The sequence below is a fragment of the Sinohyriopsis cumingii genome, chromosome 10 (genome assembly GCF_028554795.1).
Source record: "Sinohyriopsis cumingii isolate HCF-2022 chromosome 10, ASM2855479v2, whole genome shotgun sequence".
NCBI classification, from domain to species: Eukaryota; Metazoa; Mollusca; class Bivalvia; order Unionida; family Unionidae; genus Sinohyriopsis; species Sinohyriopsis cumingii.
Window position 1 is genome coordinate 53856760 of NC_142970.1, and position 72089 is coordinate 53928848.

General features: G+C 35.3%; 1 protein-coding gene across 2 annotated transcripts; it reads right to left on the reverse strand.

Annotated features, from left to right (window-relative positions):
* Positions 1–991: 991 nt before the first annotated feature.
* Positions 992–29985, reverse strand: LOC149790172 (beta-alanyl-dopamine/carcinine hydrolase-like). Of its 2 annotated transcripts, none has more exons than XM_089973412.1 (2): positions 29846–29985; positions 992–3133 (listed from the first exon to the last, which is right to left on the reverse strand). In XM_089973412.1, the coding sequence occupies exon 2, from the start codon at positions 3059–3061 to the stop codon at positions 1910–1912; it is 1152 nt and encodes a 383-aa protein (XP_089829538.1). In that variant the 5' UTR covers positions 3062–3133; positions 29846–29985; the 3' UTR covers positions 992–1909. The 2 variants fall into 2 exon arrangements, with proteins under 2 accessions (XP_089829538.1, XP_089829537.1); XM_089973411.1 differs by lacking the exon at positions 29846–29985 and adding an exon at positions 24188–24321.
* Positions 29986–72089: the final 42104 nt, after the last annotated feature.

Sequence of the window (72089 nt, forward strand, 5' to 3'; positions counted from 1 at the left end):
GATCTCCAACGTACACGCGATCGTCGCCACAATATTCAGCTCATGAAGGAATTTTCTGTCTTTTATTTTACATTTTTTAACGAAGTTGACATTGATTAATAATAAAGCTTGTGCGAATTATTATTACCTTTCAGCATCCTTAATCCACATTTGTAATGTTAATCAGGTTCTTGTATCGGGCATTAGTTTATATACAAAAATAATAATCACTGACATTCAATTTGGAGAACTTCTGTGTCTCACCCTAAGTCCAGTTCAATTTCCATTACCAAGGCTGGTTTTCTCGTTTTGACCCATTGCCACATGCGGAGGGTATATATATACTTATTTGACCCATTGTCACAGATTAATATTTTATCTGCGTAAGGAAGATGGAACTATTTTTGTGTGACACATTGCCATAGATGAACATTATTTGCGGATGGCAGATATGTGCTTTTGTTTGCAGCGAATTAGTGAAATTGCTTTGTTTAGCGCTAGGGTGTCAATATTTGTAGTAATCAAGGTCCCTAGATTCAACCATCAACCATAGAGATGTTAATATACATCCTCGTGTAATAATAATAGTATATATTGTCTGGCTTATATATATATATATATATATATATATATATATATATATATATATATATATATATATATATATATATATATATATATATAAGTATATGGTCTTAAGAGTAATTATCTTTAGGCCAGTGCTTGGAGCAATGTTACATTACTCCCTTATATAAATAAAACCACTAATATTCGAAGTGGATGTCAAAAGAACGAGTGCTGAATGCCAGCTTAAAAATGCAAAGTACAATTTGTGAATTTTACGTTGTATTCTGCTCTAGTTTAAACTAAACTTATGATTGTGAAATTTAGAAGATAGCTTTACGAACGCAATCAGTGAACAATGCTGTTCTGGGGAAACCAGTCCGAGTTAATTATATATAAAAATACAGGCAAGAGAAACGAGTGTAGAAATGAAACCAGAAGAAAGACAGACGTACAAAATATTTAATTTCTTCATTAGAACATACCAACAAGATAAAATATGAGAAGATCATATATTAAAAAGCTTTGAATAGGATAAACGAGACATTACAAATATAAAATATTAAAACCGTTCTTATGCATCTTTAATTTGTATGGTTTTTATAGTTTTTCTCCAGGAATATGTTATATATATATATATATATATATATATATATATATATATATATATATATATATATATATATATATATATATATATATATATAAAGAATACAAATCATATGGTGAATAACAGTCCTTTCAAGTGCACTGGATCCAGCAAGGGATCACGTTTGTCAGGGATTGATTAAGATAAATGTAATAAACTGACTACGAACAGTGCAAAATTAATATCTAACTAGTCTAAGCGCTTTCGACACTTATCGAGTCTTTTTCAAAGGCAAATACAAAACAAAGACAAGACAAACAAATAAAACAGACAAACCGTTGTCTTTGTAAAACTTTACATGACTATGACTTGTTGCGGATGCTGAAAGATATTTTATATTGACCTAGAAATCGATGATATTTAGTGTGAGATAAACATTTCATAAAAAACCGATATAATATTTAAGACTATTTGGGATTTAATTCACAATACCGTAAGTTCTTTTTAAATTTTCGTTTGTTTTCAAAACTTGTTAGTTTTTCCTCTTTTTCCGTTACTTAGTTTAAGAACATATAATGGTACCAATTCAATTGGACACAAAATTCTTGACACTGGGCATGTACAAGGAAAAATATTACCTGAATTAGTATATAGATGTAAAAGCAAATCTAACCGTCAATCAAAGCAGGAATCTGGAATCAACACATGCATTCTAACCCCGACATGGCATAACGGCGTAGTCATGTAATGTAACTCCTCACTCCAAATTTATTTTCATTAAAATGTTAGGGGAAATTTAACAAGTGGCGCATTGCCTTCGTGTGGATTTTCAAAGTAAACTTCAGCGGTTTTCTGTAAAATGTCATACATAACTGTACACAACGTTATGGCTGTATCTGGGGGTTGTCGAGACCTATAAATTGGATAGATGCTGTTTTGCTTATCTCCGAGGATGGCTTTGATATCCTTGAGTGTCCTAGGTGGAGGCATCTCATGTGCACGTTTAGTACGTGCATTTGAAGATGGTAAATTAAAGTTTTGCTCCACGTCCTTGAGATGATAATATGAGTTGAAATGGTAATAATGACATGGTTTGTCTGGATCTACTTGTTCGTGGATGGTGGTCAGTTTCAAAGGACTCTCAAATTTGCCAGGTCCTACTTCTAATGACCACATCTCCTTGTGATTCACTGAAGCTATGTTTGCATTAAATCCATCACCTGCCCCGTAACCTTCGTTGCGAGATATTCGGACCATTTCATCGACACTTGATGCAGACAAGAGTGCTCGCATTATTAGACCTGCGGGCGTGGAGCCAACGCACGCTTTTATTGGTGCAGTCGCATTTATTGTGTAAGCAAGTCCGTACTTATTGAACCCAAATCCAAAGCCTGGCAACGAAGCGGGCGAAGAAAGTGATGTGAAATGTTCCTCCTCACAAGTGACAGTTCCTTTTCTGGCCCCTGGGTCAATAATATGGGCGCTAATGATGTAAAAGTAAGGGGTAGAAAAGGTGTCAAAATCTTCATTTTGAGCCAAAATTTTCAGGTCAGGAGTGTTGACATACACCGATGAACAACCATGGATGTGCTGCTCAGGATTGTCGTCTGCTATACTTACATTGCGAAAGTAATTTTCCTTCTCAAGATTCAACAAAAAAAGGTGTTCAAATGGCATTCCGCTTCCGTCTGACATTCCTCGAAGTTCTGTAACATACTGGGGGAAGCTGCTTTCCGATGCCTTTAGATATTCATTGAAGATTTCTCTCCCTTTGTGGGTATTATAAAAGGGGAGGATACGTGTTTGTTTTTGGGAGGAGTTAAAATATTGGTGTATCCACTTCTGGAAAAATGTCCCAACATTGTAACCCACCTCATAATACGTCCCTCTGGTATACAGCACGGGGAATCTGTTATTCGTGTGTGCCATAATTTACTCTTAAGGATCTTCTTGACGTTACAGATCTTGATATCTTTGGGTATTGCCTTCTTCACCCATTCTCTGAAATAACCAGAATGTAAACAATGATTGCACACCTTGTTCTATGAAGCATTTAGTAGTCTATAGTAGCCAGACATCAATTAAAACAAATAACATTTTTGGTAGGAGTGCGGTCGTTCTTAAATTTTGTTATGATTGGTTTACAGTGAGTTTCAGTTTCTAGATGACTTTGAAACTATCATTATTACAGTCATGTATGTATGTATGTATGTATGTATGTATGTATGTATGTATGTATGTATGTGATTTCTCCTTTCTGATATTCTGCCGTTTTCTAAAATCAGTGATAGATTTTCAAAGTCCCGTGGTTCAAGTCTCACGCTCGGTCAATGTGGGTATCTGAGAAAGCTGACCAGTTCGGTGGTTCTTCCCAGGTTGTTTCTTTACGGAGGATCGTCCACCAGTAACTATACTGGCCGCCACTGATAGATTATCATGTGTTAAAAAGGAGTTAAACCCACAAAACCAAACCAAAAATAACTCCTAGCTAAATACTTATACACTATTATCTGTAATAGGAATGATAAAATGCCGGAACGGTATCAGACGTCACAGATACAAGGGTAGTTTGGTCTATGACCCCGAATTTTACCAATCAAAAGAGACCCCTAAAACGTAATAGAAAGACTCGGAAAAGGAAAGATAAAGGAATCCAATCCACAACTGATGAGGTCATAAGTGATGACATCAATAAGGAGTTTCAATCATCGCCACTGTGACCTAATACACGATCATTTATTGATTTAACAATACCTTTCACTTTACCGCACATAAAGGGGAGTATAATAAGTAATTACCAAGTGTGGAGATATCTCTTTAACGCAAGACTGTGACATTAATTTGGAAAACAGGAGAATACGTAAGAAATACCTTAAAATCCACCAAGGATTCACTCTACCCACCCACCCCCTATTACGTACAGGTATCCTCTATGTATGCACATATACATGTTATAAACGTCACAGTGATATTTGTGATCCTGACGATTTAATCTTCGTTGCTCATGTAACTCATGTGAATGTACATTGGCCAAAAGACCAATGCTATTTCTCTCTCTCTCTCTCTGTTTGTCTTATGTGTAGAGGTACAATTTGGGGCACGAAACCTAGTTACCTATCTACAGAAAATGGCCGTAAAAGGACACTTTCCCAAACGTGGGAAAATATTTATGTCAGAAACTAGTAGAAGACAGCGTTATAGACACACAGGCTATACGTATCTCTGTCTACAAAATCCTAACTCTTACCAACTACAACTGACGTACTGACAACGAGAAATGTATAATTCCAAATTTGCGGCCAGCTAACTTTTCTAAACCTTATCTGCCCCAGATAGAGTTTTTTATTCATCCGCCAACTACAATTCCAATTTAAGATTTCATTACACTAGTAATAGCAAATATTGTCATATATCCAGGACAGAAAATATAAATTTCCAACTAAATCATGAATTAGAGAGCTCCTCGTTTTTCTTTCAGCAGAGTATTGTGTCTGAGGGGTCTTTCATACACCAGAGTAATTTTACAGGCTATATCAATTACAACTAAAGTGCTTCACGGTCAGGTCGACCTTCCAACGAAAGGAGAGTTGTATACATCAGTGACACGATTAGTTATTAATAGTCCAACGGAACAGTCAAATTTATTCATTACACTCTTCGTTAGACCTTATCGTTATACCACTGTTTTTTTCTTACGGTGCAGACCACGGAACTTTTTCACTGTCCGATACTGCCTTAGTAAGGAATGTACGCAAATTCCAGAGCAATCGTGTTACGAATTTAATGAAATAAAAAAACATGTTTAATTTTTCATCAGATAATAATTCCCCTCCCCCCAAAATGTTTGTTTATTTTTTTTTTATAAAATAAGTTGTATTTACTTTATATTTTGTTTTTCAATATTTCAAATTTAATTATATTATGAACCTTTCATAACATGTTGGACACGTGTCATATATGCGAACATGAACGCCGAATGGGATGTTCTGAAGAATATTTGAGCCAAATCCATCACCTTGAAACATTCGGAGAAATTGTTTATATATTTTATTTACTAGCGTTTTAAATACACGTATTCCTGGTATAATCATCTTAAGATTTTCAGGAGAGCAATTGTTTTTAGTTTGAGATTTAGTTAATTTCTCTAGTCCACTAAATATTTTCTTAAATCAGATTGTTTTGTTTACTGACCTTCTCTGATAAATATTTTTTTTTTGCGCCCAGCCTGTTATATGAATAGTGTAGCTAATAACTGCAGTCATCGGTTCACTTACATTTTTTATTTCAATATGCTCTATGTCCTCACAATATCTTTAGCAGGGTTTCAGCTTTAGTATACCTTTAATCATCCTTCTTTAGTTAAAGTGTTTAGATGTCAACTTGTACAACAAATGATATACATACTGGAAAATCATCTACCGTGAGGTACTGATAATTTCACTTTCCCGGTTCGGGTAGGGGTAGAGAGCTCCGACTTTACTTCGAGACTAGATATTTTATTTTATTTTATCTCAAGATAATAAATACTGGTTTCTTTAAATCAATAATGGATTTAATATGGTGTTATTTTGCCATAAATCAGATGAAGAGGTATCATATTAAATGTTTCAGACCACATGTACCCATCACGTATCCCACCACGTGAACACCCTTATAGTTCACAATAGCTTTTCTCCACTGTAAATTTGTTTAATTTGCTTGGATCCACATAGAATCTTTACTTGTCTGGCCCGCGTCAAGGTTCAGGGGAGGATGAGCCGTAATATGTTAGAGCGGCGTTAGGGTTCTAAGTCATAAACAGTTACAGAAAGAAGCGAAACCAACAAGATGTGTCAAACTTAACAAATTAGCAATGTTATTAAATGATAATTTAAGTGGAACTTACAGCATTTTGAATTGAATGCAAAATAATCCTGTAATAGTTCTATTAAAGTCCAATAAGAATGAAATATTCTGTATAAATTTCAGATTGACAAATATTCTAGTCCACTGTGAGCCTCTAATGTCTGTGTCTAGTATGTTATTGTCCGATTTCTTAGATACCTTTGTGGAAATCCCAAATTCGTCTCTGGCATACATCCAATGGTCTTCGCGACTTCTCACGTGACTTCTTAACTATGAAGGACGTTTTTCACAGTTTCGCGGATGGTGTTGAGCAGGTTTGCATACGCTTGTTTAAAGCCCACTCTCAGGACCTTCGCTGCATATTGCTGTAACTGATACTTATTGTTGGCTCGTTCACCGCCAACTGTGACACATTGGATCAGTTCCGGGTGTTTTGTGACAGCTGTACGGCGTCGTTCAGCCGAATCTGCTATGACATCGCCGTTAGTTTTCAGAATTGAATAATATTTATCACGGTTGTCAAATTGTTTTGGAACACGTAATTGCAGACAGACCTGAGCGATGGTATTTTCCCCCAAGGGAACTGAAAGTTCTGGTCAAGTCAGTTGTAGGGAAACTACGTTGGTTCCGCATAACTTCGGAAATTAGCCCATGAGTGGTCGGCCACACGTAATGTTTATTGAATATGTAAAAGATTAATTCAACGAAATTTCAACATGTTACGGTTGTTACCTGTCACATTAGGCACACATGCGTGTCGTTGAGTCAGTTTGATTCGCATTTGCGTTCCTGTGAAGGCTTCAAAAAATATTCTTACGCGATTGTCTTACCGGTAAAGTATCACATCGTCCTATAGAGCAAGATTCTTACGCTTTGTGTCAACGTCCTCAGTTACAGGGGCTTCATCGAATTTGGAAAAGCACCCACTTGTAGTCGACGAAGACGTATTTGAAGATAGATGCAAGCGTTTGCATTAAATAACCGAGATAAGTATCACACGGCTGCTCGTTGTCGTCGTATGGTGCAATTACATGAACCAATGGATGATCAGATTCATCAACTGCTACGTGTACCTTTACCTCTATCAGGGACAATAATGAAGCGATAACTAAATTTGGAAACATATCACTGTGTTTGGATTGTTGAGGCGTCACCGGCGTAGAGAATGCAATAACGAACAATCTTTTTTCTTTCGTAATGTCGTGTTCAATGTTACTTGTAGTATAACCTTTTAATCATGACTTCACATTGTGCAGCAAGAACAATTATACTGCCAATTCAAATCGCATACAGACGAGTAATAAATGGTCCGCAGCGGTAGAATTTGGGTCCGATAAAGATAAAATAAATTTGACGTTTTAAAAATATATACGGTGTTATCACTGCTACGTTAACGAAGCTACAAATGGCATTATAGAACAAATGTCCTGGAAAAGAAAATCGTATTTGGCCGTTCCGTGACTAGATAAATTATTGCAGGCGTGGGTCACTTATACATTTACGACTGTATCATAATAACCAAACATTGCCCAGAGACGAACATGTAAACTGGGTCCATGGTGCATGTTACCGACACGATCTTAATTATCAAAAGTCCAGTGATATTCATACAAAGCTCAAATTTGGATCTCATTCATGATTTAAATGCAAATGCTTGAGTATGGATCAGCCGTTGGAAAGAATCGCCAGATGGATTTTTAAAAGAGGTATCACGACCACGGTTGCATCTGGAGGAGAACAGATCCCTTCATGGAAAGAAATTCTAGGCAAAGCCTCCTCAGGTCTTAAGATCTACCCATGGACAAAGACAACACACTGGAGCTAAAACCTCTATATAACAGACATAGAGGCTATACTGTCCGCGATATACTACATCTCGTGCGGTTATTGGTGGAGTGAAGCAACATTTGAAAAGTTGGCGACCGGGGTAAAAGTTACCTGGAATATTGCTAGAACGTGACAGACCAAAGGAGCTTATAGCAGAGTTACCTAACCGCACCAAGGTGAAATCTCTGTCGGTGGTTTGACGTGAAGAAGAGGACTCCAAATGATGTTTATCATGCTGATTTTTTGTTTCTCCTATATGATTGGGAACATGAGCGTATATATTATTGTTCGTCTTTTAAGTTGTGGTCAATTTGTGCTCTGCGCTATCAATGGCACACTCTGAGAAGGAGATGCTTCTTGGGTTCGATAAATCAAAACACGACATGCTCTAGCTTCTGTACTACCTCCACAGGTTTCATATGTTCAAAATATTTAACTCAATTATGGAAGATCTTCAGCCAGATGGAGCGATCATGTGCCAATTTCCCAATACGCAGAGTCAATGTCTAAGTACTTTAAGTATGATTTGGGGGAACCTTTGGAATGTTTCTTCTGACCAACCTTATATTGCTTTCCATCGTTCAGTTCGCTGTAGAAGAGAGTCTTGTGTAGACGCTCTCCTGACAGCCTTATGAAGTTGGCGTTCCCATTTCAAATGTAATGTGTTCATGCTTGGAATGCCCACTGCCCCACCCTCTTTGCTAGAACCTCTGTGTCTGGGACCCTGTCCTACCAACTAATCCATGATCATTTTCTCCGGCAAAAATGGTTACACGTCCTGGAGTTGCATCTGTATACATTCCAGGTTTCGCAAGTGTACATCAGGGTGGGCAACACAGTGGTTTGTAGATATCAAGTATTGTTTGTAGACCGACCCCTTTGCGCTTTCACACATTTTCAAGTAGTCTGCCAAAGACCGTACTTGTTTCAGCAAATGTAGTTCACGGTTCCTCTGTGTACAAGGTGTATGTTTTAAAAACAAAACATAAAACAAAACAGAACAATGATATCACAATACAGTAGTTGAATACTGAATGTTATTTGCACTATAGTTCTATTAAAGATTTAAATTCATTTTAGTATGGTGATTTGCTATTTCGTTTCCAGTCAGATTTATTCCAATGAAAACATTGTCTCACTTCATCAAGATTAGACAGGTCATTTTCATTAACATCAGTTCTTTCAAACGCATACTTCTTGCCATGCCAATTTAATCTGAAATTGTCATCATTGTATTATTTTTGCTTCCTGTTCTTTTGCATTATGATTTATGTAACTCTTATAGTGCTCCATTTTTGTCACATATTCTATGATTAGGTTCGCATTAAATGTGTTGCAACAGTCAGCCGTATCGTTAATTTTTGTCACTCTATTGACATGTCTTGGAATCCATTTTGAATGGACAACTACTAAATTTCAAATCAGTTTAGCGACACACTGTAACATTGTAGGGAAAAAAGCAATATGCATTTAAAGTGTTTATAACACACATGGGTATTATACGGAACATGGACTTTGGAGGCATTGCGAATGTCTTCATTCAATTGACACTAATACAGTTCACAATTGACTGTATGATTTAAAATGGACTGTTATCTGGCAAAATTGATTACACAATACTATTGAGTGCACATCATGAAAGCATAGTTAATGCAGCCTACAGAAGAAGTTGTTGATGTTTACAGTTGGTTCACTTGTGTATTTTAGACTGACTTTGCTGACATGACATAATGCAGGAGTTTGGTTTCATACTCTTATTTCTTGCCCTCTGAGAAGGAAGATAATGATGCTTGTGTGATAATTCCGTAAATGTATATTTCGCATGTGTATTGCCTAGGATTGTTGATCTTAACAGCTGTTTTAATCACAACATGACTTTGTGGAATGGGCAAACAGCGTTAGGCTGAGGGAGAGTCCCTTAGATAAGTTGTGCACGAACAGCTTAGACTGCAAAGGAACAGAGATTAAATATTAAACACTGATTCACAACCGATAAATATGCAACTCTAGCTTGACACTGTTAACAAGCGACTTAAACCTTAACATAATGGGTAAAGAAAAACTGATAATTCCGGTAAATAAACTGAATGTGGCAAATAGTATATTTGTAAACAAAAAAGTCATATACATGAAATCTGTGGAGGATAACAAATTTAATAAGTTTTCAATTAATGTTCAGTATTAAATTTATAGATTTATAAATGAAGAAAGTACACATGGTTTATAATTTTTTAAAATAAATCCTGTAATAATAAAATACTAAAGAAGTATATCGCAACGTATGACACGCAACATTGACTTTGGAAATGGTGTAACGCTGATTAGCATTGCTTGTTTTAGGCAAGGTCACATGAGGAGAAATGTTCTGAATGGATTAAAAAAATATCGACAAATATTCATATCAGATCCGAAAATACATTGCCAACCATGCCTTAAATTAATATACTACATTCGTTAATCGCAAATAATTTCTATATTTCATTCAACATGGTCAATAGATGAAAACATTATTTCCCGACATTTTGGCCAATATTGCTGTTATGATCATCGTCTTCGTTCTTCATCGTTAGTAAGTATATTGCCGGCATCCCATTACATTTTTCAGAAACTTTTTACTATTTCCCAGTGAAAGGATTATTTTACGTAAAGTTTTCCTTTGACTTACGAAATTATTATCAACGTACTTACGAAATAGCATGCCATTTCTGGAGCTAAAAAGTACAAAAGCTATGTGCTTTAATGTACGTTGCTTTGTGAAACGGGACCCTGAGATCTGAATTTAAAAGCGGGGCAGAGAATACACTTTTTACTCTAAAGCTTTTGCATATTCATAGAATCGTATGACTGAATTTCGAATGAGGATTAGCTTTCCAAAGCAATAATAATTCCCAGTTTCCTCTGATCTCTCCAGCACTGGGTTAGACGTTTACAGTTCGTACATCACATCTTGGCGAAAGATATCAGGGTCGGTTTCTCACTGAATTGTTACGACAATGTTTCTAAACGAAGCTACAGTTAACCTCGTTCGTTTCATTCACGAATAATTTAACGATAATTCGTACTGACATACAACGGAAAAATATTTATATCCTGGAAAAGATTGGCCTGTGTACATGTAATCCGCCACTTTCGTTTTGCAGTTGTGGAAGAGTCCATTTTAGATAAAACACTGAACCTTATGGGAATCATCGCGTGCTACATGAAAACGAGCATCATGATATCTCTGTAGGTTTTCTTTATTAGCATTCTACCTTCACATAAAATGTCAATATCAACACAAAGAAACAACCAATGAAAAACTTGCCTAAATTGAATGTAAATTACCTTTGAATATTAAGAATTGCACAGTAAGCAGCCTGAGAGTTGTCAGTATCATTGGCTTCATAAAATCCCCATAACTCAGGCCCGTAGTTAAGGACAGAGCTAACTTTATGTCAAACGACGAAGCAGTCGAGTTACGGTAAAGTTACCAAAGTTTAAATGACTTTGCTACCAAATATGCATAGCCTTCAGCGCTTGCAAGGATAGAGTTTTCAGGCACATATACCAGGAATTGTTGTTAGAAAATAGGTATTATAATACGGTTCAATCTTTACTCAGTAGGACCAAATTACCACTTTTCGTAACTCCTGAGATAGCCATCTCTGGGATATACAGTGTACAACTATAATTTGCACTATTTACATGTGCCCAGTTCATATTTTTTCCATTAGAAAATAATTTTTATACAATAATGTTACAAGTTTAGATTTATTGAAGCAAGTACAAAAAAAGGTCACATGTAAAATCTCAGCTAAATTCCACAAATACCTTTTAAGCTATCCAAGTTAACTAAAATATTTTTTGTGCATTTTGTGGGCCTTGTTTGATTATCCTATACATACGAATCTCCCTAGTAAGACTAGAACAACCAGTCTCTCTGAAATCCGCTATAAGCCCTGTCTACATTCATTTACATGGGAAATGTTTTCTAATATAAAAAATAAAATGTCATTTTTTGTTAAAGAACCTATGCTGTTAGATGTACTACGAAACTATAAATATGCCATTGTCCGTCTCCTAGCAATGTCGAAAAGGATATGTAACAACATTTCTCAGCTGTCATACAACTGAATACACTGCATTAATATATTAATTACATCATTATTGCCATATTTTTTTCATCAACACGAAATACCTTTGTTCCCAGCTATGTGGCATCAACACAATTCATGATACAAGTAAGTGGGTGATATTACAGAATAGGGGAAAGAATAATATAAAGTAATGTTGAGTTTTGCGCACATTAACAAATACAGACCAGATTATTTTAAGCTGAATATTAAATCCTAAAATGGAATTTGTGTTCAGAATTTAGACTTCCTGCAAGTGAATCTGAAGAAGACCAGTGGAAACTGCACTAGAGAGATGCAACACTGCCAAACTGTAGGTTTGGCATTTTGGATAGAATCGGGCTAGGACAGAAAAATCCGGAGTTCAACATAAAAAAAATAAAGTACAAAAGAAATCCAGTTTTCATTCACTGGCAAAAGAGTTAATCAAAAACATCGTTGAATCTGGCAAGATGAAAATTTCTCTGAAACAGATGTGTTTGAATGCAATCGGAAGGACCCAACAATGTTTCCCGACATTATTTCACACAAAATGAAAGTGATCGTCAGGAGAGAATTAGTTATTAACTTCTGTTCATCCAGGTGCTCTAAGTTCCCCTCAGCCACTGACAGCATTAGATGCTGACGAAAGAAATTTCACTTCTCATGCATAACACTAAATGGTTGTTCTTTAGTACCATTATATCAACTTGTCTTTGATATTTTAATCCATTAAATCACCAAATAAACATTCTGGCATAGTAAAAATCCAAGGTGACTAGATCTAATTTGCAGATCATTTGTTGGACAATCAATACAGATGATGTCAACTAAGCTTAATTCGAAGGTGACTATGTCTACTTTACACTTTATTTCTCCATCAATCAATAAAGATGATACCAACTAAGCTTAATTCAAAGGCGACTAGGTCTAGGTTACACATTATTTCTCTATCAGACAATCAACTGAGGTAGTGCCAGCTAATCTTGTTTGGTCATTGTCTACATCAACTAATAAACTCTCTACAGTCAAACACAAGCCAACAGAAAAGGCATAAAAGTTTTTGTTATGGATTGTATCTAAAACTCAACAACCAAACAGTTGCTCCAGGGTCTGTACTATAGACATTAAATTAGTCTCTAGCGATACCGCTTTGTGTCCTGATGAGTCAGTACATGATATGTACCTTAACATCAAAATATGTCAAGCCTAGGCACAAATTTGGAAGGAAATATGCTACGAACAACAGTGAACTTTAATTACTGTTTCTTAAGACTTATATGGGAACCTGGTCAAATAAAACTTGACCTGCCAACTTTACTGGAAATATCCATTAATTAGGTGTGACATATTTTTACAGTAACAATTCAGCTGAATGTCAATCAAAATCAATTTCAAAAAGCTATTAATGGAGTAGAATACAATAAATTGCTGTGTGAAATTTCATCGTACAGTTTCGTGAAAGAACAAGCGTTTTTCTATTTTTTTATAAAGAATTAGTTTAAGGTGAATCCAGTTAATTACGAAGTAAAGTAATAACACTAAAGCAACAGAAAATTCAGACAGGAAAATGATATTTTTTTCGGTACATTTCATTATCACATATATCCATGCTTGCTTATTTGTCAGAACCTGTTACATCTTCTTTAAACGTTGCTAAAATGTCAGGTAAATGGCATTACAATGTGTTCAAAATTGAAACTGATACAACTAATTTGTCATTTTAGACTATTGCACCAGCGAAAGGCAATTTTGAATATTTACAAATATTAATTGGAGGTGGGGGGTAAGATGTACAAACAGCAGACACTACATTCACCCTTTGCAAATCATTCACCATAATTATTCTCACATAATCTATCACCATATTTGTTTAATTTAGGAAAATCCTTTAAAACTCATACAGTGAGAAGGTATAAACCATTTTCCAAATATAATGTTATCTCCTAGGTATGTACACATGCAATTCTAAACAGTTTGCACCCAGCTTTACCTATATATTTTCAACCATTTATGTGGGGACAATCCAACAAATGGCGGTGGTTGACCATGATCGCCACACATTATTACAGAATTATTTTTTGTTAGTAACCTATCAAGCAATATTTTTAATGTTTCGAATAAAACGGTGCATATTTCATCCAAAACAATAATGCTTTTAATAATTTTCTCGCACATTCGTTCAGGAGTCTACTTAACTCCTTTCCTTCGAAAGAATTTGTGATAAGTCATGATTTAATATTTCTTTCTTTCATTTCTCTTGCAAGGCCGTGTCTAGGTGATAATACACCTATATCAAAATTCCGAAATAATTCGATAACACATGTTGTTTTACCAGAATATCCTGGCCCATTGAGATAAACAGTCTTATGTCTAGCTACAGGATCATATACTGATGGCAGAGATGACAATGTTAATATTTGATTTTTTGGCTAATAAATATCGTTAATTTCAACGTCGGCGGATTCAGAATAATTAAGTATATTTTCTTGTTTTATTCTCCATTCACCATATGATGCATAAGTGCCGATATGTAGTTGTTCTAGCAATCCTGTATTTTTGTTGTTGATATAAAATGAATCCGTAGCGACTCTGACAGCAAACTTGGAAACTCTACTTATCATCGATAATATATTTTTCGAAATGTACGCGAGAATCGAAGATCTTGAATGAGTAAACTGCGTTGAATCACCATCAAATTAACTCACAATTGTACCTAATTTAGTCCCGTCTGATAAATTAAGATTACGTGACTTATAAATGTGTTTATCTTCGTTGTATCAGGAATTATAAAATCCATTTCATTATCATCTATAATTGGTCTTGTACAATGTCGTTATGATCATGTGATCGTCCTTGGATAAATTTACCAATCATTTTTCTGCCAATATCTTTTGCGATTTTATTTTCAAAAATAGTCATATCAGGATTTTCATCATCAGAATATTTATTTTGTTGTGGTAACCAAACTTGCTTCTGCGAACTTTATGATATAATTGCTTCACTTACAATCAATGATGTTAATATTTTAAACATCGAGTATATAACGTACTTCTACTGTTGGCGGCCTCATGTTTTTTCTGAAAAATGTTTGCCAAACCAGACAGAACAAATCGGATGACGATCTTCGGCAAACTTAAATGACTCGATACAAGAGAATCCAGTCAGGTCAAAATTTGGTAATGGTCCATTTATCGATACTCTGGTCATCTCGTGTGTTGGATGTCCACATTGCTCAAAATACATAGAACACTCTCCCGCTGCAAGAAAACCTCCCGGATAACATGCATCCATACGAACCGAGATAACATCCTTATAATCGTATCTGGTATTCCATAATTCACCATGTCCGTATTCAACACAACTCGATATTATGTCATTCAGAAAATCAAACCTCGTAGGCTTCCACGAATTGATCTCTCTAGTAAAATGAGCCGCGACTGATGGAATCGTAAAACAATTACTGAGCAATTTTTCATGCATGACATCTTCATGGGTGTATTTTGACGCAATATCTTTCATTTCTGTTTCCAATGAATCTGTGCGATAAATATCTTCATTAGGTCGTACAAACTGATCATAGGTTCCACCATCGGAAATAAACATACAGACACCGAATCGGTCTTACTTTTTCGTTAAGAAAACCAAATTTATCGCCTTGGTAAAATTTAACAATTCGATTTCGTTAAAATAGTGTTACTGCATTAGTCCACGCATGCGCATTATGATCAATAATTTCAATCGAAGCGACTTTCGATTTATACTCCGATGTTTTGCTCAGTGACGTATTTGATAGACTCTCCGGTATCTTTAACTATTTCTGCCCAATCATTTATTATTTTACGTCTTTTTACCGTTAAACCATTTTTACGAGTCGAAATTGTAAAATGTTCCGTTACTCGTTCGGCTGCACAATTTAGCTTTGACAAATTTCATCTGTGTTAGATAATGAACGCTTGGTTTTTCAATCAGCAGATATATTGCATAAATAACAGCGGTTACAGGATATGTTCTTTCATAATACGGTTTGTCAATGCCAGGTAACATTCCTGGTTTGGAATTTTTACTTTATACGGCGAGTTATGAAGGACAGAGTCACATTTGTCACTGATAATCCAAGTTTCTTCTACGTCCTTAATAAACTGTAATCTAAAAAAATATATTTGATTGTCGAGATAATTAATAATGGTGGCCGCTCGTTGATCGTTCCGTGTATCATCGATAACATCGATGTTTCGTATGATTTTGAATGTTGACCACTCATTAGATGCACCATCGTCTCGAAATTCATTCTTGTCATCACGAAAATTTTCAATTAGAGTTTACGTCCGATCAACCACAGCTCGTTTACGTGGGTCAGGGGTTCTTATATCAAGATCGAATCTATATTCATAAAATTTAATCTTAATCGCTGATAATATCCTAAACTCAAAAACATTATAATTAGGACAAATATATATCATGATTAAAACAAAAGGATAAATGCAAGTGGTTTATGATAGGTTCTACAATTCGCTGTAACAAAGCTTCTCTAAACGAATTATGTGGACTTTCCTTACAAAGTGCACGGAGAGGGAGTTTAGGACCTAAACATTGTTTGAAATGTGGTGTTGGGATTAGAGATAAAACCCAGTTGTGTGTACATTGTTCTGGTAAAAAATACATAGAGCTGATCAAATATTTTGTTAAAAAACAACACTGATATTAGTGACAAGATTAAAAGAAGTGCTGAAGATCATCTTGTCAGATTTTCACAAGAAACATTTAGACAAATAATGCTATTATATATAATGGAGCAAAAGAATTTGTAAAACATCAATAATTATTAGGCATCTCCTATGGTGTGATTATGAACTGTCGACTTGAAGAAAAAAAAACAGTTGGTAATGTCATTAGTACTGGTTGTCTCATGTTCAATACAAAGGGGAATGAACATTATTACCTTTATAGGTTTGTCTGCGAATGTTTTCGGGGGCGGGGGGATCGAAGACGGGTTTTTGATCGATCACAAAGTCAGAACGGCAAATTTGAAAAATCCGGTAAACATTCAAAGATTGGAATAACTATTAAGTCTGTTAATACGGAAACTGGCAAAGAAATACTGTTTCAATCAATAAATGAAGCTGGAAAATATTTTGACATTAACTAACATTTGTTAAATATATCTCAGATAATATTTTGCTCTTGGCTTTTTCTAAGAAATGAAAACAATAAATAATATTTTAGTATTGTCTAAAGGAGATAATTTGGTCAGGTAAATTCTCTCCGTTATATTAATTAAGTAGTTACCTCGCTTGTTACTGTGCTAATAACGGCATTATTTTTTCTCATCGTTACTAATTAGATACAAATATACAATAATTTAACCATCTGTGTGATAATTAATTCCAGTGAAGTAATATAATTTTGTAATAGATAAAATTAGTGATAAGATATTTAGATCTGCTAATGTTCTTTCCCTTGACAAAATCAATCGCCCGCTTTGTAATACAGTAGTTATTTTTAGACCTCTCTATTATACAGAAATACATGTATTTTAAACCTGACTTAGTCAAATGCAGAAATATATACAATATTTGAATATTGTATTACGATGTGTTATGGAAAATGGAAAACATATCTGCGCCGTGGTTATTATAATGATCATTTATAGGAATCCAGCATAAGTAATTTTATAATAATTTCTGAAACATAGCGCAGTTCTAGCTTGTTGGAATCTCATATTCGAGGTCTGGTATTCTAAATCCGTGACTGACAGCTGTCGACAGTGGCTATATTTCTCAATTTTTCATTAAAATGAGGAGGTCCACCCAAGCTCAATCTTCAGCAAACAAATACACCTCCCCATCATGTCATCACGTGGTGGGTGCTCGTTTGCTCTTTTGTATATTGGCGTGTGTGCAGAAATCTGTAGAACGTAGAGAAGGCCCCGTATATGTATTGTGCCGTCCTTTGAATTAAGTTAATGTTGTGCCGTCCATAGAATTAAGTTAAGTTAATGTTGTGCTGTCCTTAGAACTAAGATTGTATATAGTGCTGTAAATAGCTTAATACAATGCTGTAAATATGCTACTATATGTATTGTGCCGTCCTTAGAATTAGGATTGTATATATGCTGTAAATAGCTTAATACAATGCTGTAAATATGCTACTATAATTAAGATGATGTGATGTGCCATCCTTAGAACTAAGATTGTGTATAATAATAATATACAGTAATACAATATATATATATATATATATATATATATATATATATATATATATATATATATATATATATATATATATATATATATATATATATATATATATATATATATATATATATATATATATATATATATATATATATCATATAATGAACCACGATCTATCATTGTTTTTATTTCGGAATTAAAAAATTAAAACATGTAGGTAGAAACATTAACTTGATCCTGAAAAAATATTTGTGATTTTCAATCGTTACAATCACGCATGTTCGAAGATAGACATACACTGCCAGCAGAGTATATATTCATTATGTTCATCCAGTAGTCGATGTTCGAATCCTTGGCTACGGTCAAATATACATAAATTAAAAACTTCGTATCTCTCTCAGGAGCGATTGAAAAAATTAGATCAGAATTAACTCACGACTGCGAAACAAAAAAGATTATTAACACGCGCGTGAAGCAGTTCAAAAAAATTATGCCAGATTGTGAAAATAAATGGATTGTCATTAATGATTGTGAAAGTGAAAGTGCTGTCAGTGACTGTATTATTAACGTCACTAAGGGGGATTTTGAAAGTAAAAGTAGTGACACCGATGAAAATGAAAGTTAAGACAACTGACGTCTTTTTCGTGGCTAGCGATTGTGAAAGTAAAAGTTAATATTTATTCAGATCATAATATTTATCCTTGACTTTATCAAGGGATTAATTTTTTTTATCCTACCTGATTATTATTATGTATTTTTTCTTTCTGTTTTAGAAGGGATTTTCATTATTTTAGTTGCTATTACCCCGTCATAAAATCTGACTGATTTTCATTTTTTTAGTAATTCTACCGAAAGAAATACAAAATTTTACTGATTTTCGTTAGTTTAGTATATATTACCTGAAATTTGTACGATAATTAGCAAAACATAAAATCTATTATATTATTATATGCTCTTTTTTCCCTGTTAAGTTTACATTGTCAGAATTGTTCAATATTACCCGATACTGAACTCGCGCGACAATACACATATAGCATTCACGTGCATAAAGGAACTACTTTCTATTGTAAACAAACAATGGACGCAGACGCCAGCACTTTTGATTTGTACGTTGTGGTTGTTTAAATTTGTTTCTGAATGAACTAAAACAAATGTTTCGTGGACTGCCACATACCAGCTGTTTTGGCACATTCCGCGTTGATACAATGTTACGGATTTAGGCTAGCTACAGTATATAACAGACGCAAGATAATGTCCTTACAAATAACATACAAGTGACAAGTCATATACTCTCTTCTTTAGCTGGTGGTAAGAATGGCAAAATAAAATATACTTACAGTTTTACATCCTGAATTTCCTCAAAATGTATTTTCTTAATTCTGCAAGTCCGAATTACATGAGCCATGTCATAGGTTTTCAATCTGGATTACACATTTCGAAACTGTGCTATAATTTCGATGATAGGTGCAATTCCTTCCTCCTTACTGTACTCAAAATGAAATAAGCATTAAATTCCATTGCGTCATTTTGATAATTGCAATTGAAAGACTTCATTTTTTTCCCACATTATGATTTCAAACATTCAATAACAGAAACAGAAACACATTTGCAGATGTCAACACGCTTCTCCCTAGCTTATTAAATCTCATGTATTTCATGTGGAATCGTCACATACAAATCCAGTCAATAATCACGAAATTTCCTAGAATCGAGAAAAATACAAAATTCTATTCATTCCAGATCAAATGGAAAAGTTGTCGCAATGCAATTCATTCACAATATGACTCCAACTTTCAATTTTAGCTAGACACACCATTTTCTTTCGAAAGTTATGTCGAGCGCGCGACTCAGTTCAAATTTATTTGGGCGGAGTTATGTGCGCAGTAATGATGTTGATTTGTGTAATGATGAATATACGCCTGTGTATTTAGTTTGGAATGCGGCATACATTCATTTACTTTGTTTCTTGTAGTGTATTGTGTTTATATATTTAAACCTAAGATAGAATTAAAAAAATTAGCATATAACAAAAAGGTTACTGCATTTGTATGGGAAGATATGATCTCGTTTTGTCGGATGGATATACTGCACTCCCAAGGTCGTGCAGTATTCCATCCCAAAACTCGTTCATATTTTCAAATACAAATGCAGTAACCTATAAATATATTTTATTTCCCCTGATTGAAAATCAACCACGAACGTGAAGATCTATGATCTTACATATAAATTTATACTCAGAATGTTTTATCTTAAATCAAGAAGGTGTCCATTTTGGTCAGTAAGTTTAAAATCTAATTCTTGATAATAATGGATTATGACAACGTAGATAAACAGGATTAATCGGTTCTTGTACAATCAAATGTACAGGAGAACTTGAGGTGGAAATGTATATAAAATATATCCTTGCTGGGCCCGTCTGGATGTTTCAAGATCTATTTGATAGCTGCCTCCAATTACGTCGCATACAAAAATTACATACGATTGTTGAAGTCATATTAACAATTCCTGGTGAAATATGTATGCCGCCACCATACGGATAATTGTTATGTTTGCGAATTAATGCTGGCGGATTTAGTTTTCTCCATGACTCAATGATTTTAGGAAAATGCTCATTCAAAGATCACTGTTTGATTTTTTTAGCTCATTCTAAATCGTGGTTATGCAAATTTTGGTAGACTTGGTTCAATTATTTTATAATGATTGAGAAATATTGTTTTAGCCTGTATTCAATTATTTCATCCCTTACCCATAAATCGTTTAATAATACTTCTTCAATTATGCCCAGTTTACAAACTCCAGATCAGGTATAACCTGATCTAAATGTTGTTTTGTTTCGATGATCTGCTACTTTACATCGTTATTATAATATTGTATGATACTGAAAAATACATTTTGTAGATTACCAAATACACGTGTATATTCAGGTTTAATGTCGTCAGGAAATGCTTTGATAACTTGTTCATCGATATAATAAGTATTAATTTGATCATTACGATCATATATTGGTATTAATAATTTAGCAGGTTTTAAACAATCAGACGTTATATGATACTTAATTCATTATCATGAATCGTAGTATAAATCATTCCAGAACCAGGATGTTCTGCTACTGGTTTTGCAAGATAACTAAACCATGGATCTCTTTTTCGATATTCTGGAATAGGTAAAAAGAATTCTCATTTGTGAGAAATTCATTTAACTTTGGTTCTGGTTGTCCTTTATAATCTGGTGCTATTTCAGGCCATCCTAAAACAGATTTGATTGATGATAAATATCTACAACTTAATCTTGCGAATTCATTTATATCAAAGCTGATGAAGTTGGTTCGTGAACAATGATAGTTATTCATAGTTGATTTCTTTGATTTCATAATTGTCTTTTTCTTTATATTTTGCAGCAATGTCTGCATGTTTATCATTTTACAATCAATGTACAGGAGGAACTTGAGGTGGAAATGTATATAAATGTATTTTAACTTTTGTAATAGTTTCTAAACTCTCAGGTGTAAATTTATTTTTAACTTCTGTTAATTGCTTTTTGTTTTAGTTGTTGTCGTTGTTGTAATTGTCGTTGTAATTGCTGTTAATGATCAGGTTCAGGTTGTGGCAGAAGAGGTTGTCGTGGAGGAGGTTGTGAGAAATTTGTGGTAATTGTGGTTGTTGAATTTCTTGTAATTTCTTAATATCTTTATAAGCACTTATTTGTTTTAAATATTTTATAAAATCTTCACCTCGTGTTGATTTTTTCATAATGTACACGAAATAACCATCTACAACATTTTTCAGAAGTAATACATTTAACATATGCAGGTTTGAAATATATTTCTCGTTCTTCAAAACCATGTATAGCAATTTTATATAATTCTTGAGTCTCTTTTATCTCTTGAATACCGTCTAGGGTAAATTTATCAATCATATCAACAATTTTTTATTTTTATTTTATTTTTTTATTTTTTTACACTCGTTTCGCCAGCAGCGCATTCATTATTTCTTCTTCAGATTGTGGCTTTGGTTGTGACTGAATAGCCAGAGGATGAACGACAACTATTTCGCCTGGATGATCTCTTAAAATCTCTTTTGTCTCTTTAGTTGTTTTTGCTATCTTTTCAGTTTGTTCATCAGTTTGTTTTAACTTGGGAGGAAGACCCTCCTCAGTTGAATCTGCAACTCTTTCAGTAACCTTTGCAACAGGTTTAAAAAATTCTTTATCTTCTGCATATTCAACTGGTGCTTCTTGGCGTTCCTGCAGTTTTTGTTTAAGAGCATCACGAACAGGAAGATATCTTCTGATTGATCCCAATCGTTCTCTAGCTAATCTATTAGTGTAATATTCCATTATTGATATAATAATGATTTAATTACTCAGATAATACAGCAGAAGAGAGGGTGCAACCACAAATAAGTGTTACGGTTGGTAAACAAAACATTTATTAAAATTCTGAAAAACACAAACGACAAAGATAAAGTAACAAAAGAAACTAACCCAATTAGAGAAACTCTCGGGTTTGTTAGAGGCTTCGTTTTGACATTATTGACCTTTTATTTTCATGTTTCGTAGAAAGCTTTATTTTTCAAAAATAGACCTTCCAGTAAGTGGTATGTTCACCCTCTCTTCAGCTTTCTTCAATATTATGTGGCATGCATTTCCACTTAGGAAGATAATTAGGTATAGATAATCCCTATCTATATCTATATATACAGGTATTGGTAATCCTATCCTACTTTCAACTGGATTAAAATTTTCAACCAAGCTAATGTAGAATATTCCTTTCAACATCACAGCACCATTCAGAACACTTATTCAGATGTCAAATATCGATGATTTGAAAACGTCACAAGTATCGATACGTTCAGTTCAAAATGGACAGCTACATGACGAAGTGTTTAAGAGCAACATAAGCGACCAGGTTTAAAAAAGATTTGATCATTTCCAAATCAGAAATATACAGCATCTGATGTGGCCCTGCGTTGCCGAGTGGTCTGAAGCTCTTGCCTTTACCAATCACTGCCATCTCACCTTTGACCACATGGGTTCCAGTCTTGGGCTCAGGCCATATTGGTATGTGAGAAAGCTTGCCAGTAGTTTCCAATGGGTTGGTGGCTCTTACCAGGGATTTCCCGGGTTCTTCCTCCACCATTTAAACCGCCATGTACAGTATATTGTGTGCTGAAAAAGATTTTTGTTTCTTATGTTTCACACCATAAAGGTATAAAAAAAGATATACACCTTCTCCACCACCAAGTCATGATCAAAACTGAATCAGGGGGTTGTGTACTTAATTAAACGTAGAGAATGGATTTGTGTAAACGAATTATGTCCCAGTACTTATAGTAAGATTTCACCAAGATAATAAATGTTCCTCATCAATGACAGTGTGCTGTAAATTAATGCCATCATCACAGTTTATATTTGAATTATCTCCATTTCGCCGTTTCCCACTAATGCTTAAAATACCTTTTGCACTGACATCCTGTATCACCAGATCAGAGACAAACACACGAAAAAACTAATGTTACACAAACATGTGGTTCTATAATATATTATACTTTAGAAAGAGCTTGTATTGGTCAGCAGTCCATAGGTCTGTACAGTGTATTGGTCAGCAGTCTAAAGGTATGTACTGGTCAGCAGCCCATAGGTATGTATTAGTTTGAATAAGGTACTGTCAAATGTTAGAATCTGACTGACATGTGATGTTAGGGCAATTCAAAGACATAGTATACACACATATTTTGCTCAGAAATATCCCAATACACTCTGCCCATCATAGTACTAAACTTATGTCTAATACACTCTTCTCTTTATGCCACAAAAATTATCTCTAAATAACTCCTCCCATCATGCTCCCCAAAATACCTCTGATACATTCTTCGCATTATGCTCCCAAAATGCATCTAATACATTCTTCGCATCATGCTACCAAAAATACCTCTAATACATTCTTCCCATCATGATCCAATACATTCTTACCATCATGCCCAGTTTGCACTGATACAAGCAAATATTTTTAATTTTAAGATAAAATAATAAATCTTCAAAATAAACCTAGCATCATAAAACGATTTAATTAGTAATGCCATGGTACAATCTACCTTTCTGCTGATAGTACAGACAGACAGTAGAGTACTATACACCATTCCTGTGTATGTAAGCAAGAAGTAGACTAAGAAAATCACACCTTGATAGTCAAAGCTGCCAAATTATGCATATGAGCCGTAACCTGCATCTGAACAGTAGCTGCAGCAAAAATCGACATTAAGCAGAAGCTTACATCAATCACTGGGATGCTGACTTGTGAAAAGTTATCTATGCCAAGAGGTTAGCTACTTCCTTATAAATGCTACCAACATTCATTGTTATTACTTATATATATATATATATATATATATATATATATATATATATATATATATATATATATATATATATATATATATATATATATATATATATATATATATCATATCATATCATTGCACAAATATAATGCTTTGATTACACTGGTCAACAGTGAAATCATTACTGACTTGAAAAGGCCCTAATCTGTAGTATTTTGGTGTGCCGAACACGAATATAACCGTGAAAAATTTGTATTGGCTCTCGTTTTGAAGATATTCATATACCTCATTTTCTATGTTTCACTGTGTAAATTTCTCCAGTAGGACTGCAGCAACATCCGGAATAATGATGTAACATTGCATAATACCATCATGCTCACATCATCCACAGTTGATTGCATCATTTTCTGATGCAATGCAATACTAATGCCATGCGGCTGCTGAAGTAAGTTGACGTCAGCAGTGTACTATACATGTGTAGGCCTATTATACTAATGCCAGGCGGCTGCTGAAGCTGACGTAAGCAGTGTACTATATAAAGCCCAATCAGATAGGTTCAGCATTTAAAATATTTTAGACGTTGTGCGAGACAGTTCAAGCTACTGTTACATAAAACTTATTATTTTATCCATTTACGTACAATAAAGAACAGTAATGCCTCGAAAGTGTGTTAATACCGCGGACAATTTTTGCTATATTTGTGGGGAAGTGACATTTGCCAACCAGAAGAAAAGTATCAATTCTCAAGTGAAGAAGGCATATCATCTTTACTTCGGATGCAAGGTTGGTGACCAAGACAAGCCTTGGGCTCCGCATATATGCTGTGCTACATGTACAACACAGCTTTCACAGTGGTTGAATTGCAAAAGGTCATCAATGCCGTTTGCAGTCCCAATGGTGTGGAGAGAGCCAAGCAACCACCTAAATGACTGTTACTTCTGCTTGGTTCCTCCTCTACCCAAACATTCCGTCTGCATTGAGACCAGTTCCACATGGTGAGGGACTTCCTATTCCAGAACCTCCAGCAGAATATTCTCTTGATTCATCTGACGAAGACAAAGGTGAGTCGACCTGTTCTTCTCCTGGTCCATCAGCATGCAGTGATCCAGATTTTCACTGTGGTGCATCATCAACCCCACACAGAATAACACAGGAAGAACTAAATGACCTGATTCGTGATTTGGACTTATCAAAGAACAAGGCAGAATTGCTAGGATCAAGACTCCAACAATGGAATCTTCTAGAAGAAGATGTCACAATTACTGCATATCGAAAGCGCCACCAGCATTTGGAGCCTTTCTTCAGAAAGGAAAGTAATCTGATATTCTGTTCCGATATTGAGGGCCTCATGAATGCTTTAAAAATCACTCATGACCCACAAGAATGGAGACTATTTGTGGACTCTTCGAAACTGAGTCTCAAGGCTGTGCTTTTGCACAATGGAAACATTCTTCCATCTATTCCAGTAGCGTATGCTGTCCACATGAAAGAGACATACGATAACTTAAGGCAGCTACTGAATTCCATTGAGTATAACAAGTACAGCTGGCACCTCTGTGGTGATTTGAAGGTAGTTGCCCTTTTAATGGGACTGCAGCAAGGATATACAAAATACATGTGTTTCTTATGCGAGTGGGATAGCCGAGCAAGGGAAATGCACTACATGAGGAAGGAATGGACTCACAGGCAGAATGTAGCCATTGGAGAGAAGAATATCCAACAGCCAGCTCTGGTTGAGGCTCAGAAAATCTTGCTACCACCCCTTCACATCAAACTAGGTTTGATGAAGAACTTCGTGAAAGCCATTGACCGGACTTTGCCAGCATTCCGATACCTGCATGAAAAATTCCCTCGACTCAGCGAAGCAAAGATTAAAGAGGGAGTTTTTGTGGGTCCTCAGATTCGAGAGCTTTTCAAAGATGACCGGTTCAACAACTTGCTGGAAGGTGACGCGAAACAAGCATGGAATGCTTTTCGCCTAGTTTCTACAAACTTCCTCGGAAATGTTAGGGCAGAAAACTATAAGGAACTAGTAGAAGACATGTTGATGAAGTATAAGAAACTTGGCTGCAATATGTCTCTAAAGATTCACTTCCTTCATTCCCATTTGGATTTCTTTCCTAGCAACTGTGGTATTGTTAGTGATGAACACGGCGAACGTTTTCATCAAGATATCGCAACAATGGAACAAAGATACCAGAAAAAATGGTCCACTACAATGCTGGCTGACTACTGCTGGACACTCCTCAGAGATGCTCCCGAACAGCTGTACAAGAGACAGGCGAAGAAATCTAAGATGTAGTCAATGACTTGATTTTTTATAGGTAGGCTATTACAGTTGACCTTTTACTATTGGAATGCATTTCGTTATGTAAACATTAATTTCTTGCAGATTACAAAAAAACTAGAGCCAATTTTGCAATTTGACTGTCATATTCGTGTTCAGCACATAAAAATTGATAAGAATTGACTAATTTTATTTCAGTAACATGACTTTTGTAAAAATTTGTTGTCCAGTGTTATTATAAAGTGTTAGGGTCGCCAGCGAAGAACAGACATGGTTGGCTGACTGGTAAGATGCATATTTGATGAATATGTGGGGGTCCTTACTATGCCAAAGTTTGTGACCAAGAAATTTAATATAACACTGGTTCACATGCTGACCAGTGATGCTATATATATATATATATATATATATATATATATATATATATATAACTGAATTTATTTTAATATTAAAAGATCTGTTTATTATATGCTCTGAATGCACATATTTATCTCAAGAGACATGAAATAACAGCCGCAAGGAGGAAACATTATTACTGTTATGGGTTCAATGCCATTTGTAGGAGCGCCTTCAAGTATTTCTTCTTCAGTTTGTGGCTTTGGTTGTGACTAAATAGCCGGAGGTTGAACGGCAAATATTTCGCCTGGATGATCTCTTAAAATCTCTTTCGTCTGTTTAGTTCCTTTTGCTATCATTTCAGTTTGTTCAGCAGTTTGTTTTAACTCGGGAAGAAGACCCTCCTCAACTGATTCTGCAACTCTTTCCGTAACCTTTGCAACAAGTTTTAAAAAATCACGAACAGGAAGATATCTTCTGATTGATTCTAATCTTTCTCTAGCTAATCTATTGGTGGAATATTCCATTATTGATATAATAATGATTTAATTACTCAGATAATACAGCAGCAGAGAGGGTGCTACCACATATAAGTGTTACGGTTGGTAAACAAAACATTTATTGAAATTTTGAAAAACACAAACGACAAAGATAAAGTAACAAAAGAAACTAACCCAATTAGAAAAACTCTCGGGTTTTGTCAGAGGCTTCGTTTTGACGTTATTGACCTTTTATTTTCATGTTTCGTAGAAAGCTTTATTTTTCAAAAATAGACCTTCCAGTAAGTGGTATGTTCACCCTCACGTCTGCCTTCTTCAATATTATGTGGCATGCATTTCCACTTAGGAAGATAATTAGGTATAGATAATCCCTATCTTTATCTATATATACAGGTATTGGTAATCCTGTCCTACTTTCAACTGGATCAAAATGTGCAACAAAACAAATGTAGAATTTTCCTTTCAACATCACATCACCATTCAACACGCTTATACAAATGTCAAATATCGATGATTTGAAAACGTCACAAGTATCGATACGTTCAGTTCAAAATGGACAGCTACATGACGAAGTGTTTAAGAGCAACAAAGGTGACCAGGTTTTTTTAAAAAAATTGATCAGTTCCAAATCAGAAATATACAGCATCTGATGGGGCCCTGCGTTGTCGAGTGGTCCGAAGCTCTTGCTTTTACCAATCACTGCCATCTCACCTTTGACCATATGAGTTCCAGTCTTGGGCTCAGGCCATATTGGTATGTGAGAAAGCTTGCCAGTAGTTTCCAATGGGTTGGTGGCTCTTACCAGGGATTTCCCGGGTTCTTCCTCCACCATTTAAACCGCCATGTACAGTATATTGTGTGCTGAAAAATGGCATTAAATTCATAACGGCAACAGTATCCAGTATTCTACTCACACATATAACCAAAATTTCCAAACTAATATTAATATAAACAGAATTAAGAAGAACTGGATTTTTGTTTCTTATGTTTCACACCATAAAGTATAAAAAAGATATGCACCTTTTCTACCACCAAGCCATGATCAAAACGAGGGCAGGTGGTTGTGTACTTGATTGAATGTAGAGAAAGGATTTGTGTAAATGAATAACGTCCCAGTAATTTTATTAAATTTCTCCGAGATTATAAATGTTCCTCATCAATGACAGTGTGCTGTAAATTAATGCCACCATCACAGTTTATATTTGAATTATCTCCATTTCGCCGTTTCCCACTAATGCTTAAAATACCTTTTGCACTGACATCCCGTATCACCAGTATATTGTGTGCTGAAAAATGGCATTAAATTCATAACGGCAACAGTATCCATTATTCTGTTCACATATATAACCAAAATTTTCAAACTAATATTAACATAAACAGATTTAAAAATAACTCGATTTCTTTTCTTATGTTTCACATCATAATGGTACAAAAAAGATATGCACCCTTTCTACCACCAAGCCATATCAAATGGGGGCAGGTGGTTGTGTACTTGACTGAAGGTAGAGAAAGGATTTGTGTAACCGAATAATGTCCCAGCAATTATAGTAAGATTTCACCAAGATTATAAATGTTTCTCATCAATAACAGTGTGCTGTAAATTAATGCCATCATCACAGTTTATGTTTGAATGATCTCCATTTTCCCGTTTCCCACTAATATTTAAAATGTTATTTGCACTTACATCCTGTATTACCAGATTAGAGACAAGCACACAGAAGAAAACTAATGTTACACAAACATGTGGTTCTATAATATATTATACTTTTGAAAGGGCGTGTATTGGTCAGCAGTTGATAGGTATGTACTGTGTATTGGTCAGCAGTTGATAGGTATGTATTGGTCAGCAGTTGATAGGTATGTATTGGTCAGCAGTCTAAAGGTATGTACTGGTCAGCAGTCCACAGGTATGTATTAATTTGCATAAGGTATTGTGAAATGTTAGAATCTGAGTGACATGTGATGTTAGGGCAATTCAAGGACATAGTATACACACATGTTTTACTAAAAAAATATCACAATACACTCTGCCCATCATGGTACTAAAATTATGTCTAATACACTCCTCTCTTTATGCTACAAAAATTATCTCCAAATAACTCCTCCCATTATGCTCTCAAAAATACCTGTGATACATTCTTCCCATCATAATCCAATACATTCTTCCCATCATGCCCAGTTTGCACTGATATAAGCGAAGATTTTTAATTTTAAGATAAAATAATCAATCTGCAAAATAAACCTAGCATCCTAAAATGATATAATTAGTAATACCATGGTACAACCTACCTTTCTGCTGATGGTACAGACAGACAGTAGAGTACTATACACCATTCCTGTGTATGTTAGCAAGAAGTAGACTAAGAAAATCACACCTTGATAGTCAAAGCTGCCAAATTATGCATATGAGCCGTAACCTTGGATCTGAACAGTAGCTGCAGCGAAAATCGACATCAAGCAGAAGCTTACATAAATCACTGGGATGTTGACCTGTGAAAAGTTATCTATGCCAAGAGTTTAGCTACTTCTTAATAAATATTACCAACACTCATTGTTATTATTCACACACACACACACACACACACACACACACACACACACAGATATATATATATATATATATATATATATATATATATATATATATATATATATATATATATATATATATATATATATATATATATGAATTTATTTTAATATTTTAATATTAAAAAATCTGTTTATTATATGCTCTGAATGCACATATTTATCTCAAGAGACATGAAATAACAACCACAAGGAGGAAAGATTATTACTGTTATGGTGTTAGTGCCATTTTTAGCACATGATAGGCTGTTAATAGTGGCCAGTATAATTGGTGGACGATGCACTAAGGAAAACACAGTAAGAATCACAGACCCACGGTTAGCTACTGGCAAGCTTTCTCACATACCCACAATGGCTGAGTCCAAGACTTGAACCCACTTGGACAGAGGTGATAAGGCAGTGATCGGTAAAGTGCTTTAAATTACTCTTCCACAAAAAGCCCCGAGATAAGATTGAAAAAGTGGTCGGTTACTCCTGTAATTCTCCAAAAAAATGTACACGCCTGATGAGAAGTCCTGTCCATCTCATAAGTTAATATAAATCTGGACAATTTTCGACTATCCGCAACAAGACCAATCAGCTTCCATTTGTACACATTAAAAAGACACTTGGACTTGTCACCGCATGATCCTTAGAAGAGTTTTAACCTGCATCTGTTTAACTCTCTGCTTCATATGTTTTGAGATTTTTAATTCAATGAATTTAATGAATATATCTTTATCTGACTTTTTAGGCCAGCCGGTTGTTAAGAATCGTAGTGTGTGTGTGTGTGTCTTTTTATTTTTAATGTAGCTTTACAACAACGTTTGAGTCATATCGCTACGATATCTGCAGTATGACAGTTTATAGTGACGTGTAGTACCTGGGGCACCATGCCGCAGAGATGTAGCGTGATGTCCCATCCAGTCACATTATCCTGACACCATGCCGACCAATCCTAACACTAACCTCTTAATGATAAGCACCAAGCAATGCAGCTGCTAGTACCATGTTTAATAAATCTTTGATATGATCCAGCCGGAGTTTGAATCCGCAACCTCCCACATCCAAGGCGGATGATCTAACCAATATGCCATACGAGCTGTCAAGCAACAAAGCATTTAGGCTGTGTTGAATCATCTGTAATTGCTGAATTTACTTGCATGTAAATAAAGTGGTACAGATAAATGACAGTCATTATGTTCCCATGATGGAGGAAGAACCCGAGTGAACTGCGGAAAGAACCAACGACCCACGAGAAGCTACTGGCAAGCTTTCTCACATACCCACATTGACCGAACGCGAGACTCGATCCCACGCAGACAGAGGTGAGATGGCATTGATCAGTAACGGTGATCGCTTTAGACCACTCGGCAACTCAGGGCCCCTCTCAAATCTTGAAATGACCCTGTACAAGAATCCTTTCCCGACACGATTGTCAAATTCTCTTGAGCAGTTTCTTTTTTGGGTAATGTCCATCATATTTTATTAGAGATTGGCAACATTTCTACAAAAATAAACGACCTTGACACAAGAACATTTAAACTAAAGTTGGTAAAATATTGTTCAGACCAACATTAATATGTGTTTCCCATTTCACTGTTTTTAAAATTAGGGTAGCTAGCTCATTTATTAATTTTTTCAAAATATTATATATATATATATATATATATATATATATATATATATATATATATATATATATATATATATATATAGGCGCTTGGCTGACCCGAACTAATATATCTGTGTTTGGCCTGATTTTTCTATATTTCGCTGCAGCAACACTATGTTATTGTTTACTGGCAAGAGCTATATAAATGTAATGGCCGTTTATAGCAAGATGATTTCTGTCAATGGTCTGTCATGTTGTTTTTGACCAGTGATCCAAGTCTATAATAACAGTGACACTATTAAATGCCAAATCGGCAGCATTTCTACAAATTTGTAACTCTTACGCCAGGATATGTTATGTCAATTTCAATTATTTCTTTTTAGTGTGTTGTTAAGAATAATTTGATTTTTTAATAATGTTAATCAGCATCATTGAAATAAATATGAAAGAGCCTCTTGGCAGGATGCTAACTGTTCCATTTGGTAAATTCTGCTATTGGTATATTAAATGAAGTCAGTTAAAGGACATTCTCTTTTTAGCAATTACATCCATACTTGATGGTGCATCATAATCATTTTAATGAATTTTAAAGAACTTTATGCCAGGAAGGTTCCTGTTTAATTTGATCAAATTTTGTTAAGTAATTTATTAAATGAAGTCATCTAATTGTCATTCTATTTCTAGTAATAGCAGCCATACTTGATAGTGCATCAGTGTCATTTTAATTTGTTTTTAAAGAACTTCATGCCAGGATGCGACCTGTTCAATATGGTCAAATTCTGAGAAGCAGTTTATTAAATGAAGTCATTTGAAGGTCCTTCTATTTCTAGTAATGGTAGCCTTATTCATGATCAGTACAACAAACATCAACCCTGATCTGCTGGCATATTACTGAATATTCAGTGACTCATTATGGTCTATAATGAATGCAGCTGGTCTTGTTTTACTAGGAAATACAGTATACAGTAAATATGGTAGACACATTTGAAGTATGTCACGCATTCAAAATAATCATGAGCTGGATGAATGTAGGTCAAAAGAACAAACACGATTGTCATAGATATGTAATTGGAACTGAGTCAGCAAGAATATTCTAATTTTTAAACATTCATAACATCTAGACTTTACCTTTACAAGCTTGTAATATTACTGCTACTTTTGGTTTACATATGCTTTTCATTGACACAATAGCCAATTATACTAAAATTTGTTTATGGATAAATAAATCAATCGTTTAAAAGAGGCCTTGCAAACATAACTCTGGGGAAATATATTGATAGATACATGCATTCCAGTAATATTATGCCATGTTCCCACAAATTTCCATCAATAGATAAGGATCAAAATTTACCAAAATGACAGTCCCCACCCCTTTCCATCTATGGATAATGATACTAAGTTTACCCCTCAGCTTTCGATCTCCCAACAATGACCTGATTTTATTATATTTCCTTGTATGTAAAAGGGAAAATAAATTATTTTTTTTATGGAGCTTCAACTTTTATGTATTAAATAATAATAATAATAATAATAATAATAATAATGACGACTTTATATAAAGAGAAAGCTCATTTGGTCAATTGATCAATCTTTCATGAGGGCTTGTACAATCCACAATAACACACATATATAATGCACAATGTTTACATGGTGAGGTGTCTATAGATAACAAATGATATTACAAACTAGACAACATATCTACTGTATTAATAAAATACAAATAAGGATGAGTACATAAAGGATTCATACAAACAGAAGTAGCATACATGTGTGAAACATTTTAGGCGTGTACATGACAACAATATTGTAAATAGTAGTAGTACTGAATTAAACAATATCATACGAATGATTGTTTCTGTAGATGTTGACTAAAATATTTTCAAACAATACAGAATGACAGTGAGACGAGTCTATAATTGGTTCAACAGGAGCGAGACTTGAACAATTTCAACACCTACTTATCCTTAGGCAGTACCCACAGATGTAAAACTCTTTCATCAGTACCCTTGTATATCTAAAAGTAAACTAAGTTAAGCCTCCAGGAGAAATAACCTTGTATATCTAAAATCCTAGTCAAGCCACCAACAGAAGTATCCTTGCATACCTAAAAAGCAAGAAAATCGTCCAGACAAATAATATCTGAATCTAAAACAAGACAAACCTCCATGAGAAATAACACTGGGAATCTAAAAATCAAGACATGTTTTTTGAGAGAAATAACATGGTGCATCTAAAAAGTAAACATAGTAAAACCTCTATGAGAAATATATCTATAGAGCAGAGGTAAAGCCTCCAAGAGAATTAACCTCGGGAATCTGAAAACCAGAAATAACTCCATAAGAAAAAACATTGGGAATCCAAAAACCTAGAAAAACCTCCAAGAGAAGTAGCCTTATACATGTAAATCTAAAAAGCAAACAAAGTAAAACGTCTAAGAGAAAATAACCCCATATATCAAATAAATTACAGTAAAGAATTCAAGAGAAGTAACCTTGTATATTAAAAGCTAAACCATTTAAAGATTCCAAGAGAAACAACCTTGATATCTACATTTAAGCCAATTCTGAACACAACACATCACTATGCATCCTTTTACTTTAATTTTCACCAATACACAAAGTACCCATTCGTATACATCATACTACTTCGATTTTCAACTGATACCCAATCCTATGCATCCTACTTCTTAGAATTGCAATCAATACCGAACCCTATAATCCTACTACTTTGTAAATACTATCACTTGTGAACTGGTTTAAAAAAGCAATCCAAACTCATTTTAAAAACTAAAGACTGACATCCATTTCCTTGCAATCGTAAGTAAGAGTAATTTCATAGAAAAGTAAAGGAAAAAGTAAGCTACTATTAACTTTCCATACAATAATTTCTGACTATTTAAAATTTTCACAAGATGCCTCTGATTACATGTGTAAAGAAAAGTAAATGTTAATCAATGAATGCTTCAGCCTTACATTATTCAGTACTATGGCAGATCATAAATCACCAATGATTTCGAATGGTCTTGTATCCAATTTATCGAATTTATCATTTTCTGTCCCTGGGCTGTTATTGCGATTTTTAAATTTTATGAGCATTTTATGTTTCTGTTATTTCGTACAAGACAGAAGTCCAGCAGGGCCCCAGCTGCCCAAATGGTCAACAGCGATTGCATTTGTCAATCGCTGACATCTCACTTTTCTGTATAGGTTTAAATCATGGGCTCGGCAAATGGTGAATATATAAGAAAGCTGAAAGAAGCTTCCTGTCGGTAAGTGGTTCCTACTGGGGTTTTCCTGGTTTTTTCCTCCACCAATTATATTGGTCGCCATATACAGCCTATCTTGTGCTGAGAATGGTATTAAACCTCAAAACAACAACAACATTAATCCACATATTTTAACCAGAATTCTAGTGCTACAATACACTTAGGTAGCAAATGATGTCATATCAATGTTGTCATAATGTAATGATCACACTATATCTAATGCCGAAGGCATTGATTTTACACCTAAGTGCTGTATTAAATAAAGAGAACACGTACCATATATACTCACATATAAGTTAAGTGTAACTGCGAACAACAAGGACCCTGATCTGCCATCACATAATCCAGCAGCATTATGATGTTTATTCTACTTAATACTCCTAACAAACTGAATTGACCCAGCTCTGCCAATTCGTTACATTACTGCACATATGTGTCTTTGCAGTATGCAGCTGGACTAAACGTTTATACAACTATATATGGTAAATGTAACTTGAAGCCTCTTTACATATGCAGTGTTGTTCCCAAATTCTAAAACACATATAGTCATGAAGATATATACATTCATTTAAGAATAAGGATTAATACATGTAATTCTATATTTTTAAAGAAATAAGATCACGAGTTAAAAAATGAAGTAATTACCGAAATTCCAGCAAGTAATGTCATTTATCAATAATTCTCAACTTCGAGCAACTATAAGTGCAACTCTTATCTTAAAGGTGTAAAAATAATTGTAATTTAATTGATTACAGGTATTTTAAAAAATTATAATCCCAAGACTGGTCCAAGTTTTCAAAATTAGACTCAAGGTTATTACTATTTTACCAATTACTTACCCCACCCCCCCCCGAAACTGAGCAATTGTAATTTAAAGTTTCAAACATAATTGTAATTTAATTATTGATTATTGCTACTTTGCATGTAACTGATCCCAGGTTATTACTCCAAGTTTTCAAAGCTAAACTCAAGGTTACGGCAAAAGGTGTACATACCTCCTCTTGATAAATCTTAGAGAAAGCTCTGAATCCATGTGACTACAAATACTTTAAACATGTGACTGTAAATACTGTGCACATATTCGAAGTATGCAGAGTATTGCACGCTATGCCAAGAAATGGTTTCTTTAAGCCAATTTGTTTTTCAATGACAAACGGGACCAAATTGATGTCAACATTTATTAGTAAGGAATGTCTATTTATAGGATTCTACAGCAGATTAAGTCAATATTGGCTGTATAGTACAGATGAAACGTTAAGTTCTAAAAATGTAAGGATAAAGCCTTGCACAAAAAAATCAGGAAGATAAAGCCTTCCCCCCCCAAAAAAAACCCCCGCAAGTATTGATACAAATCAAAAGGTAAAAATGCTAATATTATGTAAGAGGTGAAGAAAATGAAAAAGAAAAGGCAAAATCTAATGACTGCTAATACAATGTGTTGCAAATCAAATTACCGAGTCTTTAAAGCATATGAACTCTAGTCAGCATCACCCAATGCAAATTATTTTATACCAGGTACATATACATGTTATACTTCATTTCACCAACACATTGGGTATCATGAACGCCAGACTCCTCCATAAATCAAAAATTGTATTTAGGTAAAAAGACCACTTTCTTTTGTTATGAACTGAAACCTTACCACAGTCATCAATGCTGCCTACAACCCCTCAATATGACACCTGTCCTAACAAAGGCAAGAAACTGGTTGTGGACAATTTCAGTGAAATGTCTATACAGGTGAACTATTGTTATTCTTCATATATTTCAAATATGACACCTCTCTTCAAGTTTATTTTCTTCTTTTTTTCAGATGAAAAGCTTGCCCAGGGGGTCATAGGGCCATGATTTTGGGGGACATGGGGTACAACATATCAGGTAATCTGCAATCCAGTGTTTGAGGTCAACACTGATTCTAATGTAATGATATACTATTTAATATTCCACGCTCAAGGTTAACAATATATATATATATTACCTTGGGGAAAAAGATGCTAGGGTTGGCCAAAACAACAGAAAAGGTAGGATGGTCGGAAACACTCATTTTACTTTTGGCCAGAACTATATTGGAAGTGAGGTAGATAAACGAATGGCACTGAATATGTTGAATCTCACATACATCAGCTTTACCGGCTCTTTGTACAACTCTGTTTACAATCAATACACCACCAATGACATCCTTATAACCTACAATACAACACCACCATGTGCCTTAGAAGTGATCAGTGAAAAAGTACAATAACTAATGATGACAGTCTAACACTTTCAATAGTAACAGGGATTAGAGTTCAAGGTAATATACACTTTATCACAATTGCTGAAGCAATTTATTACATTTCTAAGCTAGTGTAAAGAAAACCTTTCTCTCCTATGGTTAAACCTGATTATCCAAGATTGTTATTAAGGGTAAAAGAACTTTAAGGTAATAAAAAGCACTGAATGAATTTTTTTCCTCTCAAAAGTTCGATTTTACACAGTCCCCTGTCAGTATAATAAAAAAAGAAAGAACAATGAAAATCAATTAAAACTGAATATAAGTTTTTAAATATGTTTTAACAGACACATGGCTGATGTATGAAGGGGCATAACTCCATGGATCTCCAACCAAGGATTTCACAATCTTGGCTGGAATGTTTCAGGAGGATAAAGGCATACTGATACAGTAGAACATGTCTTGACAGACCACCCCTTCTGTGAAATTAAAATCAAGATCTAAATATCAACAAGTTGATCTGACAGGCACTGATATGAGGTCATGAGGTCATGAGGTGCTGACCTAGCTGCTTTATCAATTTTCTGCTGGAAATGAACAAACTTCAAAAAGTATCTTTCCTAATGATTTCCCTCCCTAATAAAAATTAACAATACTTAATAAATACTCAAGCACACTATTTATCCTGATTATTGAATAAGGTGAATAACATGTAGGTCACAGTCATCTGAGCTTGTTATTAGGATAAAGTACTCTAGATGTGCCCCTTATAAAATTTAATGATTCCAGATATGACTATATATATATATATATATATATATATATATATATATATATATATATATATATATATATATATATATATATATATATATATATATATATATAAGTATGTGGTCATAAGCAGAACACAAAAGTCTTAGCCACAAAGGTACAAATCATGTTTAAATATGTGCAAAGTTAGTAATGTCCCTATGGGCCTTGTACTATGAAATCTGTTCTACAACTGTTTCGCAGGACCTAGGAAGAATTAAAGATTCCATATTTATATGCTTTTATGGGTGTGGATGCCAATGGCGATGTCTGGGGTAGTACCAGAGCTCTCATCTACTTTACAGAAGTGAGTGAACAGTTTGATGATCATACTGTAAATCAGTCAAGATTACAAAATTTTATCAAAGATATTAAATCATGAACCTTAATCATAATGACCTACTTGTGTGATAAGACTGTAACACTCAGGTTCAGACATGGATAATGAGGGTTGTACGATATCTCTCTATTATGTAGAGGTGAGCTTCAATTTATGAAAACTGTCGGCAATCAAATTTATATCAAATGTAACCATATAAAACCAGGTACGAAATTCACTTGAAATCCAATGATAACTGTTACAACATGGATACAGAAACCAAAGATTGAACTTAGAAGAATGGCAATAAGCCGTCTATATGATGCACTTAAAGAATTAATGTTATTAGTCAAATAGTGAACATAAAGTTATACTTGAATAAAGTAAATGTCAAACTTGGCCTGTGTCATATTTAAATAGAACCTCGTACCAAATTTGGTTTCATTCCATTAAGTGCCTGAAAAGTTACCAAATTGAATTTCAAGGGCCAAGTACTAACTCAACATGGAGATAATACGCTTTAAAACTTGACCAGAAAATGTTTAAAATCGAACTTGGCCCGAGTTTACATAATGTAAAGCATCAACCCAAAGCTGATTTTTCAATCCATGAATTAATTCAAATATAACTAAGTAGAACAAAATTGAACCATCAAGATTTAGTTCTAAAAGGGAGCCGTAACTCAATAATACAACACAAATCTTTTCCCAAAATTGATGAAATCGCAACTTGACCAGGTTTTTTTTCTCTCACATAAACCCTCACGCCAGTTTGAGTTAAAACCATTAATACTTTACAAACTAATTGGGTGGGGCATAATAATAGGCCAAGTTGCAACTGAAGAATTCTTGGTACAGTAATGGTACGAAAACATTAAGTGAGACAATCAAGGGTCATAACTCTCATAAATGATGCAGCTCAACTTTGGAAATCCAACACATTGAAGTTTTCATCAATAACTGAAAATGTGCTCATGAACACAGATGGTCAAGGAAAGTGCCTGAAATAACCTTAAAACAAGTCTTAATGACAGTGTTGTGTATAAAATGAGGACTACCCAAGCTGCGTAATTTTTATTTTGGTAGTGGCAGGGCAAAGACCTTAGTAAAGGATTGGTAAGTAACGGGTAACACTATGTCATGGTTCAAAATAATCAGCAACAAAATCCTCTACCTGTTTTGTGGTTTAACTACCCAGTGAAAATTCATGCAGAGCTCCAAGTTGTGACTACAATGGTCACATTAATGACTACACATTCATAACTGTCAAGCGAAGATCATCAATTTGTTGTCCTGCGGAAATTGAATCAAAATGCAAAAACAATAAACCGAATCATATTACAGCAAAAATAATCTGAATCATTATGCAGTAACAACAATTTTAATCATAATGCAGCAACAATAACCTGAATCATTATGCATCAACAATAATCTGAATCATAATGCAACAACAATAATCTGAATCATTATGCAGCAACAACAATCTGAATCATTATGCAGCAACAACATTCTGAATCATTATGCAGCAACAATAATCTGAATCATTATGCAACAACAATAACCTAAATCATTATGCAGCAACAACAATCTGAATCATAATGCAGCAACAATAATCTGAATCATAATGCAGCAACAATAATCTGAATCATTATGCAGCAACAATAATCTGAATCATTATGCAACAACACTAATCTGAATCATTATGCAACAACATTAATTTGAATCATTATGCAAGAGCAATAATCTGAATCATAATGCAGCAACAATAATCTGAATCATAATACAACAGCAGTAATCTGAATCATAATGCAGCAACAATAATCTGAATCATAATGCAACAACAATAATCTGAATCATAATGCAGCAACAATAATCTGAATCATAATGCAACAACAATAATCTGAATCATAATGCAGCAACAACAATCTGAATCATAATGCAGCAACAACAATCTGAATCATAATGCAGCAACAATAATCTGAATCATAATGCAGCAACAATAATCTGAATCATTATGCAGCAACAACAATCTGAATCATTATGTAGCAACAACAATCTGAATCATTATGCAGCAACAATAATCTGAATCATAATGCAACAACAATAATCTGAAGTATCATGTAGAACAACAAGCTAAATCGTAATGCAGCAACAGTAATCTGAATCATAATGCAACAACAATAATCTGAATCATTATGCAGCAACAACAATGTGAATCATAATGCAGCAACAATAATCTGAATCATAATACAGCAACAATAATCTGAATCATAATGCAGCAACAATAATCTGAATCATAATACAGCAACAATAATCTGAATGATTATGCAGCAACAATAATCTAAATCATTATGCAGCAACAACAATCTGAATCATTATGCAGCAACAACAATCTGAATCATAATGCAACAACAATAATTTGAAGTATCATGTAGCAATAACAGGCTAAATCGTAATGCAGCAACAACAATCTGAATCATAATGCAGCAACAGTAATCTGAATCATAATGCATCAACAATAATCTGAAGTATCATGTAGCAACAGCAAGCTGAATCGTAATGCAGCAACAACAATCTGAATCATCATGTGGCAACAGCAATCTGAATCATAATGCAGCAACAATAATCTGAATCACAATACAACAACAATAATCTGAATCACAATGCAACAACAATAACCTCAATCATAATGCAGCAATAGCAAAATTTCATAAACATTATCAAACTGCAAGGATAGGTAATATTTCATGCTAAAAACATTTGACATATTTTATGCTAAAACCGTTTGGCACATACAATTTCATTTATGACTTGTTACTATGTTAGGCAACAAACTTTCTATGTGAAGGGCCAGGTTTACTGCCGTTTTGTGAACGATCTCATATATGACCTGTGCAGTGAACCTGGGCCAATGGCACGGATCCAGAGAAACAAATAATGCAAACATATAGACAAATACTAAACACTTTGTTTCTTCTTCAATTTATTGACAGAAGATATGGGTGGGAATTGTTTCTTCTTCAATTCTTTCTTTCTTTCTTTCTTCTTCTTCTTCTTCTCATTATTATTATTATTATTATTATTATTATTATCGGATGTTGCAAAAATGACGCCCTAAATATAATATCCAATTTATATGTTAGATATTACCAAGAGAAATATATGGTCATTTAGTAATTGAATGCTTTTTTTGAATATATTAACATTATTTTAAGAAACGAAGTGAAAAGACTTAAAATAATACTTTACATTGTTGAGTTAAATTGTATGACATACAGTGGACAAAGTAATTTGTAAGTATATTAAAATGAAAACAAGAAAAAATACCTTTGAAATTCTGGAGAAAAATGGATGTTGTTTGACAGGTACAAAACTATCCGAGACCATCAACAATCTTTTGATATTATGATTCGGATTTTGTTGATAACAAATCGAAGCCTGTAGCCGTTGCGTTGTGCTATACCTATTTTCGTTTTTCCAGAAGCGGAAGTCAGAACAGTTTCTGATATCATCAATCATCATATTAATGGTGTGTTACAATGTCACACTTAAATATTCGTTTCAACGGGTGTTAAGTAAATGAGCAAAGTGATGTTATTTGAAAATGATCAATATATATTATTCTAGAACATTGATTCAAAACAAAACAATCGAACAATGGTGGGGGCGGTCTAATTGTCGTTCTCACCCGACACCGGACATTAACGAACGAAATATTCCCAAAATACAGTAGTTTCTAACATCGTATAAAATCTGAATATTTGTAATCTATTATGGAAACCTTTTTACCTGAAAATAAAGCAAATTACTTATAACCAGAAAAACACAAAAACTTTCTGATCGAATGAAGTGTATCCATAACATCTTCAGGTGCCTTATTGCAATGATTCACCATGATGTTATGCGATGAAAGCCGTTATGCATATTACTTCATACAATTTAAGTCACACTTTAAGTCAGAATTTGCTGGTCTGTTTGGCCAAATGTTTCTGAGAAGGAGCATCGCAATTCAGATGAAAGTCCTATAACCTGATATTTAAGTGGTTAGATAAACTTTCGGTCACAACAGTTTCCCCAGGGCATAAGTCCGCATAATAAACCGTCATCTGCTGAGAGTCGAGGTGGGTCGCATAACGGAATCTAATAACATACATTTCTTTGAAATAATCGTGACAATGCTCAAGAAGTTGCTAAAAAGCAAGCATTAAAATTGTATTATCATCTATTTTTGCATGATTCTCATTTATCATGCCAACTTCATTATACTTCACCAGTGATTCTTACATAAAGATGGCTTTCCTTAAACATTTGATTGCTTCATATCTTGAAGGTGATATCCATGGAAGTGAAGTTACACGGATTATATGAGATATGCCCTCTCTCTGGAGCTTTGGAGTTTGTCCATATAATCTTTTGACTTGGTTTTTGCAGTGGACATTTCATCTAACTTCTGAACATGACATAGATATAGTGACACTTAAAAATATCAGCGTTTTCCAATTTCAAATAATCTGAAAGGCCTGCCACTTATACAGGCATTTTATCACTTTTGAATGTACTTTCTCTTTCAGACAGAGCATCGCGAAAACGTGTTTCAAACTTTAGCATAACGTGGCATGGATTATCATACAATGATGTACGACAACTGCTCGAAGTGATTTTCATCTACTGTCATGTTGTGTTGAAAATGACATTTCTCATTTACTTTTCGCCTAAAACTCTTCACTATAGTTTCAGGAACTCGCCCTCAGTTGACCTCGTTACGTATTTCGCCACGTTTCTATTTGATTCAGTAGGCAAAGTTTATATCGTTCAAATAATGGCTTTATGGACAGACTGCTTTTCGAGAACTATGAAGCCTTTGTAGAACTTGATACCATTCTTTCCTACATATGATACAATTTAAGCTCTCAACTATATCCTGGGTAGTATAGGTGAATTGTTCTCAGTACTTAAATACATTTCCATTGTGTACCACACTATTCATTGATACAATATCGTATGACATGAGAAGGTTATATCAAAGAGGAAAACTTGCCCAGTCTCGATAAATCAGAGCCTCGAGTAATTCTTCGAGACCATGGCCAGGGATTCACCGAAAAGAGCACCACACTTCTATTACTGACACATAGTTACCAAATTAGTCTGGGTGCCAGCGAATATCAGGGTCTGTTAAACATGTTCAATGAGATTTTTTTACTGATAAAAGAAAGCTGCTAAGTTACACTACACAACCTTTCAATTTTTTATCTCCAAATTTTTTCTAGTCATATATTTTGCAAAAATGTTAACCAAAACCAGATAGAAAACTTGAAAGGATACAATTTGACACCACTACCATGGCAGGATGTATGTCTCAAGCATCCAATGACACAGCCAATGAAGAGTGATATTGGACGTCGTTTGTCGTCACAATGCCAAGGACATCACCCGATCTCATAAGCCAATGAAGTCGCATTTTGATGTTTTGAAAAATCATATTCTGCGATTACCAGTAAGCTTGAATTTACTATATTTTTAAACAAGACCCTAGTATGGCGCGGATCAAACGGAATAATGCGAAAGTTTGTTTTCACCAGGCTAAGACTCGGTTCGAGAGTAATGAAAGTGTATCATCGTATTGAATTAATGTATAAAGTGTTTCATAATATTAACAGCATTGTATATTTTTTATAATACAGTAATTGTAATCGTTTTGCTTAAAAGGCTTTGCCATCAAAATGTATGATGCATTGATACAGTGTTTAAAATTGTCCATACAATTACAGCACTGCATTCAGGGCATATTTTGTTCAAAAAAAAACAACTTAATGCACGACTTCATTCTAAAAGAGACTTATTTGCATATTGATTTATGTATTTCCTATGCAATCTATCTTAGTGGACACTGAATGAAAAAACACATGTTTCTATAAAAAAATCATTTTTTTCATATAAAAAGTCATAAATGTTCCGTGTAAATTAATATTTTTGCTTCAATTTTTGACAAAAAAACACAAACCTATATAATTGTACACTTACATCGTTCATAGTACTGTCCACATGCATATATCATGTCCGTATCATCGAGAAGATTAAATGGATTTAAAGTTAGAACTACAGGTGTTACATGTGATGAAGTTTTCAGGCAGTACACGTTAATGAATATGAAATAAAGTTAGAGATATATCTATATGGATTATGGTTGGTCCCTATGTTGCTGTCAAAATTGTTATGAGCCACTGAGTGTTCCCTCCACAAATGAGTACTGCAATCTCATGTTAATACCAGCCAATGACAAAAATGGAATACATCCCTCCTGTAGTGTGAGGTTGAAGTGGTAATTTTATTTTGTGTAAGATAGCAAACGCATGCCTGAACAGAACTATATTTTCTTTCTAACCAGACCATGAGTTTCTAGCTGGAATATACCCACTAAACTTCAAAGTGTGACATCAGCCATATAATTTCTGCATTTGATATCCGAGTCCGTGTTTTCTACTTCCTCCATATGTATTATCTATAAAAAATAGTCGGTTGTAAAAGTAAATTCAAAACCATTTTCGGAAAGGAAACCATAAGAAAGCAAAACAAAACATAATCAATAAAAAGACCAACAAAAATGGCACGAAAATAGCTCTGGTTTAGCATTTATATGTTGATAAATTCTTGTTAATTAGTTTGAAGGTTTTGTTATAAACTTAAATAAATTACTTACATAAATTAATCAAACGTTTATCAAAGATGCACTAATGATATTTGCAAAAAATATCATTGATAACAAGTTCTAACATGCTGAACATACAGTGCGTATTATATTTGATGGAAATAAATACAAAGAAAAGGTTTACTACTTGAAATCCTGATTATTAAATATCATTTCTTAAAAAAAAGGGCCAGTTTAAAATTTATGAGAAAATTAGATCTTCTTGTGTCGTTAGCTTTCCTGTAGACAATCTCTGTTATAATCTGAATGCAATATAGAGTTCTGATGATTACAAGGGATGCCACTATCATAATGTTTTGTAATCTAACATGTTTCAGAATGCATTTAGTGAGAAGTCGCAGGATGATAATCAGAACAAACGTCGAGACATGATAGATCTCTTGAGACAGCGACATATGGATTAGCTATAAACATCAAAACAGAATGTAATACGGCCTGACGTTTTACAGAAATACTTCAATGAGGAATATTACACATTTTAGCTTGTTTTCTGTGCAGGCCCGGCCCTAGGATGTGCGGGGCCCAAGGCAGCAAGCGATGAGCGCGGTGCAACAAGCAAAACAAATGCGTTGCGAGTTAGCAAGGAGCCCAAAACAGTTGCCTCGTTCGCCTTGCCCTACGGCCGGGCCTGCCTCTGTGCAATGAAATATTGCTTCCTTTTCTTGTATTCCTGCCCACCACATCAGTTGAACAATAAATGTTTTTCACATGCTTTAATTTGGGGTGGTGCGCCAGCTTTTCCTTCGTCAATTTTTTCAGCACTAACACTCATCCCTAATTTTCTATAACTTGCTGTTGTTTTGTTATCTTTTAGTATTTAATGTAGTGTCATTTTTTTAGGGCTTTTCCAATGCCTTTGTTAAGGAGTTGGGAAAAAGAATATAACTGAATTAAAATTCGATGTTTTGCAAAGAAATGATAGAGATTACTCTATGTGTCTCCAAGAAATACAAAACATGTGTCACGGTGTATTTACATATCCATTCATTCGCAGATCTATTGTAACCAGTAATGCCTGTCCTGCAATCCCTTAGTAATCCATACTGCTGTAGATGATTTCATACATTTTTCAACTTGGAAATGTACACAACTAATACTTTTATTCGACATTAGAATTACTATAGTGGAAATTAAATTCAGTATTTCAACATAAAGTCTCCAATTAACCTGCTGTAATTTACAAATACAAATTATACAAATATTGAACTAAGATTTCACTCAGGGTTTGATAAAAGTCGGGCTTGAACTCCATTTACAACAGTTGAGAAAGAGTCACTATTTGAAGTGATATTTACGAAGATTAACGGAAATGAACTTTGAGTCATGAAAACAGCTGCATGGAAAGAATAGAGTCAGTTAAAATATAAACTTTTCGTAGGTAATATGGGGAGACGAGATAGCCCAGTTGATTAAGTTGTTAGAATCTTTGAATGAGGGGGATGGGGATTAAAGCTCATGTTTTTTTATGGATAATATAAACACTTCATATGTCTTGATCTCTATCTATGCCAGGCGAGGGAGAATGGCCATATTTTGTATAATGTTACTTAGGTTAGGTAGATGATAACAGTGAATTCAAATCCTAAACACAGACCTGAGATTTGTGGTTGAAGGAATGGAAATGAGGGCACGAAAATAAATACGTGCGGATGTTTATGATAGCATTCATACCTAGTTAATTTATGAATAAATGTCATTCAGGCTTATCAAGACCAGTGCTAATTCAACGGCACTCTTTGCTTACATCACTTACGTATATTTGTTGTAATATGAGGCATCTATTCAGCTATTAAGTATGCATCGGAAAATCAATGTCAGTGTATATTGGAGCATAAGGTTTGTCAATGCCACATCTCTCTCTCTCTCTCTCTCTCTCTCTCTCTATATATATATATTAGTGTAGAACGTTCTTTATGGGAAGCATTCCCATATCATTTTCTTTCAAAATAATGCTTGCTTGTAAAGAGCAAAGTGTTCAAAGTTAACTATTTGAATTGTTCTGTAATGAACATAATGATGGAAAAATACTCTACAGCTGTTATACAACAAACGTAAAACACAACAATACATTCTTATAACTTGACTATACTAGCCTTTGACACGCTTCAATATTTTGGCGCAAATTGCGATTTAGTTTCTACTAATCTGAGTGTAATTTCATTGATATGGACACACGATAATAAAAACTTGTTATTTAAAGATATTATAACAATATGTGATTAGTATTAACGTTTTACAAGAAAAAATAATAGGAATGACTATATTGTATGAGATATCACAGAAGCTCATCAAAACTATTCATCTGTATATTAGTAGATTTTTGGAAAGGTACAGTTTCTTCTGTGACCTGGAATTAGTAACTTAGAAACAAAAGTACCGAGCAACATATTTATAACTGTACAGTTGCATTTACGACCATATATTAATGAACGAAATTATTTCCGATGTACGCTAATCCTGTTGATTTAATTTAAGATACAAACACATACATACCTAAATTTAAGACAAACAAATACCTAAATTTAAGCAAACAAATACCTAAATTTAAGACACACGCACGCCTAAATTTAAGACAGAAACACATATCTAAATTTAAGAAGCAAACACAGGGCCAAGTTTAAGACATAAACGCATGCAACATTTAAGACATGAACACATAACTAAATGTAAAACTTAAACACATAACGACTTTTAAGACATTAATACATGGCTACGTTTAAGACATAAACACATGGCTACATTTAGGACATAAACACATGATTAAATTTAGACATAAACACATAGCAACATGTAAGACACATAACTCCATATAAGACATAAACACATGGCTACATTTTAGGCAGAAACACATAGCTACATTTAAGACATAAACACATGATTAAATTGTATACATAAAAACATAGTTTCATTTAAGACATAAACACTTGGTTAAACTTAAGTTATAAACACATAGTTACATTTAAGACATAAAAAGATAGCTACATTTAAGACATAAAAACATGATTAAATTGTAGACATAAACACAGATCTACATTTAAAACATAAACACATGCCTACATTTCCGACATAAACAGATGGCTACATTTAAGACATAAACACATTGCTACATTTAAGACATAAACACATAGCTACATTTAAGACATAAACACATAGCTACACTTAAGACTTATAAAAAGGCTACACTTAAGACATAAAGACATGGCTACATTTAAGGCATAAACAAATAGCTACCTTTAAGTCCTAACACACAGCTCTATGATTGTACTCGTGCATGTCTTTCCCATACGTTTTCCCGGGCTCTTCCTCCTCCATTAATACTGGCCGCCATGCATAGCCTATCGTGTGCTGAAAAATGGCGTTAACCCCCACAACAATAACAACTGTGCTTGTATCAACATTTTTGTTTCAGTTGCAGATAAAAGTTGTCATGATCGGTCAGGCTCCATATCCTGGCCCGTTCTTTGCAATTGATAGGTGATTATTAGGAAAATATACAGTAGTACCACGTGTGTGAATTAAATATTGTTGTCGATGGAAAGTTTTGTTTGGTCTATCAATTCTCCACACTATTTGATATTGTTTGATAACTAAAGTTCTGCATTGCTGTATTAGGATTCAATCTGATATGAGGCATTGACACATTTTCTGTTTGATAAGGATTGTAAATAAGCTGTTTAGTATTTTCAATAAAGGTAAACTTTCCTCAAACCTCATTTTTTAAAATAAGCCATTTCCTTGCCCAGAAATGTGTTCGAAAGTTGTATCTATTTTTACCATCATAAGATTCCATTTGGCAGTAGAATGAAGATTTTGAATATGCATTACTGGAATGATTTAGTATGCTGGTCTTAAAGGTACCGAATAAATAAATAAAGAGACGGGCCTTCAAGATATTATATATGTCTATTTGTTGTTTTTGGTCTCTATTAAATCCTTTTTAGTTCGAATTTAAATCATATGACTGCGGGAAACGATCGATATATAGGTGCCATGTAGAATTCGGTTTATGCAAGGGGAATTACTCTGATATTGCTTCAAGCATATGTTATACTAAGTGTAAATCAACTTGACAGAATGGATACTACTTCAATGTCACTCATTCTTCCACCTGTGCCGTCCAATAGAAACTTATCAGAGCGAATTAAAGACATATGTCTGTAAACCACCTGCAACGGGGGAAGTTGGACTGGGATTGTCGCTGAGAATGGACCACCAACATGAGCGTGAAAGTATATGGAGACCTCAGACTATTTAAACAACTCCCAGTGTTCCAGAGAAAAGTAACAAATCGTGTACAACAAAGTTTTAAAGTCAAAACCTAACAATTGCGGAAGCCACCAGAAAACAATAAACGTTCTTATTTCACATTTTGAGTCTTATTTGCTAACATAGATTCTTGCCAAATACGGTAATCATGTGATATGACTCTTGCGTAATATCATTGGACATCATCAGACGACGAACTGGATATCCGATTTGTTACAGTGTAAGCGAATTAAGAAAATATAGATTCTATCTCAGGCCATTTTTTGGAAACAGTGAGTACTTTTTAAATAGGGTACTCTTCATCCCGTCATTTTTCAGAAATAAGCTTGTGATGCAGAACTAATAACTTCTGGTCATGTATGTATGTAAGTACACGATAGGTGCGTTATGCAGCAAACATTGAAACTTTGATTACCGTGATACAGTAGAACCTTCGATATTGTAGTGTAAGCCTTAATCTAATTAGCTTTGTAATATCACTTGACGGTAAAAGTAATCAGATATTCCACACTGGATTAGAACTGATATACACCAACAGCTGGTTTATGTTTTACATTCACTAGGGTTTATGTTCCATGGGAAACAGACTCCCAGGACAGTCTTTACTCCCCTTCCTAGCTGTATTGAGTTTTGTATTTATTAAATAGTGTAGAACGTCTTCTGCAGTTATTATTCAATAGCAAATAACATTACATGGTGGCATCGGTAAAACCGCAGGATTGAAATTATGAGGGTCGAAAATGGCTTCATTTCAATTTAAATCCGGATAAATTTGATCTTTCGAGACCTGAAACTTGGAAAAGTGGTTTCAGCGTTTGTAACCCTTTCGTCAAGCGTCTGGATTTAGTGAAAAAGAGTAAGAAATTCAAGTAAATACCTTGATTTATTCCATGGGAAGTTAGGCTGATGACATTTTGTTCTCGTTCAACCTTACAGAGGAAGATCAAAAGAAGTGGAAGCACGTGACACATAGATTAGTGCGATATCTCATTCCAAAGAGGAATGTAATTTTTGAAAGGGCAAAATGTAATCAAAGAAGACATGAAGAGGGGGAAACAGTGGACAGTTTTGTTACAGATATCTATGTGTTAGCAGATAATTGTAATTTCGGGCCACTACATGATGACAGAGATCGACTTGTAGTTGACTGCGAGATTCAAAACTGGCGCAAAAATTGCAGTTAGATGCAAATTTAACTCTAGAGTCCGCCGTTGGTCAAGCTCGACAAAATGAGGCTCTGAAAAAGCAACAATCAACTATACGAACAAGTGGAGAACGAAAGACTGAAATGGATGCAGTAAAATGGTCTTCACTGAAATATGTAAAACAGAAACATAAATCCCAAACATTCAACAGAATACATGTAGTGTCAGCATCAAAGGATGCATGAGATGTCGAAAGAAAGTTAATCATTCTCGAGACTAATGTCTAGCAAAAGAAGCAGAATGCCACAAGTGTAAGAAAAGAGGACACTATGCAAAATGCTGTTTGTCAAAATCAGCAGTTCGCACAATAGAATCGAGAGCGGAACCTGGATTTCTATGGATTATTATCACAAAGAAGGGCCATCCGTGGATAACGCGTGTGAGATTGAACAATGCTTCACTTGTATTCACGATCGATACTGGAGCTGATGTGACTAATTCTTGAGAGGGATTTACGAAAACTCGGAGACCAAAAACTGTCAAAGTCTGATCGAAAACTGTATGGACCTGGAAACTCTGAATTTAAAGTGCTGGGAAAATTTACATGTGGACTGGATTCGAACAATGCGTTCAGTGTACAAGACATACTTGTTGTAAAGGGACTGAATCGGGCACTCTTGGGCAGGCCCGCGATTCAGGCTCTCAAGATTATTGAACAGTTAAATATATCCTCAGGAAATGCCTCAGATAAAAGCTCACAAAATGCAAGCAAAATTCACGATAAATCCATAAATTTAGATAGAGATTATCGCGAGAAATTTCCAAATGTGATTAAAGTCTAGGGAAAACAAATTGGTTCTATAACATAACTCTGGATAAAATGTCAAACCCTATGTCTAATCTAACACAAGAAAGGTTAATATCTTATTATTGAATAAAGTTAATGAGGAGGTCGATAGAAAGGATAAAATGGGTGTTATTTCAAAAGTAGATGAACCCACTGAGTGGTGCACGGCAATGGTTGGTGTTCCGAAACCAAACGTTATGGTAAGAATTTGCGTGGATCTAACTAAACTGAATGAATAAGTTAAAAGAGAGAACCATCCACTACCATCAGTTAAGAATCCCTTGCAAAACTAGCAGGTGCAAAATATTTCACTAAACATGATGCAAATTCAAGCTTTTGGCAGACACACCTGTCAGAAGATTCACGCTGCCTTACAACTTTCATTACTATTTTTGGTAGTTTTTAATTTAATCGCCTTCCATTCGGAATTATTTCTGCGCCTGCATTTTTTTCACAAAAGGATGTCAGAAAATCTGCAGCGACACGGAGGAACACTCTGTCACATGGCCTATGTTCTTGTTTTGGGGAAAACGCTGAAACAGCATGACGAAAGACTAGAAATGGTCATGAAATCAATTCAAAAGGCCGGCGTCACTTTGTACGCTAAATAGTGTGAATTTGCGAGACCATCCATTAGGTTTCTTGGGCATGTTGTTAACGAAAATGGTTGCCGACCTGATCTGGAAAAAAGTCAAAGTTATAACTGAAATGGAAACTCCGAACTGCGTAACAGAGATACGACTATTTCTCGGTATGGCAAATCAGAATGGCAAATTTAGTCAAAATTTGGCAGAAATATCAAAAATAAAAACTCATGGACTTGGATGCCAGATCAAGAACAAGCTTTTACTGTGTGTTTGAATGTCTATTTGTTTGTTTCTGTTTGTCCCTATCAACCCTTTGTCCCTACAAATACATTTCACCTTATAGAAAGCTTTGATCCTGTAAATCCCATGACGCCACCCAATGTTCAATTCCCATTGACCTCTATGTGACATTCCCATGTTAAATTCCTATTGTCGCCAAAGTACAAACCCGCCTATTTTCACGTTAAAGTCCCATAGTTTCTAAAGTGACCCCGTTAACTACTGACGAGAGGGGATACTGCGTAATAGGAGAAATTTAATTCCCATGACTGTTTCAAACACTGATCCTTTGACTGGCTCAGATGAAAGTAAAGCAATGCCAACCAGTCAAAACGGATATTTCACACATTCGGGAAGATTGTCAAAATCTCGCGAGAGACTGAACTTGTAAAAACGAAGCTGGTGTAGCTTGTTTAGAAATGCGGTCATAATATCACGTTTAGTTTGAATCTAAATTTCTCAGGAGGGGCGATGTAGTGCACACATTTGTAGTACACGATAGGTGTGCTATGCAGCAAATACCGAATCTTTGATTGCTCCGATACAGTAGAACCTTAGATAGTGTAAGCCTTAATCTAATTAGCTTTGTAATATCACTTGACAGTAAAAGTAATCAGATATTCCACACTGGATGAGAACTGGTAGACACCAACATAGACATAGAAACGTTCATGTACCATGTGGGGCGAAATGTCCATTGAAGTGGGGCGAAATGTCTTGGGCCGAAACGTCCATGGGGCGAAACGTCCAGGTACCGTTTATGTAATGCTTGAATGGGACGCGTGGTTTTTGTCTGTTTGCATTATTGTTGTTATACATGGGTGTGCTGTGTCACGTGTTAAGTTACTTAATTGGATTTGTTATATCCATTACTGTTTGTGCCATACGTGAAGCGTATCATAAACAAAAGACTGATTATGTTATTATTTTGTTTCAGTGATCAATTCATTTCTGTGGTGCTCCGATCTGGTAGCGGAGGGATATTCTATAAACAGGTCTTGCTGGTAACGTGCAGAAGGAATCAGTTCACAATTAATACTTCCAGTTCAGTACCCACGAATGTAGTTCTAGTCTATTTTTAGAACATTTTTTCCTCTCTCATTTTGGTGGTGATAGAAGAGTTTTATTTATGCATTTTTGGTAGGGATTTAAAGGTAACTGTTTATTCTTCATAATATGAGCTCAGGGTGTTGTTGTATGTGTGTATTTCGGCGACAGTGCACAGTGAGTAATAAGGCCTTGGTGATGCTCCGGAAGTGAAATGTGTGTTCTGTTTACATGGTGATGTGTTGACAGTTCAGCATCTAAAAAAAGAGCAGGTCAACCTTTGACGAGAACTTCACCGTGAAGTCATCTTTGAAGGTAGTTTAGATTAGCATATGATTTGTATTGATTGTCACACAGTGGAAAGGTCAGTACTGAGAAACCAATGTAGATAACATATAGTAAAATTAATTGTGTCCTATGTCCTGTCAGGGAAGCATTGATTCAACTTTAAATTGCTATAATATTTTTATTATTAATGATAGACACATGAGATTTTCACACCTTGTGTATATTGACTGTAGCAATCCGAAAATATAATTAAAATTTTAAAAAATTAATTAATTTTTTTTTTAAATTAATTTTAAAAAATTTAAAAATTAAAAAAAAAAAATTCCCTATAAATTCACAGAAATGGTATCTGTTGGAGATGACACTCATTATTATTAGCAGCAATGTATTCCTACACCATATTGAAGTTGCAATGGAGGATTTTTTTGAAAGCCTGTCAGCAAAAATTTCATTGAATTCTGTAATAGCACATAATAGTGTTTGTAAAATATGGACAGGAAATGTAACAGCCAATGGATTATATGGCCTATTGTCATATAAGGATCCCACAACAAACACGTGGAGGAAAAAACATGTTCACAGACTGGCACTGATGGTGAAGTTGAGAAGTCTGACTATACCAAAGGAGCTAGATGCATCCCATTTATGCCATAATAGTCTGTGTGTGAATGTGGATCATCTAGTTCTAGAGCGTCATTCCATTAATAATAATAGACAGTATTGCAAAGGTTATGGTCATTGCATTGGCCATGGTGACTATCCTGACTGCATGTTAAAGTTGAAATTGTAATATGGAATAAATTCAGGTATCATGATATATCCTTTACACCCACCCACATCCATATCAATGTATGTCTGGCATGGAAGGAAGGAAGGAAGGATGGATGGATGGATGGATGGATGTATGTATGTGTTGAGTAACAAGGAGAAAGGAAAGAGTGTGGTCTTTATTTTAGTAGACCATGCTGGTATGACAGTGCTTTCTTAAATACATTCCTTCCTTCCTTCCATCTTTCGTTCCTTTTATTTATTCATTCATTCATTCATTCATTCATTCATTCATTCAGCTAGTCTAGTAAGTCATGTCTTGTCATGTCATGTTATTTTAATTTTGATTTTTTTAATCTTTATTTATTTTGCTTTTTAATTTCTTTATTTGTGTCTTCATATTCAGAGAAAACTGTTTCGACCTCTCCATAGGTCTCATCAGGTGGTAGTAAGTAACACAACTGCACATAACATGCGTTGTGTTACCTACGGATTTCCCCACTACAGTTTTCCCTTCTGTACAATGTGTTATTCATGGTGTATTTGAGCGCTTTCATTTTGCACATGGAATTAAGATAACTTTTTCTGTCTGCAGTGTCCATTGGCTCCTGCTAAACCTTTGCATAGGAGTGATCGCCCTTGGTATCTAGCAGTCCTTTGCAGTAGTCAGACTTCCTATTGCCTTGCTGTGTCCTGTACCTCAGATGGGCCTGTATCATATTTCCTCGTCTTGTTAGAATACGTTTCCTGGTTTTGGGATGCTTTTGATACAACTGCTGGTAAGTGCAGTCTTTATCCATTGTCTCCAGTGATCTCAGAGTCCTTGTTGAAAGTTTACCTCCCAAGTGTGTCACTTTTTTTTTCAGTGATGATCCCAGGCTGTTATTGAGTCTGTGTATTGTTGAATGCACTCTTGCCTCAAAGTTTCTGGAATAGTTCACATTCTTAGGTAATGAAACACTGATTGATCTGTTCACTGCCTCACATTTCTGTGTGTTTGTGTTCAGTCGCAATCTTTCTACAACATCACAGGAGAGTTTCATTTTCAGAACTTCTAGCAGGATGTTCTTATCATTTTCTGTCATGTTGAGATGAGTCATTTGATGAGGGCCCAGGTATGCTGATCGCATCCACCAGCTGTTAGTACTTCCTCCCCCACAGACCTTTGAATAATGCCGGCATTTGGAGCAGTCCCCTGAATAACAGCGCAGAGTGGCATCCAATACTTGGGGAAGTTGACATTTAATTTTTTTAACATCACCACTATTGTCCTCCATCATTTGTTTGAAGATTAAACCGCAACGTGCTTTAATGTCTTGGCTGAAAATTTTCTGTTTGAGCCTTTTTCCTTCTCTTGTTCTTATTCCTGGAAACATGTTTTCACTAAATATTGCAGAATTACACCGTTTGAACTGTAAACGACCCAAATGGATGGGATCCGACAGTCTTTCTACTTTCCACATTGGATGCAGAATGGTATAAGCATTTTGGAAGCCAGCAGCAGCCTGTGCATCTCCATCTGTTGTTGCATGTCTGATGAGAATCTCTTGCAGAACAAATTTTTGTCCCATTTCTCTTGCCATTTCATACTCTGAATGTGGTGCAACTGGTGACAGATTTGCTGTGCAGTCAACATGGCCTCCTGGACATTTCACATCAAAACCTTTTCCCTTCAGCCATGCTCCAGTCCAACACAGCTTGTTTTCTATTGTAGTTCCCACAGTGTATTGCTTCTCTGTAACAGTTTCGCAGGCAATTCCAACAGCTTGTGATGAACTTTGACCAGGTTTCTTTTCATGTCCAAAGCTAATGGCATTGTATCTCGCATCAAAAGCAACATTTATTTGCTCAGGATGCTGAACACCACGCATAACATTAACTTGTCTGACTAGTTTCAGCTTCTCTGTCATGTCCATTTCATTCAGCTCCACAGTTGCTTTGCCTACAATGTTGGAGGCCCTTTGCATAGATGTTTTGCTAGGTGGCGGAATGTCAGTGGCTGCAAGCAAGTATCTAGCCCTGGTGTTGCCCATTGGTGTATCTTGTAATCCAGCTTGAAACATCATATTTACAGCAGCAGGATTTGGCCCAGGTTTATTTGTTTTTATCTCATCATACAACTTATACTCTGGTGACTTAAAGCTGCAGTTTTTACACATCATAGTATGCTTCCAAGCAAGTCCCCATTTTATTTCATTAGCAATTTGGAACTCTGGTCTACCACATATGTTGACTTGATTGCCATGGCGATGAATGATATCATTCCACATTTCAACATTTTTTTTCATACAGATCATACGTGTCCCATCATGCTCATTCAAATTTGTCTCTTTCAGGTCCAGTTTTGCTTTGGATGATGGTTGTAGAATGTTTGCAGTCCCATGTGTGCCATTACAGTCTGGTGCCTGAACTGACTTGAGACCCCCATTTGTCGGCTTTGTCACTGCTGTGAGAGAGAACTTGTCTGCATCCATTCTTCTTGTCACTGGAACAGATGCAGCACTGGAACTTGGTAGAGTATTATCAGTCAGATATGTGACTCCTTTGTTATGTGGAATATATCCAGGTTTAAAAAAAGTTGTCTTCCTCTTCTTGTACCCTTTCATGGTTTCAGTTACGATAACTGCATGTAAAATACAAGAATCATCCTCTCTCTCTCACTTATATAGTTAGGAGAAGGCATGCTAGCTTGGTTTCAGAGAACTTCACCAACTCTTCAATACTACTGGAAGCCTGACATCTGAAGACTCCTCCCCTTCATGGGTGAAAATGATGTCATGTACTTGGTTAGACCTAGCTTGCGTATTTAGATGCTACCAGATTTCAGGTGTTACCTTTCATTGACAAGCTTTGGTTTAATTGCTTCACACCTGATAAGGAAAACCATTGATGTTTATGACAAAGGATTGGAGAGACTTTGCCATAGAACAAAATTTGTCAACTTCAGGTTTTAAAATTTCATTAAAATTTAAGTTAAATTTAAATTTTCATATCAAAATATGTATGATTTTTTAAAATTGAATTTTCTAAGAAAGTTAAACAGTCTAGTTTAATTTCTAGTAATTTCCAGATTGGTGTTAGAACTAAAAACTAATTACAGTTTATTTGAAGTGTTTATCTTGATTAGCAAAATCACAATTAAACTTTAAGTTTTGTGCATTTTTGAAATTCGGCCATTTGGAATTGAGTTGTGTCTGTGTTACAGTGGTGTCAGCTAAAAGCCTGTATCTGTCCTATTCATGGATGAAAGTCCTTAAAACTTTGCAGCAGCATTTAAGAGACATTGATTTGATCATGGATGGAAGTTTTATCCATGGAGGTGAAATTGTCTAACCCTGTCAGGAATCAGTTCACAATTAATACTTCCAGTTCAGTACCCACGAATGTAGTTCTAGTCTATTTTTAGAACATTTTTTCCTCTCTCATTTTGGTGGTGATAGAAGAGTTTTATTTATGCATTTTTGGTAGGGATTTAAAGGTAACTGTTTATTCTTCATAATATGAGCTCAGGGTGTTGTTGTATGTGTGTATTTCGGCGACAGTGCACAGTGAGTAATAAGGCCTTGGTGATGCTCCGGAAGTGAAATGTGTGTTCTGTTTACATGGTGATGTGTTGACAGTTCAGCATCTAAAAAAAGAGCAGGTCAACCTTTGACGAGAACTTCACCGTGAAGTCATCTTTGAAGGTAGTTTAGATTAGCATATGATTTGTATTGATTGTCACACAGTGGAAAGGTCAGTACTGAGAAACCAATGTAGATAACATATAGTAAAATTAATTGTGTCCTATGTCCTGTCAGGGAAGCATTGATTCAACTTTAAATTGCTATAATATTTTTATTATTAATGATAGACACATGAGATTTTCACACCTTGTGTATATTGACTGTAGCAATCCGAAAATATAATTAAAATTTTAAAAAATTAATTAATTTTTTTTTTAAATTAATTTTAAAAAATTTAAAAATTAAAAAAAAAAAATTCCCTATAAATTCACAGAAATGGTATCTGTTGGAGATGACACTCATTATTATTAGCAGCAATGTATTCCTACACCATATTGAAGTTGCAATGGAGGATTTTTTTGAAAGCCTGTCAGCAAAAATTTCATTGAATTCTGTAATAGCACATAATAGTGTTTGTAAAATATGGACAGGAAATGTAACAGCCAATGGATTATATGGCCTATTGTCATATAAGGATCCCACAACAAACACGTGGAGGAAAAAACATGTTCACAGACTGGCACTGATGGTGAAGTTGAGAAGTCTGACTATACCAAAGGAGCTAGATGCATCCCATTTATGCCATAATAGTCTGTGTGTGAATGTGGATCATCTAGTTCTAGAGCGTCATTCCATTAATAATAATAGACAGTATTGCAAAGGTTATGGTCATTGCATTGGCCATGGTGACTATCCTGACTGCATGTTAAAGTTGAAATTGTAATATGGAATAAATTCAGGTATCATGATATATCCTTTACACCCACCCACATCCATATCAATGTATGTCTGGCATGGAAGGAAGGAAGGAAGGATGGATGGATGGATGGATGGATGTATGTATGTGTTGAGTAACAAGGAGAAAGGAAAGAGTGTGGTCTTTATTTTAGTAGACCATGCTGGTATGACAGTGCTTTCTTAAATACATTCCTTCCTTCCTTCCATCTTTCGTTCCTTTTATTTATTCATTCATTCATTCATTCATTCATTCATTCATTCAGCTAGTCTAGTAAGTCATGTCTTGTCATGTCATGTTATTTTAATTTTGATTTTTTTAATCTTTATTTATTTTGCTTTTTAATTTCTTTATTTGTGTCTTCATATTCAGAGAAAACTGTTTCGACCTCTCCATAGGTCTCATCAGGTGGTAGTAAGTAACACAACTGCACATAACATGCGTTGTGTTACCTACGGATTTCCCCACTACAGTTTTCCCTTCTGTACAATGTGTTATTCATGGTGTATTTGAGCGCTTTCATTTTGCACATGGAATTAAGATAACTTTTTCTGTCTGCAGTGTCCATTGGCTCCTGCTAAACCTTTGCATAGGAGTGATCGCCCTTGGTATCTAGCAGTCCTTTGCAGTAGTCAGACTTCCTATTGCCTTGCTGTGTCCTGTACCTCAGATGGGCCTGTATCATATTTCCTCGTCTTGTTAGAATACGTTTCCTGGTTTTGGGATGCTTTTGATACAACTGCTGGTAAGTGCAGTCTTTATCCATTGTCTCCAGTGATCTCAGAGTCCTTGTTGAAAGTTTACCTCCCAAGTGTGTCACTTTTTTTTTCAGTGATGATCCCAGGCTGTTATTGAGTCTGTGTATTGTTGAATGCACTCTTGCCTCAAAGTTTCTGGAATAGTTCACATTCTTAGGTAATGAAACACTGATTGATCTGTTCACTGCCTCACATTTCTGTGTGTTTGTGTTCAGTCGCAATCTTTCTACAACATCACAGGAGAGTTTCATTTTCAGAACTTCTAGCAGGATGTTCTTATCATTTTCTGTCATGTTGAGATGAGTCATTTGATGAGGGCCCAGGTATGCTGATCGCATCCACCAGCTGTTAGTACTTCCTCCCCCACAGACCTTTGAATAATGCCGGCATTTGGAGCAGTCCCCTGAATAACAGCGCAGAGTGGCATCCAATACTTGGGGAAGTTGACATTTAATTTTTTTAACATCACCACTATTGTCCTCCATCATTTGTTTGAAGATTAAACCGCAACGTGCTTTAATGTCTTGGCTGAAAATTTTCTGTTTGAGCCTTTTTCCTTCTCTTGTTCTTATTCCTGGAAACATGTTTTCACTAAATATTGCAGAATTACACCGTTTGAACTGTAAACGACCCAAATGGATGGGATCCGACAGTCTTTCTACTTTCCACATTGGATGCAGAATGGTATAAGCATTTTGGAAGCCAGCAGCAGCCTGTGCATCTCCATCTGTTGTTGCATGTCTGATGAGAATCTCTTGCAGAACAAATTTTTGTCCCATTTCTCTTGCCATTTCATACTCTGAATGTGGTGCAACTGGTGACAGATTTGCTGTGCAGTCAACATGGCCTCCTGGACATTTCACATCAAAACCTTTTCCCTTCAGCCATGCTCCAGTCCAACACAGCTTGTTTTCTATTGTAGTTCCCACAGTGTATTGCTTCTCTGTAACAGTTTCGCAGGCAATTCCAACAGCTTGTGATGAACTTTGACCAGGTTTCTTTTCATGTCCAAAGCTAATGGCATTGTATCTCGCATCAAAAGCAACATTTATTTGCTCAGGATGCTGAACACCACGCATAACATTAACTTGTCTGACTAGTTTCAGCTTCTCTGTCATGTCCATTTCATTCAGCTCCACAGTTGCTTTGCCTACAATGTTGGAGGCCCTTTGCATAGATGTTTTGCTAGGTGGCGGAATGTCAGTGGCTGCAAGCAAGTATCTAGCCCTGGTGTTGCCCATTGGTGTATCTTGTAATCCAGCTTGAAACATCATATTTACAGCAGCAGGATTTGGCCCAGGTTTATTTGTTTTTATCTCATCATACAACTTATACTCTGGTGACTTAAAGCTGCAGTTTTTACACATCATAGTATGCTTCCAAGCAAGTCCCCATTTTATTTCATTAGCAATTTGGAACTCTGGTCTACCACATATGTTGACTTGATTGCCATGGCGATGAATGATATCATTCCACATTTCAACATTTTTTTTCATACAGATCATACGTGTCCCATCATGCTCATTCAAATTTGTCTCTTTCAGGTCCAGTTTTGCTTTGGATGATGGTTGTAGAATGTTTGCAGTCCCATGTGTGCCATTACAGTCTGGTGCCTGAACTGACTTGAGACCCCCATTTGTCGGCTTTGTCACTGCTGTGAGAGAGAACTTGTCTGCATCCATTCTTCTTGTCACTGGAACAGATGCAGCACTGGAACTTGGTAGAGTATTATCAGTCAGATATGTGACTCCTTTGTTATGTGGAATATATCCAGGTTTAAAAAAAGTTGTCTTCCTCTTCTTGTACCCTTTCATGGTTTCAGTTACGATAACTGCATGTAAAATACAAGAATCATCCTCTCTCTCTCACTTATATAGTTAGGAGAAGGCATGCTAGCTTGGTTTCAGAGAACTTCACCAACTCTTCAATACTACTGGAAGCCTGACATCTGAAGACTCCTCCCCTTCATGGGTGAAAATGATGTCATGTACTTGGTTAGACCTAGCTTGCGTATTTAGATGCTACCAGATTTCAGGTGTTACCTTTCATTGACAAGCTTTGGTTTAATTGCTTCACACCTGATAAGGAAAACCATTGATGTTTATGACAAAGGATTGGAGAGACTTTGCCATAGAACAAAATTTGTCAACTTCAGGTTTTAAAATTTCATTAAAATTTAAGTTAAATTTAAATTTTCATATCAAAATATGTATGATTTTTTAAAATTGAATTTTCTAAGAAAGTTAAACAGTCTAGTTTAATTTCTAGTAATTTCCAGATTGGTGTTAGAACTAAAAACTAATTACAGTTTATTTGAAGTGTTTATCTTGATTAGCAAAATCACAATTAAACTTTAAGTTTTGTGCATTTTTGAAATTCGGCCATTTGGAATTGAGTTGTGTCTGTGTTACAGTGGTGTCAGCTAAAAGCCTGTATCTGTCCTATTCATGGATGAAAGTCCTTAAAACTTTGCAGCAGCATTTAAGAGACATTGATTTGATCATGGATGGAAGTTTTATCCATGGAGGTGAAATTGTCTAACCCTGTCAGGAATCAGTTCACAATTAATACTTCCAGTTCAGTACCCACGAATGTAGTTCTAGTCTATTTTTAGAACATTTTTTCCTCTCTCATTTTGGTGGTGATAGAAGAGTTTTATTTATGCATTTTTGGTAGGGATTTAAAGGTAACTGTTTATTCTTCATAATATGAGCTCAGGGTGTTGTTGTATGTGTGTATTTCGGCGACAGTGCACAGTGAGTAATAAGGCCTTGGTGATGCTCCGGAAGTGAAATGTGTGTTCTGTTTACATGGTGATGTGTTGACAGTTCAGCATCTAAAAAAAGAGCAGGTCAACCTTTGACGAGAACTTCACCGTGAAGTCATCTTTGAAGGTAGTTTAGATTAGCATATGATTTGTATTGATTGTCACACAGTGGAAAGGTCAGTACTGAGAAACCAATGTAGATAACATATAGTAAAATTAATTGTGTCCTATGTCCTGTCAGGGAAGCATTGATTCAACTTTAAATTGCTATAATATTTTTATTATTAATGATAGACACATGAGATTTTCACACCTTGTGTATATTGACTGTAGCAATCCGAAAATATAATTAAAATTTTAAAAAATTAATTAATTTTTTTTTTAAATTAATTTTAAAAAATTTAAAAATTAAAAAAAAAAAATTCCCTATAAATTCACAGAAATGGTATCTGTTGGAGATGACACTCATTATTATTAGCAGCAATGTATTCCTACACCATATTGAAGTTGCAATGGAGGATTTTTTTGAAAGCCTGTCAGCAAAAATTTCATTGAATTCTGTAATAGCACATAATAGTGTTTGTAAAATATGGACAGGAAATGTAACAGCCAATGGATTATATGGCCTATTGTCATATAAGGATCCCACAACAAACACGTGGAGGAAAAAACATGTTCACAGACTGGCACTGATGGTGAAGTTGAGAAGTCTGACTATACCAAAGGAGCTAGATGCATCCCATTTATGCCATAATAGTCTGTGTGTGAATGTGGATCATCTAGTTCTAGAGCGTCATTCCATTAATAATAATAGACAGTATTGCAAAGGTTATGGTCATTGCATTGGCCATGGTGACTATCCTGACTGCATGTTAAAGTTGAAATTGTAATATGGAATAAATTCAGGTATCATGATATATCCTTTACACCCACCCACATCCATATCAATGTATGTCTGGCATGGAAGGAAGGAAGGAAGGATGGATGGATGGATGGATGGATGTATGTATGTGTTGAGTAACAAGGAGAAAGGAAAGAGTGTGGTCTTTATTTTAGTAGACCATGCTGGTATGACAGTGCTTTCTTAAATACATTCCTTCCTTCCTTCCATCTTTCGTTCCTTTTATTTATTCATTCATTCATTCATTCATTCATTCATTCATTCAGCTAGTCTAGTAAGTCATGTCTTGTCATGTCATGTTATTTTAATTTTGATTTTTTTAATCTTTATTTATTTTGCTTTTTAATTTCTTTATTTGTGTCTTCATATTCAGAGAAAACTGTTTCGACCTCTCCATAGGTCTCATCAGGTGGTAGTAAGTAACACAACTGCACATAACATGCGTTGTGTTACCTACGGATTTCCCCACTACAGTTTTCCCTTCTGTACAATGTGTTATTCATGGTGTATTTGAGCGCTTTCATTTTGCACATGGAATTAAGATAACTTTTTCTGTCTGCAGTGTCCATTGGCTCCTGCTAAACCTTTGCATAGGAGTGATCGCCCTTGGTATCTAGCAGTCCTTTGCAGTAGTCAGACTTCCTATTGCCTTGCTGTGTCCTGTACCTCAGATGGGCCTGTATCATATTTCCTCGTCTTGTTAGAATACGTTTCCTGGTTTTGGGATGCTTTTGATACAACTGCTGGTAAGTGCAGTCTTTATCCATTGTCTCCAGTGATCTCAGAGTCCTTGTTGAAAGTTTACCTCCCAAGTGTGTCACTTTTTTTTTCAGTGATGATCCCAGGCTGTTATTGAGTCTGTGTATTGTTGAATGCACTCTTGCCTCAAAGTTTCTGGAATAGTTCACATTCTTAGGTAATGAAACACTGATTGATCTGTTCACTGCCTCACATTTCTGTGTGTTTGTGTTCAGTCGCAATCTTTCTACAACATCACAGGAGAGTTTCATTTTCAGAACTTCTAGCAGGATGTTCTTATCATTTTCTGTCATGTTGAGATGAGTCATTTGATGAGGGCCCAGGTATGCTGATCGCATCCACCAGCTGTTAGTACTTCCTCCCCCACAGACCTTTGAATAATGCCGGCATTTGGAGCAGTCCCCTGAATAACAGCGCAGAGTGGCATCCAATACTTGGGGAAGTTGACATTTAATTTTTTTAACATCACCACTATTGTCCTCCATCATTTGTTTGAAGATTAAACCGCAACGTGCTTTAATGTCTTGGCTGAAAATTTTCTGTTTGAGCCTTTTTCCTTCTCTTGTTCTTATTCCTGGAAACATGTTTTCACTAAATATTGCAGAATTACACCGTTTGAACTGTAAACGACCCAAATGGATGGGATCCGACAGTCTTTCTACTTTCCACATTGGATGCAGAATGGTATAAGCATTTTGGAAGCCAGCAGCAGCCTGTGCATCTCCATCTGTTGTTGCATGTCTGATGAGAATCTCTTGCAGAACAAATTTTTGTCCCATTTCTCTTGCCATTTCATACTCTGAATGTGGTGCAACTGGTGACAGATTTGCTGTGCAGTCAACATGGCCTCCTGGACATTTCACATCAAAACCTTTTCCCTTCAGCCATGCTCCAGTCCAACACAGCTTGTTTTCTATTGTAGTTCCCACAGTGTATTGCTTCTCTGTAACAGTTTCGCAGGCAATTCCAACAGCTTGTGATGAACTTTGACCAGGTTTCTTTTCATGTCCAAAGCTAATGGCATTGTATCTCGCATCAAAAGCAACATTTATTTGCTCAGGATGCTGAACACCACGCATAACATTAACTTGTCTGACTAGTTTCAGCTTCTCTGTCATGTCCATTTCATTCAGCTCCACAGTTGCTTTGCCTACAATGTTGGAGGCCCTTTGCATAGATGTTTTGCTAGGTGGCGGAATGTCAGTGGCTGCAAGCAAGTATCTAGCCCTGGTGTTGCCCATTGGTGTATCTTGTAATCCAGCTTGAAACATCATATTTACAGCAGCAGGATTTGGCCCAGGTTTATTTGTTTTTATCTCATCATACAACTTATACTCTGGTGACTTAAAGCTGCAGTTTTTACACATCATAGTATGCTTCCAAGCAAGTCCCCATTTTATTTCATTAGCAATTTGGAACTCTGGTCTACCACATATGTTGACTTGATTGCCATGGCGATGAATGATATCATTCCACATTTCAACATTTTTTTTCATACAGATCATACGTGTCCCATCATGCTCATTCAAATTTGTCTCTTTCAGGTCCAGTTTTGCTTTGGATGATGGTTGTAGAATGTTTGCAGTCCCATGTGTGCCATTACAGTCTGGTGCCTGAACTGACTTGAGACCCCCATTTGTCGGCTTTGTCACTGCTGTGAGAGAGAACTTGTCTGCATCCATTCTTCTTGTCACTGGAACAGATGCAGCACTGGAACTTGGTAGAGTATTATCAGTCAGATATGTGACTCCTTTGTTATGTGGAATATATCCAGGTTTAAAAAAAGTTGTCTTCCTCTTCTTGTACCCTTTCATGGTTTCAGTTACGATAACTGCATGTAAAATACAAGAATCATCCTCTCTCTCTCACTTATATAGTTAGGAGAAGGCATGCTAGCTTGGTTTCAGAGAACTTCACCAACTCTTCAATACTACTGGAAGCCTGACATCTGAAGACTCCTCCCCTTCATGGGTGAAAATGATGTCATGTACTTGGTTAGACCTAGCTTGCGTATTTAGATGCTACCAGATTTCAGGTGTTACCTTTCATTGACAAGCTTTGGTTTAATTGCTTCACACCTGATAAGGAAAACCATTGATGTTTATGACAAAGGATTGGAGAGACTTTGCCATAGAACAAAATTTGTCAACTTCAGGTTTTAAAATTTCATTAAAATTTAAGTTAAATTTAAATTTTCATATCAAAATATGTATGATTTTTTAAAATTGAATTTTCTAAGAAAGTTAAACAGTCTAGTTTAATTTCTAGTAATTTCCAGATTGGTGTTAGAACTAAAAACTAAATTACAGTTTATTTGAAGTGTTTATCTTGATTAGCAAAATCACAATTAAACTTTAAGTTTTGTGCATTTTTGAAATTCGGCCATTTGGAATTGAGTTGTGTCTGTGTTACAGTGGTGTCAGCTAAAAGCCTGTATCTGTCCTATTCATGGATGAAAGTCCTTAAAACTTTGCAGCAGCATTTAAGAGACATTGATTTGATCATGGATGGAAGTTTTATCCATGGAGGTGAAATTGTCTAACCCTGTCCAGGAATCAGTTCACAATTAATACTTCCAGTTCAGTACCCACGAATGTAGTTCTAGTCTATTTTTAGAACATTTTTTCCTCTCTCATTTTGGTGGTGATAGAAGAGTTTTATTTATGCATTTTTGGTAGGGATTTAAAGGTAAACTGTTTATTCTTCATAATATGAGCTCAGGGTGTTGTTGTATGTGTGTATTTCGGCGACAGTGCACAGTGAGTAATAAGGCCTTGGTGATGCTCCGGAAGTGAAATGTGTGTTCTGTTTACATGGTGATGTGTTGACAGTTCAGCATCTAAAAAAAAGAGCAGGTCAACCTTTGACGAGAACTTCACCGTGAAGTCATCTTTGAAGGTAGTTTAGATTAGCATATGATTTGTATTGATTGTCACACAGTGGAAAGGTCAGTACTGAGAAACCAATGTAGATAACATATAGTAAAATTAATTGTGTCCTATGTCCTGTCAGGGAAGCATTGATTCAACTTTAAATTGCTATAATATTTTTATTATTAATGATAGACACATGAGATTTTCACACCTTGTGTATATTGACTGTAGCAATCCGAAAATATAATTAAAATTTTAAAAAATTAATTAATTTTTTTTTTAAATTAATTTTAAAAAATTTAAAAATTAAAAAAAAAAAATTCCCTATAAATTCACAGAAATGGTATCTGGTTGGAGATGACACTCATTATTATTAGCAGCAATGTATTCCTACACCATATTGAAGTTGCAATGGAGGATTTTTTTGAAAGCTGTCAGCAAAAATTTCATTGAATTCTGTAATAGCACATAATAGTGTTTGTAAAATATGGACAGGAAATGTAACAGCCAATGGATTATATGGCCTATTGTCATATAAGGATCCCACAACAAACACGTGGAGGAAAAAACATGTTCACAGACTGGCACTGATGGTGAAGTTGAGAAGTCTGACTATACCAAAGGAGCTAGATGCATCCCATTTATGCCATAATAGTCTGTGTGTGAATGTGGATCATCTAGTTCTAGAGCGTCATTCCATTAATAATAATAGACAGTATTGCAAAGGTTATGGTCATTGCATTGGCCATGGTGACTATCCTGACTGCATGTTAAAGTTGAAATTGTAATATGGAATAAATTCAGGTATCATGATATATCCTTTACACCCACCCACATCCATATCAATGTATGTCTGGCATGGAAGGAAGGAAGGAAGGATGGATGGATGGATGGATGGATGTATGTATGTGTTGAGTAACAAGGAGAAAGGAAAGAGTGTGGTCTTTATTTTAGTAGACCATGCTGGTATGACAGTGCTTTCTTAAATACATTCCTTCCTTCCTTCCATCTTTCGTTCCTTTTATTTATTCATTCATTCATTCATTCATTCATTCATTCATTCAGCTAGTCTAGTAAGTCATGTCTTGTCATGTCATGTTATTTTAATTTTGATTTTTTTAATCTTTATTTATTTTGCTTTTTAATTTCTTTATTTGTGTCTTCATATTCAGAGAAAACTGTTTCGACCTCTCCATAGGTCTCATCAGGTGGTAGTAAGTAACACAACTGCACATAACATGCGTTGTGTTACCTACGGATTTCCCCACTACAGTTTTCCCTTCTGTACAATGTTTATTCATGGTGTATTTGAGCGCTTTCATTTTGCACATGGAATTAAGATAACTTTTTCTGTCTGCAGTGTCCATTGGCTCCTGCTAAACCTTTGCATAGGAGTGATCGCCCTTGGTATCTAGCAGTCCTTTGCAGTAGTCAGACTTCCTATTGCCTTGCTGTGTCCTGTACCTCAGATGGGCCTGTATCATATTTCCTCGTCTTGTTAGAATACGTTTCCTGGTTTTGGGATGCTTTTGATACAACTGCTGGTAAGTGCAGTCTTTATCCATTGTCTCCAGTGATCTCAGAGTCCTTGTTGAAAGTTTACCTCCCAAGTGTGTCACTTTTTTTTTCAGTGATGATCCAGGCTGTTATTGAGTCTGTGTATTGTTGAATGCACTCTTGCCTCAAAGTTTCTGGAATAGTTCACATTCTTAGGTAATGAAACACTGATTGATCTGTTCACTGCCTCACATTTCTGTGTGTTTGTGTTCAGTCGCAATCTTTCTACAACATCACAGGAGAGTTTCATTTTCAGAACTTCTAGCAGGATGTTCTTATCATTTTCTGTCATGTTGAGATGAGTCATTTGATGAGGGCCCAGGTATGCTGATCGCATCCACCAGCTGTTAGTACTTCCTCCCCCACAGACCTTTGAATAATGCCGGCATTTGGAGCAGTCCCTGAATAACAGCGCAGAGTGGCATCCAAATACTTGGGGAAGTTGACATTTAATTTTTTTTAACATCACCACTATTGTCCTCCATCATTTGTTTGAAGATTAAACCGCAACGTGCTTTAATGTCTTGGCTGAAAATTTTCTGTTTGAGCCTTTTTCCTTCTCTTGTTCTTATTCCTGGAAACATGTTTTCACTAAATATTGCAGAATTACACCGTTTGAACTGTAAACGACCCAAATGGATGGGATCCGACAGTCTTTCTACTTTCCACATTGGATGCAGAATGGTATAAGCATTTTGGAAGCCAGCAGCAGCCTGTGCATCTCCATCTGTTGTTGCATGTCTGATGAGAATCTCTTGCAGAACAAATTTTTGTCCCATTTCTCTTGCCATTTCATACTCTGAATGTGGTGCAACTGGTGACAGATTTGCTGTGCAGTCAACATGGCCTCCTGGACATTTCACATCAAAACCTTTTCCTTCAGCCATGCTCCAGTCCAACACAGCTTGTTTTCTATTGTAGTTCCCACAGTGTATTGCTTCTCTGTAACAGTTTCGCAGGCAATTCCAACAGCTTGTGATGAACTTTGACCAGGTTTCTTTTCATGTCCAAAGCTAATGGCATTGTATCTCGCATCAAAAGCAACATTTATTTGCTCAGGATGCTGAACACCACGCATAACATTAACTTGTCTGACTAGTTTCAGCTTCTCTGTCATGTCCATTTCATTCAGCTCCACAGTTGCTTTGCCTACAATGTTGGAGGCCTTTGCATAGATGTTTTGCTAGGTGGCGGAATGTCAGTGGCTGCAAGCAAGTATCTAGCCCTGGTGTTGCCCATTGGTGTATCTTGTAATCCAGCTTGAAACATCATATTTACAGCAGCAGGATTTGGCCCAGGTTTATTTGTTTTTATCTCATCATACAACTTATACTCTGGTGACTTAAAGCTGCAGTTTTTACACATCATAGTATGCTTCCAAGCAAGTCCCCATTTTATTTCATTAGCAATTTGGAACTCTGGTCTACCACATATGTTGACTTGATTGCCATGGCGATGAATGATATCATTCCACATTTCAACATTTTTTTTCATACAGATCATACGTGTCCCATCATGCTCATTCAAATTTGTCTCTTTCAGGTCCAGTTTTGCTTTGGATGATGGTTGTAGAATGTTTGCAGTCCCATGTGTGCCATTACAGTCTGGTGCCTGAACTGACTTGAGACCCCCATTTGTCGGCTTTGTCACTGCTGTGAGAGAGAACTTGTCTGCATCCATTCTTCTTGTCAACTGGAACAGATGCAGCACTGGAACTTGGTAGAGTATTATCAGTCAGATATGTGACTCCTTTGTTATGTGGAATATATCCAGGTTTAAAAAAAGTTGTCTTCCTCTTCTTGTACCCTTTCATGGTTTCAGTTACGATAACTGCATGTAAAATACAAGAATCATCCTCTCTCTCTCACTTATATAGTTAGGAGAAGGCATGCTAGCTTGGTTTCAGAGAACTTCACCAACTCTTCAATACTACTGGAAGCCTGACATCTGAAGACTCCTCCCCTTCATGGGTGAAAATGATGTCATGTACTTGGTTAGACTAGCTTGCGTATTTAGATGCTACCAGATTTCAGGTGTTACCTTTCATTGACAAGCTTTGGTTTAATTGCTTCACACCTGATAAGGAAAACCATTGATGTTTATGACAAAGGATTGGAGAGACTTTGCCATAGAACAAAATTTGTCAACTTCAGGTTTTAAAATTTCATTAAAATTTAAGTTAAATTTAAATTTTCATATCAAAATATGTATGATTTTTTAAAATTGAATTTTCTAAGAAAGTTAAACAGTCTAGTTTAATTTCTAGTAATTTCCAGATTGGTGTTAGAACTAAAACTAATTACAGTTTATTTGAAGTGTTTATCTTGATTAGCAAAATCACAATTAAACTTTAAGTTTTGTGCATTTTTGAAATTCGGCCATTTGGAATTGAGTTGTGTCTGTGTTACAGTGGTGTCAGCTAAAGCCTGTATCTGTCCTATTCATGGATGAAAGTCTTAAAACTTTGCAGCAGCATTTAAGAGACATTGATTTGATCATGGATGGAAGTTTTATCCATGGAGGTGAAATTGTCTAACCCTGTCAGGAATCAGTTCACAATTAATACTTCCAGTTCAGTACCCACGAATGTAGTTCTAGTCTATTTTTAGAACATTTTTTCCTCTCTCATTTTGGTGGTGATAGAAGAGTTTTATTTATGCATTTTTGGTAGGGATTTAAAGGTAACTGTTTATTCTTCATAATATGAGCTCAGGGTGTTGTTGTATGTGTGTATTTCGGCGACAGTGCACAGTGAGTAATAAGGCCTTGGTGATGCTCCGGAAGTGAAATGTGTGTTCTGTTTACATGGTGATGTGTTGACAGTTCAGCATCTAAAAAAAGAGCAGGTCAACCTTTGACGAGAACTTCACCGTGAAGTCATCTTTGAAGGTAGTTTAGATTAGCATATGATTTGTATTGATTGTCACACAGTGGAAAGGTCAGTACTGAGAAACCAATGTAGATAACATATAGTAAAATTAATTGTGTCCTATGTCCTGTCAGGGAAGCATTGATTCAACTTTAAATTGCTATAATATTTTTATTATTAATGATAGACACATGAGATTTTCACACCTTTGTGTATATTGACTGTAGCAATCCGAAAATATAATTAAAATTTTAAAAAATTAATTAATTTTTTTTTTAAATTAATTTTAAAAAAATTTAAAAATTAAAAAAAAAAAAATTCCCTATAAATTCACAGAAATGGTATCTGTTGGAGATGACACTCATTATTATTAGCAGCAATGTATTCCTACACCATATTGAAGTTGCAATGGAGGATTTTTTTGAAAGCCTGTCAGCAAAAATTTCATTGAATTCTGTAATAGCACATAATAGTGTTTGTAAAATATGGACAGGAAATGTAACAGCCAATGGATTATATGGCCTATTGTCATATAAGGATCCCACAACAAACACGTGGAGGAAAAAACATGTTCACAGACTGGCACTGATGGTGAAGTTGAGAAGTCTGACTATACCAAAGGAGCTAGATGCATCCCATTTATGCCATAATAGTCTGTGTGTGAATGTGGATCATCTAGTTCTAGAGCGTCATTCCATTAATAATAATAGACAGTATTGCAAAGGTTATGGTCATTGCATTGGCCATGGTGACTATCCTGACTGCATGTTAAAGTTGAAATTGTAATATGGAATAAATTCCAGGTATCATGATATATCCTTTACACCCACCCACATCCATATCAATGTATGTCTGGCATGGAAG

What these genes read in the sequence shown, in the direction of transcription:
- LOC149790172 (XM_089973412.1), bottom strand. Translation starts at nt 3,061, where the DNA reads ATGGCACACACGAATAACAGATTCCCCGTGCTGTATACCAGAGGGACG.